The sequence below is a fragment of the Scleropages formosus genome, chromosome 20 (genome assembly GCF_900964775.1).
Source record: "Scleropages formosus chromosome 20, fSclFor1.1, whole genome shotgun sequence".
NCBI lineage: Eukaryota > Metazoa > Chordata > Actinopteri > Osteoglossiformes > Osteoglossidae > Scleropages > Scleropages formosus.
In genome coordinates, this window is record NC_041825.1 from 22,451,716 (window position 1) to 22,522,610 (window position 70,895).

Here is a 70,895-nt window from a genome sequence, read left to right on the forward strand (position 1 = left end):
CACTATGGCTTCAGCATAATGCAGCTCTACTGACCCCTAGTGGTTGTTCGCAGAAGTGACACACGCACTGGGTACCTCGATCCTGCACACACTGTATGAGCAACAGGTTTCTCGAAGGAGTCACCAGTCAATGCTGGGAAATGAGAGAAAATTATACAGAATCCAGAACTGTTTGGTAAACATTCAGCTTAATGCTTCTTTTTCTTTGCAGTTTGTAAAGGATCTGTGGAATCTGTCCGGACTCTATAGCTTTAGAACCTTTCCTCGTCCACCTTTCCCAGTGCAGGGTCGCGATGGTCTGGAGCCTATTGACAAGGCATAAGAGTTAGGCAAGGTGCACCCTGGATGGAATTCCACTCCATTTCAAAGCAGTCCCTCAGATACTATGGCAAATTCAGAGTCGCCAGTTCAGCTGAAATAGGTCTTTTGGGTTGTGGAGCCCACAAGATCATGGGACGAACATGCAAACCCCACACAAACCGAGCTGTATTCAAACCCGTTTGGCAGAGCTGTGAGGCAGTAGCGCTACTTGCGGTGCCACCGTTGAGACTGCAACACAGAAACTTCAGTTTTAAAAACGTGCCTGTATACAGGCTACCCGAAATTAACGTCCTTTTCAGTTTTTTGTTACACCCGATGCATTTTTGCAGCTTTCCCATTTAAAGAACTTTTTAAAGACAAAATTGTGCATCACTGTACATTTTAAAAGAGTTAAGACCTAAAGCAAATCAAAATGCAATGTTACTTTATGAAGGCGTTGCATGTGCATCACACATTTCATCTGGAAATGTTACCAGATCCAGCTCCAGTACTGTGGTAAAGTTCATCATTCTCCACATACAGTACATGTTGACCATCATTTTACAGCTTTTCCCAGAATTTCATAAATAAAATGAAACTTGTGGGATTCAAGTTGTCACCTAATTATGTCAAACTGTATGAAACAAACTTGTAAGAGAGAGCTTACATTTAACATCTTTTGGTCCATTGCCATTTGTGGTACTAATCTGCTTTTGTGTCACTGGGTGACTAAACAGTTGATAAATTACTGTCCTTACTAGTGATATGTCTGGAAAAATGTTTTTTTTTTTGGGCCATTTTTAGTGGTATTTTAAGGTGTTTATAGAGTAAAGGTGCAGAGATTTTTTTTTTTTTTCTTTGAAATGCATGAATAGAATTTTTAGAGGGAAGCCAGTAGTGAAGTGTCACTATTTTAAAAATCCAGTTTTAAATAGTCTAAATTCTTTCAATATTTGTTCATGCCATATTTATTTCACAATTCCACAAAAATTTGATCCCCGCCAGAAAAATTCTGCTTGGAACCACCATCCCTCCATAATTGTCCGTTGACACATTTATAACCACACCAAACTCAGCACATATCACAATCAAACATCTGTTAAATTCCATTTTATCTGCAGATTATTCCAAAGGCACGTTAATTTATAAGGGCTGTGGTCATAGGATAGAAACATACCCGTATTTTGAAATATTTTAGTTGTGCATTGTCACAGTACCATTTCCAACACACACTTCTGGAACAATATCCAACTTCTGGTATGTCTTTATTCAGAAGTACATCGTCAACAATGCAACACAGGTAACAGTGAAGATTAAACAGGCAGCAAGACAAAATTTCTTAAAAAATTTATGTACATTTAACAGTAAACAAAAAAGAACCATGAAATGTGAAAAATGGGAAGAAAGGCGAGAATTTTACTGCTAACACTTTTGAGAAAGCAAAAAACATGAGCACACAATGAGTGGAAACTAAAGATGACAATGGAACTTCCACAAAACCAAAAGGAAATCAAAACCAACATTTCACTTCAGTAAGATTGAAATCCAGGGCCTGTGTTTAGCCTCCATGTGCTGTGACTCCAAGCAGCCTTCGTTACTTTGACTCAGCTGAACTTTTACCCATTACCTTTGAGCAGGGACACGCCACAGGGTCTTTGTAAGAAACATTACCGATATTCATCGCTTGACGTGTTGCCTTAATATGAATTCACATTAAGCGCATCTGTGTGCCTAGAACAAAGTATCAGAAACTAGTACTGCATTAATATAATGAACAACTTAAGCACTTTGACTTAGGAGCTAGCCATTCATTCAATGAAAAATGGAAAACTTCATACAACTGAAATAATTATTGCCATTGAAGTTCAACAGTGAAGAGGGAAGATGCTTTAATTTCTTTGTAGCACAGAAAAATCTCAAAAAAATTTAGGGGGAAAAAACTAATTGAGAAGATGTGCTGGTTAAATTCCCTGCTCAAATCAATAAATTAAGCCAAGAGTTCAGGAGCGAGAACCAATACACTGCAGGTGCCCAGGCCCTGTGCTGAAGAGGTACACATATAGTGCAATGCAGTGATTTGTTTAAGTACAGTAATAATGTGTGCAGTGGTAATATGAAGATAAAGATACATCACTAATTTCCAAGAGCATAGGTGGACTTTCTTTTTTTTATTGAACTTAAAGGTTCCACTAAAACAGGCATGTTAAAACAGGAAATAAAACAAATTGCCACATTCATGGCAGTCTTCCTTTTTAATTATTACATGCTAGAGAAGGGGAGGGAAAAAAAAAAAAAAAGCGAGACCCCATAACGTCAATTATAACATGTGCATTTGGACCCCGTTTTTTACATCATTACCAACCCGCCACTGTATCATACATGCCTGGGACCATGAGTAACATGACACCACTGACATCAGTACTGCAATTCTTTTTTGTGCTACTGTAGTAAAGAGCATAGGAGACATATGAACAGCCCAAACCCTTGTCCTAGGATGTCCCTCAACCTCCTGCCCATGCTACACACAACAATCCATGCCCCTGTTATGTCAGCTCATTAACAGCAACACTTTGCTCTGCACAATTCTTCACTTCACATGTCCAGTCTAGTGGTCTCCCTGCGTATTTTTAACCGCTCAGTGACTTCACCTGACAAGTTTCATCAACTCCAAAAATGACACAAGTCACATTCCCAGTTAAAACACAATTACATACAGCTCAGCTGTGAAATACTCATGAACACTCCCCTGAAGCCCTTCGTTCACACACTTCCACACTTTTTCCACTTTCATACACTTGACCCCCAAGGGTTGCACTCTGCGTATACAGGCCCCCTTTCGCATTTATTACAGCAAGGACAGGGTGCTGGGCTTCCATTCCTCGAGGTCCCAGTTTATGGTGGGTTTTTGCTGGAGCAGATCTCTTAAGTAGGAATTTTGCCAATTGCAACCATAAGCTGAACTTGTGATTCTGTAAACAGAAATGCACGGTGTAATGTTCATCTAAATGTGAGGCAGCTTTAACTGTTCACACTTATACAGATAATTTTTTCTCATTTAAGAGTAAAAATTGGCTGGAACAAGGAGCACCTAAGCTGTGGCCTGCAGGAAACAGAGCTGAAAACTCCTGAGCTACGGGGTGAAATCAATCTTCCGTGACTCAAATACAATGCAGCATGAAGTGTAGCTTTCCTTGTCAGTTTTCTTGGAAGGCGGGTGTAAGTTATTTAACTTATTGTTTTCACTTGGTGTTTCTTCAACATTTCCATCATCCTGTTACAGAGACACCTCTGAGAACAGCATCTCAGCAAGCCTCTTCAAAAAGGCAACAGGCACCAAAGTACTACTGTATACATCAGAATATAAAAGTAAAATAACGTCAAGACATCAATAACAATAGCAATAATAATAATAAAGTGTATACGTGTGGCCAGAAATATGCGTCGGCTGAATCTTTGGAATCCAAAGTAAATTAAAATAACCACATTTGGAAAATATGGAAATAAACAGAAAAAGTTTTTTTTAAACATTTTTTAGGTTGTACTCCCTCTTCCGTCATTAAAAAGAATAACTGGCAGTGACCTCCACACACAGACGACAAGATTATTCTCCCAAGACAAGAGAGGGGGGGGACACTGCATTTGCTGTAGACGTGAAGTAGCCCGACACACTGAGCTTACAAAAATGACCTCAGTGTTTAGAAAGGTCACACCTGTAAGGCTGCTGTGTTAGTTCAGCTCATGGGCCCAGTTACCAAACTAAATACAGACCCTTCTGCTCCTCTGGGGTCCAGCAGGCAGGTAGGTACTGCTGTCTGGCAGAACTAACACAACACCCCCATCCTTCCTGTCTGCACGCCAAAGCAGCGTCGTCCTACTTCCAAGCTACAGGGTAAACACATATTTACATGTAGTAGTGTGTGAGGAAATGCCTAAGAGACCAGAACAAAGCAGTATACTGGAAACAATAGCAATAATCAATTGTTCTAGTAATCAGCAAAAAGGAAGAATAATTCAAGGGAAAATTGAAAAATAGTAATAATATTCATAACAATCATAATATTTTGAGTTCAGCAAAACTTACCCAGCCAGGTTATCTAATTTTTACTAAGGTACACTGTGATAACTATCATGTTGAAATGTTTATTTCATGAGGTAACCCATATTAAAAAGAGAACATTTTATCTTCCTTGTCTGTTGATTTTCTGTTCACAACTGTAAAACACTGGGGAGGTACTGAATCAACACTTCTGCAATGTGTTGCAGTCAAAAAGGTAAACCCCCCAAAATTTGAAGCATGATCTGATATTCATCACTTGATGTAGGTTTGAACATGTGTCGTCTCCTTTTCCCAAGCTTGGTTTGTGTGGCAGATCCACTCTTCTACATTTACACCTCAGGTGGGGTACTGGGGGGAGCAGTGGCTTTGCTGATCTGTTCCAACGTAGCGTGTACAGATGCAAAGACGTAGACGCATATCACACGCACGTTCCTGAGAGGTGTGCTATTGGCCACAAGATTGATTAAACAAACATTCACGCCCGTTGTTCTGCTCTTGCCAAACAGCATCAGTGCATGTGGACTTGCTGCACACGCAACTGAAGAGCTAACTGCTTTCGAATCAGCGCCGTCTTGAGTTCACAGCAGTAGTAGCTGTCCAGATGTTCCTACCTCTGTACAATTGTGATGCTTCATAAAGTACGTCTCTGTGCTTAAATATAGCAGAAGGCGCTCTTTCCAAACTCGAGAAATGAAAAGGGAGCTGAGAGAGGGAGGTTCAAGAAGGTGGGGCTCCTTTAGTAAGGAGCAAACCTACTGTATCCACCTCGGTAAAGGCTGGCCTGGAAAAGGGACAAAGAGAGAGAGAGAGGGGAAGAGGTAAGTAAGGGGATCTGACATTGCAGCAGGTTGGTTAATAAAACAAGTTCTGTCTTGTCTTGCACTCCCATATGTGTGGTGACTTTCATTTCAAATCCCACTCCTTGATCATTTACTCCCAATTTACAGAGTAAGACTACCCCACTGTGTAAATGACGCTGTATAGCTGACAGTTAACATTAAGTTGCTTTGGACAAAGGCATCAGCTCAGTGCTTGTGCTTAAAAAAAACAGATTAGGAAGTAATAGCCCTAATTGTTGTGAAACACCCATGCTATGGCTGTTACATTTATTTGATTTTTTATGAAACAAAATAAATATACATTTTCTTGTCCATTGCAGGTATTTGTCAGTAAGAGAAACTATGAATCAAGGACTAATGCCTAAATTGCTCTATTTGTTTAATGAATATCTCAAGCAGGGGCTAAATTACAACTATAGTTCAACACAAATCAAGGTGTTGCCACAAGCAGGACTGTGGGCTGTCGGTTTACAAATTGTAAGGAATGTGACAATGGAGAATATCCACATTTATTGTTTGTCATCCATTTGGGTCTGGAACCCAGCAGCAAGCATTCAACAAAAATGGGAGTGTAACCAACCAAGGGAGTGTAATAGTACATGAATCTCAATTGTACCACACCCTACAGCGTGGCAGGGACACATTTGTTCCAATCTTGCACCCCTGCCAAGAAGTGTGATGTGCACCCTAGCGAAAGCGTTTTCTCTCGTCTGCTGGCCTCTAATCTGTACAAGCTGTTCCGTCTGCTCTGAAGATCCACTCAAGACCCGTTCAGTCAAACTGTGGTAACAGCGTGTACAAGCAATTACAGCTATTTCACTGAAGTAACACTGTCGCAGCTAAAGCAAAAAAGAATTTTAAGTTCTTAGTAATATAAACTGCTCATCATAATGCTTTGTTAGAAATTAGTCGTAATACTCTTAACACTAGAACCACAGTGATACTGGACATGAAAAAACTACTGAGTGAGAAAATGTTGAGTAGTATGTTAAAAGTGATGATAATTTAATGCTGAAAGGTTTCATAACATCTTGCTGTGTCACTACGCCCAATGCATGCTAGGCGGGTGTGACCTCACCATTGCTCCCACTCCATAAGCAGCAGCTGCCGCTGGGGCCAGAGCATGGTAGGGGTCTGCGGTGTAAACACGGCCATAACTGAAACGGATAAAGGAAAAAAAGTAAAAGACAGCTCTATTCGCTGTAAAACCTCTCACACAGGAGCGTCAGCATGACTCAGTTCTCATAATCGTTGCATAATCAAAGCAGAAAGCTGCTAAACATTACACTGTAACACATGACAAGAAAAGAGAAGACTAATAGGAGGTGGGCTATTGCAGAAAAGGACCTGGAGTTGTGAGCAAAATGCTACAGACTGATGTCTCTGAACAGGTGAAGTGAACAAATGAGCCACAAAAGACTAGTTATGCATCTGGTATTGAGCTACACAACATAACACGCTACCGGGTAAACACAGGATGTGTCAAACAGTACACAGAAGGTGACAGAAGTATAACATGCAAATTAATATACTACAGAAGGGGGGAAATCAGTCCTGAGCACTACGAACAGGCCTGTAACGGCCCTCTCGCAAACCTTTGTCCATCAGAGTGCTCAGTGCCCTCACCTGTCGCTGTATGCAGCTGCTGCAGCTGCCGCAGCCGTTGCCCCAGTTACCGCAGCAGGCTGAGCATAGCGATAGGCCGCAAAGCCACCCTGCCAAAAAGACAGACAGACAGAGAAAGAGAGAGAAAGAGAGAGAGAGATTGAAGCCACAGGGCTCACACCTCAAAGCAACACTGAACTGTGAACACTACACAGAGCCGGGCTCTTTAACTCCAGCCCCGTCAGGGATGCAATACACAGCATCCGTCGTTAAGCTGGGCAATAACACGACAGGTTTTAAAAAAAATTGTGGACTTTGACGACTCCAACTCAGCCAGAGTTAAAGAGCCACATATGACACTAAAAGAACACAAAAGCTGGGGGAGGGGGGGGGGTATACACATGTAAAACAGACAAGGCAACCAGAACACTGAGGGTAATACTAAGGCTATGAAAAACATACACTGACTGTAGCTGATAAAACACCCACCCATGACTGAAGACAACAAATAAAGTAATGAAAGAAATAAAGATACTTACAAATAAAAAGACAGGACCAAGACATTACCTGTGTCACAGACACACATACAGAGATGGACAAACGGTCACGTGGCCACAACGCAATACCAGCATGCATCCCGAAACAGAGGAAAAAAAAGGCAGTCCCAATCAAACACACCACTGCACTCTACCCTAATCAACTACAACTCCCAGCATTCCTCCATACATCTGTGGGAGGGTGAAGGGCTCAATAGATGAGAGCAAGTGGGGGAACAGGGACATCTTGAAGAAACCGACAGGAAAGAAGAGGGGGGCAGAGAAGTTTAGGGAGACGGGGGACTGGAGGGAAGAGTGAGGGGAGAGGGTGTCAGCATGCCAACATCGATTCCAGTTTCGCATGCCACACGTGAAGCGAACCCAGAGCGAAACATCGGGAAGGGGTTAGGGATGAGGTCCAAATTGCATTGATGGGGTAAATAAACTGCAGAAAACCCCGACTGCCTGTCTTGGGGAAACAGATTCCAGCGGGGCCCAAGGATTGCAAGAAATCACCCCTTCCTGGAGGACAGGGGGCCTTCTGTTGGAAACTTAAAGCCCATCACATGTGAGCTAGAGCACGAATGAGGCTGAAGGACATTACTCTGATTTTAAGTGACAGATGAGACCACTTGGGCTGCAGCTTTTCAAGAACAGGTCTGGAGAACAGCTGCACTACAGGACATTACCATAGCATTTCTCACTGGGGTTAACCCCCCCACACTCTCTTCTCTAGAATGTCCTCGGTTCAAGAAGAACTCCCCTGCTGGTGATAGTCTCAACAGTCACGTTTTCATGTTAATGCTGGATATGTATATTAGCATCTAATGCTGATAATGTACCATTCTGCATATGAAGTTCTACGCGCGTGTGCACCTAAACCAATGTGAATCTAATAATAAATAATAGTAAAAGAAACCTGACCTCTGTAATTTTACTGCTGAAGAAAAGGAAACTTTAAATTAACAGGATGTAATACAGGACCTTGTAATAAGGGTGGCTATGACTACTATATACATTGGTAGCCATAAATAATAAATAATAAAAGTGGAGGGAACAATAACCCCTTCCCCAATTCCGCATGTGTCAGATTCCAGTGAGTTAGTACAGCAATGCCGCCACAATTTTAAATGATCAATATCAAAACAATAATCAATGGTATAATGCACACTGGGGTTTATATTGACCCTACCTGAGGCAATCTGGCACTAATGACAGTGTCCTGAAACACTATTCTACAGAGAGAACAGAAACAGCTATTGTCAACCTGGACACACACGCGCACGCACGTACACGCACACACCTGTGTAGAGCAGCTTAGTTATGAATGTATAGCCTTAGCAATATAACTGCGTGAAGTCCGCAACACACTGCCGCAGGTTTATGGGCAGCAGTTTACACAGCAGTTAGAAGTGAAAGCGCTTCACTCCTAATTGTTCCTCCAATCAGTGGGTTTCAGGTTCAAAATCCCACATAAAAACATTCATAACAAAAATAAGGTGATATTAGCTACTATATGTACTAAACAAAGTCTGTCAGAGTATAAAAATGAATGAAAACACAATTTAGATTTTTCAAAAAATGTTTGTGTTTGAATGTACATTACAGTCTTGGCCAGGGGCTCATTTTCAATACCTATAGTACAAATGTGCTATATCATTCACAAGTACACGGCTCTATGCAATTTGTTTATGCACATGCACACACAAACACACAGAACATTGTGAGGCAGAGAGCGTGTGATAAGACGGTGGGGGGTGGGGAGGTAGGTGGGCAGGACGTTACTTACATACAGATCGGCAGCTCCATAAAACCCATCCTGATACACCACACTGAGAGATATACAGATGGAACAGCATAGGGTGGAGGGAAAACATAGGGCGAGAGAGAACAAATGAATGAAGGGGAACAAGTGATGAAGATGAGAGACATTGGAAGTCACGATGGCAGAGGAGAAGAGTAGGGAAAGATTGTTGGTTGAAGATCAGTCATGGAAAATAACAAGGAGGAAAAAAGTTTAAAAAAAAAAATTGACAGAGGACAAGCAGAGTCCAGATAAATCGTGACAGAGGATGAAAGTCGGGGAGGAAGAAAACGATGGACAATGAGCAGAGAGGGAAAATAGTGGTGAAGTAGTAGTCAGAGAAAAATTGGATGGAGATCAGAGGTAGTGAAAAGGATGATGGAGGAGAAGGGTCAGGAAAAAGTGAAATGAAAAGCCAAATGACAGAAGAAAAGGAGAGGAACACAGCAGTGGAAGAGGTGGGTAAAGAATGTAATGGGAGAGAGGAGAAAGGATAAAAGGGGGTGAGATACAGAAAGAACAAAGATGGAAGACAGAAGAGGAGAGGTTAAGAAATGTTAGAACAGGGAAGAAGACAGAGAGGATGGGGAAGGAGACAGAAAAAAAAAAAATAGTTATTTCACACACATGCAGCATGCAGACTGAAATACAACTTCCATAACTATCATAAAAAACATTGTCTCGGAGCATTTTCCTGTATTTCTTATGAAATACTTTGTCTGAAGTGAATATTGGCATATATTGGGGTAAAAATCATAATGCTTTCATAAGCATTGGCATGGTAACACCAGTGCTTTCTTTTAGGCGGCACTTGTACTGTATGGATAAGATGTATTTTGACCACATTCTCTTACATTAAAGTATGGAAGTGGTACTTTTCTATGGTACACAGCTTGATTGCTTCATTAGGTTTGCATGTAAAACTTAATCTAGACAGCCAACCCCCCCCCCACCTTGAACAAAACAGGCAGCATGCAGACTAACATAGGCTCGTGAAGACAAATACAGCTGACGTTAAGTGTGAACACTCGTGCCGCAGACAGCCATGGCTGACTCACCTCGGGTAGGCTGGGATGGCGGGCTGGGGCACGGCTGCTCGTACGGCACTGTACACGGGTCGACCTCGACCCCTCAGATGAGCACCACGGAAGGCAGCCGCTGTGGTGGCAGCAGCTGCAGCCGTGGGGTATGGGAACCCCGGAACTGCGAGAGTACAGATGGCAAGAAAGAAAAAGGGATCTTAACCACTCAAGAGATACGGTGAACAAAGCAACAGCGTTGGCAAAACACCGTGCACTTTTCTTCTCACACAAAAGATCTACAAGATCCATTTTTGCAAAATGCTTTTTGATCTACATGCAATTTGTGATGCGAGTTGAAATGAACTCAAGTAAACACACTAGACCAACCAAGTGAAATTATTAACATGAGATGTACACAGTGCTCATAGGAAAGGGCTGGTGAACGAAGGAAGGAAGGAAGGAGACGTACTTATCTCACCTGCGTAGAGTTCTGGTCCGTATACAGCGCCCACCACTGGACTCAGCTTCCAGCCTGCTGGGTGACACAAAAAAGCAACAGTGGCATGAAATTATAGTCTGAACAAACATGAGGGAAGTACAAAAAAAAAAAAAAAAAAAAAAAAAAAAACATTACATAGGAACCAGGCAATGCTTTGTCTAAGGGATTAGGGAACATCAGTCTGTAAAGTCAAACATTCACACCTCTCAGGAGGGGTTGCATGCGTACAGAGTGAGCAGACAGTCTTCAGTAGCAACTCAGCACAAGTTGTTTTCATGCGAACAAGTCAGATGTATGCACTGGGGTGTGGGTTACCATAGGGCAGCGCAGTCAGGGTTTCCCCGTTGGGATAAGGGCTGACTAGTTTCTTGTTGGTCATCACCCTGGCTGTGGCATTATTCACCTGGGAGGAAGGGGGGCACAGAGAAAAAGAGTGAAGGAAGGAAGTTGTCAACTCCAGAAACACCGGCGTGCCTGTCCTCCAGCCACACACACACATTCACACCAAACTGAGGTGCACATGTGAACGCTGGCACAACCTAGAAATGCTCTTAGACCCTAAAGAGAAAGAAGAACCTGAAACCTGTTACATAGCCCTTAAGAGTATCAGAAATCATAGTGTATATGTTACCTGTAGAATGACTGATTTTTTTCTCTCCTTGTTTGTCTTCTTGCTTCTGTATTTACAGAGTTTGCACAGTGATTTGGCACATCAAGCCAAAAATTACTGTAACTGAAAGGATTTTTTTTAAGTATTTCTGACAACCAGATAGGATAAAGTGAAAGCTACACATTAGGAAGTCATGACACACAGGAAATGGAGATAGTACGTGGAAAATTCCGGTCAACTGCATATCATACATCTGAACACACGATCACCTTCCTTATCAAGGCTTCACCAGTGTGGGAACTCTGAGAAAATGTACAGAAGCCAATTAGTGTGGACATCTAATCTGTCATAAAATGGCTAAAAATCCAAACAAGGAAATCTAAGCTGTCCATCATACAACATACTTTGCTGTGTATGAATACCTATTTGTGTAATGTATACACACACACATACAAAGAAACAGGAAAGAAGTTCTATTATAAACTAGTGTAAAATCCAGTTAAATTCTTATGCTGCAAAAGAGAAAACATTTTGAATCCCCCCAAAATACCACTGGAACAAAAAAATTAATTTGTCCAGGATATAAACTATAATACATAACACGGATTATACACAGCCAATACATTTCATCATCAGGCATGTAACATAACAGTGTAATATGTACATAATGATCAGCCAATCAGCAAGCAGAAGATGCAGCACAGCGACAAAATCAAAACAATCGGAACCAGTGCATATGCAAGAAAATAAACGTGAGGGGATGGAGGCTTAGGGGGAGATATGCTCTCAACACATGGAAATGCTCCACATTTTAACTCGGGTAACTTCAAAATTATTGACCATAAAAAAAAATCTCTCTTGCAAAAGCAATACCATATTTCAGAGCATTTCCTTAAAGTGCATCATTTATAAAATGTTATTTGAATAAGTCACCATTCCGCTAGAGAACTTCCAATCGTTTGGGGAACAGAGCAAGCGTGCCAAAGAAGAGATGAAGGGCTAGGACATCCATTAAAGGTCAAGGTAAATGAAATTATATGCAGGAAACACCAGCAGGCATAAATACAGGGTATTAATATGACCAATAAGAAAACTACTCACACACAAAGCAAGTCAGGTGAGAGGTTATAAAAAGGATATCCTGAAACAACCAAGAGATCAACCCCCTCAAAAAAAAAAAAAAAAAAAAAAAAAAAAAATCCAGTTCCAAGCTATCGTGACAATCTGATGGATAATATTACCATTTAAGTGCATGTTTACTGTATACCACCAATACTGCATTGTGTATTAGATGTTACTTTAATCAGTATCCAGCACACATTCTTTTTTGAGCAAGGCAAAGTGTTTCCAAATTTTGTGCCAGGTATAACAGGCATAATTACATAACACCATCTGATAACTTCCAGAATCCAAGTATGCTGATATGAAGGTAATTCTCCTTATAATGGGAAAGAAAATATTAGCATACGCAAATTTTCTCAGCCGGTGCACTCACATGCAGTACATAATGAAATATTGTGGGAAAGCAGCTCAATATAGTCTTAAATGTAGAAAAGAATTAAAATTGATGTATGGATGAGTGACCCATTGTAAGTAGTGTGTCTAGCAGTTTAAGTCACCTTGATGAATAAGGTGTGTGGGTTGATAACACTACACAGAGTTTGTTGGAAGTTGCTTTGGAGGAAAGTGTCTACAAAGTAAATACATGTAAACGTAAAATCCTCAGTGGAAGGGGGAAGACATCCGAAGTAAAATGTTAAAATATCTCGTAGAGGTACAGGCAGCAGTGTGCGTTAGTTAAGAAACTGGTGCAAAAGTCACTGATGCACTGAGAAAATTTACTACAATCATTAGGGTAAATCTGAAAAACTGGATCTGATCAAACGAGTTTTGGCAGCAGTGTCATGTGAGCACAAGACAAGATTTAACCAGAGTATTTTGGAGCGGAGAAGGGGAGCAGGAAATGGATGGCGTGGGTACGCTCCGCCCTACACTCTTGTGGGATTGCCCCATGTGTCGGGCCATGTTCTGGTCTGGATGTCCAAAAAAAAAAAAAACCAATAGTCTTTTACTCACATCTGGCTGCATTACAACCACAGCAGAAAGTGCATTTCAGGCACTCGCATTCTCTCTCTCTCACACACACACACACACACACACACACACACACAGAGAGCAAAAGCACAACTCACATACTTTCTCGAATGTTCCTCGCAGGCATGCACAAAACTAACAAAAATGTAGCTTGTGAACCACTTCTAGCTGAAACTGTCACACTCAACATTAACGTGCAGTAGATTCACACAAGGAATTCCTCTGATATGTGAAATGGGCAGACACAAACGCATACATAACTCAATGTCCAGTTACCAGTGCACTGAATGTTTTTATGAAAGCACACCACAGTCCATAACTAACATTACACTGAATATTGCCATATACTGTAAATTACACTATATACCTTTGAAGGAACACTTAAATATATATGTAAAAAGAGAGTAGTTACACTGTGATACAGCCAGCATTAACATTTATTCATTAACATTTAGCAGTCGCTTTCCTCAAAACAGCACACATCTCAATCTCTCATTAGTAACAAACAGGCTTGGACTGCATAACAGTCAGAAGAACCACCTACAATTTCAGGTTACTAACTACAATATTACAGTGGTGTGCAGTCATGGGGTTTGTGTTATGTCTATTTACACTATACTCTTTAGCAACAGTTGACTATTTTAAAGCACAAGGTTGTTACACTCTTAGTCAAGTGGTGATTGGATTGTAACAATGCTGTATGTACACAACTTACCGATGCCGGAGAAATGGCGTGAGGACACGTGAGCAGTTACCGTGGAAACTGACAACAACACACAGAAGTCATCAGGGAAACAGAAAAAAATATATAATAAATAAACCAAGACATATCCCAGCACAATAACTCCCACAATAAACAGAGATGATTATAAAGAGTAGAATCTCAGATGAAAGAAGTCTTAAAAACAGATTTAGGTGTAAGGCGGGACAAGAGATAACAGAACATGGTACTAAATCGCCATGTTGTAAAGGTTTATAGGTTAGTATGAACATGTGGTACATATGTAAAAACTGCTGAAAATCACTGCCGTGCTGGCTTAATCCTTACAATAGCCATAAAAATGCCTCATTCTACTGGTTCTACTGAAATTCTACTGGTGTTTCATGTAAGCCATCAGCAAGATGCTTTACATAATTTATATTATCCACCTACAGCAAGATATTAAAATAATTTTTAATTACCATTAACAAGACACTGCCGGAAAGTCTGCAAGAAGCTCTGGAATGAAAACAATGACAAGCTAGAACATTTGCAGTGAGTGCTGAAATAAATACTAAAAACAAAAACCACTGTAGCATGAGCCAGAAAATTAATAGTGAAACATTTTAGTAATGCGGAAACTTATTTGTTCTTCGATCAGTGACTAGTCACCGACATGGGAATAGCAGAGGTCGCCCAACAAGATGTACTTCTGCTGGACAACAGCTGAGGGCAGCACAGATCTACAGTTCATACAAATGAACAGTAAACGCTAGTCGTCTTCTCTGTGATTTAAAATGAGAACGGTCCTGAACATTATGTATTGAATCCTTTATTAAACATGATTTTAAAATACTTCATACAAAATTACTTGAAAGCAAAGTTGGGGGGGGCCCTAACGGAGAGAGTGAGGAGAGTCCCGATTATCTGCCCTTCAGCGTTACCAGCCGCAGGTATTTTTCGTCTTTTATGCAGCACATTTTGGAGAACACCGTTGACTGAAAAGCCATAAAATTTAGAACTGTACTGAGCAGTAATGTTCACGCGCTCTAAATATCTTCTCCAGAAGGTGATCTGTAATGACAAGTTATTTCACCATTGTTGTGTACCGCATTGTAACAATGTAATAAATCTGGTGTAATTTTGTTGGACTTTAGGTTTCACTTTAAAAGCACTGATATCATTATTGCATATGGCTGAAAACTGAAGGTTTTTATAGCTTTTTATTTAATCGCTGAGACTACTGATCAATGTATTTACAATTACAACTCATATTACATATGGTTATATCCTATACGTATCCTATATCCTATACATATGGTTATACCCAGATTTTTTTGCTATGCAGCCTCTACCACTATTCCTGTTTAGGGCAGATAAAAGAGACTACTGCAATAGCCTAAAGGGTAAGTAAGAAAGCACACCAAGAGGAAGTCCGGAAGCAGGCAGCCACATGACAGACTGACACTGGTGTAATGGAGAGGTGGCAAAGGCAATGGGTGGTTTGGGTATAAAGCAAAGCTGAGGGCAGGAGAACACACAGGAGGTGCACAACTTCTCTCCCCATGGCACTCCGTCACACACGCAAAACCACAGTCCCCTTTTTTTTTTTGCCAGGACTCCACAGTGACTGCCGTGCTAATGCAATAAACGATTCCCAACTCCGTAGAGCTACGCGGTAGCACGTAAAAGTGTATAATAAACAAAAAGGACACGAACCTTGGACTCTGATAAAAAGCCTTTTTTGTGTAGACTTCTTCGCATCTATGTGGAGGAGATGTGCTATCCTTCTTTCTTTTCCCGTTCTTTCAAAAGAAAAAGGTAGGTATAGGAAAACTAGGTTTACACACGCATGAGTTCCAAGGCCCAAACCCCCAGCAGAAGCCCTGTGTGCATGACTGAGAGCTCATCATTCCAGCCTGCATGCGATACGGTGCCATACGATTCAATTAGTGCACTTCCATTGATACCAGAACTCAACAAAGACCTTCTCCAAGGTGACACAAAAAAGAGCAGTGGGTTACATGTTAACACTAGTACCTTCTTGAATCAGAAAACAGTTTTTAATCGGGGCTGAGAGCACTACCCCCCACCCGAAAAAAGCAGATCATGATTAGCCATGCAGAGAGGAAACGGGGTGATAGAAATGGAGGCATGCATCAAGAAGAGGCGTACTGTCCATAGTGTGTTAGGACATACGCTCTCCGCACCAAGGCCAGCGTGCCACACCGAGGCGGGACTAGGGAGGAACACGAAGGTATTCCCGTCTTCCTGCACTCACAACGAGCGATGGACCAAGTCCCGTCCCAACGCCGTCGGCCAGACAGAAAGAGGAGGAGGCACGTTGCCCACACAGAAGAGCACGGACACTCGAGGGGCATCACCAACATGCTGAACCCCTTGCTCTAAGTACATGAGAGAAGGGTGATCCCTCCAAGGCACAGATCTCATCTGACATAGGAATGAGTACAAATACAACATGGCAGCCTGCGTGCTCCGGAGGGGAACCTCCACGGACAGGGAACCCAAGCACATTCGAACCACTGCATACCCAAATACACTGAGACACAACTGAGCAGCCTGCAGCAGCAGCAGCCTAACATGTCTGTGTTGACTCAAAGAACCGCATCAGGAAATATTCAGGCCAGCTTCAGTGTATATCATGCCCAATCTACAGGGTTAACTAATCAAACAGTGCAGCACCTTCACAATATCATGCAACACATTTGATAGAGCTACCATTATGTAATGGACATGACATCGACGAGGGGCAGCAGGCAGCGCAGTTAAAGACATGAACTCATAATTCTAAGGTTCAGTCCCAACCTACTGTGCCTGCTGCAGTACCCTTAACCAAGGTACTTACCCTGAACTGATACAGTAAAAATACCATGCTGTGCAAATAGCTCAAACACTCAGTCACACTGAACAAAAGCATCGTATAAGCAGAGGATTAATACGAAGGTACAATATGATGAGAACATGGTGCACAGGAGTGTCCACTGAAAAGTGCTGACAAGACAGGCTAAGGCTCTGTTTAAGTTTAAATGGAAAGAACAGTTTTATTTCTAAATTTTGCAAAATCACATTATGTCAAGTGACAGCAAGCCCTCTGTATGCAAGTAAGAAACTGGCTGAAGGAGAGGAACACATTAAAGCTCATGGCTGTTACGGCTGAATTCCTCCAAGCAGCAGTTGTGGGACCAAAAAAAAAAAAAAAAATAAAAAACCTCAAAGCCTCTGTCAATTTCCAAAACTGTTTTTCAAGCAGTTCAAACGATTACAGCACTTCGGAGATGTCTACACCACATGTCAAAGCACAGGAAGCACTCACTTATGACAGCCCTTTCTTCTGAAACACGGAGCTGTTAGAGCCATTTGGGACCACTCGCACTCCAAACCTTAACAGTTCCTGTGTGTGTGAGCTGTTGCCATGGAAATCAATGGAGCCCTGCTTTGTAAGGGCTCAGACTGGAGAGCAAACCACATCTCAAATTACTCCAAATCAGATGAAATCCTGAGTCTGAAACATTTTGAGTAGATACACTGAGATCCAGCCAGGAGCTCAGACTCCATTTTCCAAATTGTTAAATGCTTGACTTTAAACTGTGCTGCTTATAAAAATGCACTTTCAAAATTTCTAAGTATACATCTCAGAACACCTTTAGCATTTAACCTTAAAAAAAAAAAAAAAAACCTCCAGCAAAACCCCTCCCTCATCATAGTCTTAGGATGGTATTTTCATTCATGCAATAATCATAGTACTCGACTGATACCGCATTAGACCGGAACAACGGTAAAACGTATGCACAGAAAATACCGAAACTTACAATTTACGCAAGTTTTCGTTCCAATAACTCTGTCCCTATATACTTTAGTCACATGAACCATAAGTATAGAGGAAGAATTAACAGCATGAATGCTACGTTGTACAACAGAGCATCCCTATATTTTTTGCACGTATTTCACATTCTTGTTGAATTAATACAAAATATAGAATATACAGTACAGCATAGTAACATTTTTATTCAGCATTACATCCGCTTTCATTTCTAAATCGTTTTCTTTCACTTGATCTTTTCTGCACCATGAGAATGCTCACATTTTCTCTTGCTAGCCATTATAATAAAAAAAAAAAAAAAAGAGAACTTAAATGGAATCTCAAAAAACATTTTTGTAAATAACACGTAATCACCAAGAGACATACACTGGCAGCCAATAAGAAATAAGTGTCTTGCAGGAAAGCAGCCAGCCAAGATTATTAAAAATATTAGAAGGTTAATGGGAAAGTTATCATAAATCCGGGTTGCAAGTCAAGCATGACCTGTAATCTGGAATTTTCTTCATGACTCAATCAGGGGTCCAAAAGGCAAAGGTGTATGTTTTTGCGTATGCGCGCATGTGTGCTTCTTCATACAGCAGACAGAACCTGCTGAACCACTGAAGAACAGCTTTAATCGAGGCAGCCAGTGACTGAGCAGAGACTGCTGGAGAAATTTAAGAGCAAGGGGTCAAAAAACTCTAAAACATATAGAAGTGCAAGACAGCGGATGATCCATAAACAGTGCAAGAACGGTAAATGGCGCACAGCTGACACAGCGAAGGCTGAACCGCGAAAGTAATGTCCAGAGACAGGCAGCTTGGAACATGAACACATGCAGTGCCGCCACTGTGGGAAGACCTCGACCACAGCATGTCACCAAGCAAACAGACAGCAGCAGCAGCTGCTGCCACGAGGACACGGACCAGTTTGTGAGGACGGGGTGCAGTGCTGGGATGCTGAAGCAAAGTGGCATCTGAACACTGTGTACACGCATTGCATCCTGCAGTGTGGCACACACTACAGCTCCACATCTGGACTCCCTCATTTCTCTCCAGCAGAGAGAGCATCTACAACAGGTACAACAGTGTCAAATGCTGCCATGCTCTTAACAGAGGTGCACTTCCCAGCATGCTTTGCACCTGAAGCCAGATTCCCCAACACAACCCATCAATTAAGGTGGGAGCAAAAACAAAACAATGAAATAAACAGAGGACAGGCATCAAGAAGGAACACCACCTCAAAGCGGCCTCATACCTTCCCAGCATGCTCCAGTGCCGCTTGCACAGTCCAGTGGTCAACAAACTCAAACAAAACTCAGACAAACGAAAGCGCAGGCGGCGCTGACCAAGCGGAACGATAAACAAACAGACGGCAAACCGGGCATGAAAGCAGACTGAAGCAGTGGGAAAACTAAGAGGATTTACCTCTATCTTGCGCCCCTCCACTAGGGTGCCGTGGAGCCGCTCTCTGGCCTTGTCCGCGTCCGCGCTCGACTCGAATGTCACGAAGCCGAAGCCCTGGGGGGATTTGGGGGGGAGGAAGATGTAAAGAGACACTGATCATTGAGCAAAAAGAGGAATGAAGTAAAGTGTGCTAAAATAGCACAAGGCTGAGAGGGGACAGGGTCATGAATAAAAACGAACGCATCTTTCGAGTCACACCACATCAGTCAGTCAGACAGGACTAAGGCAAGAAAGCCACGCTTTATTCAGTGTGTGAGCACAAGATCGGTCTGATACCAGCTGCCCACATTTGATGTGCTGTCGCACCCAGGACTGCCTGTTAGAGAGGGCAGATTCGTTCCCTGAGAACTGGGTTCGAGTACACAGCAGTGACCAAAGAGTCGTGACATGGCTCAGGGATGCTCTGCCTTGCCATCTGTCAGAGCAACCGTACGGAAGTACATAACAAGCAACCAAGTGAGACGGTGAGAGCAGGACAGAGAGCGGGAGATAAATTCAAGAAACTGCCTTGAATTTAAACTAGTCAAAAGATATCCTACACAGCATGCTTACACAAAAGCTCATATGTGTCTGTGTAACATACTGTACATACACTATACACACGTTTCCAATGTTATGAACATGTGAGTTTGATATTCATAGAGGAACATTTTCCAATGTACTGTACTTTTCTTTACAGTTTTGTGTTTTAAAACCTCTGTCTCTTGCAAAACAAAACTGACCTGTAACTGCAGCCAGAACAAACACGTGTGCGTGACCACATTAGTTAATTAAATAACTGCAGCTGGTGTCGGTGAGTGTTTAAGTGCTGGTGATCAATATTAGGACTATGGGAAAATCTGATCTGCAATGGTCATGGGATGTGGGTTACCTTAAAGTACATGTAATTAAGAAGTTGTCAGTAGGAGGATGTGCCTTTAGCTATAGAGTACCTAAAATGTGGAATAGTCTATCAGTTACGGTCAAGAATGTCCCATCTGTCTCAGCCTTTAAATCCAAGATAAAGACATGTTCACTTGGGCATATCAGTAACCAGTGTAATTTTTGTTGGCTGTGCTTTTTCCCTTCTGTTTTAACCTCTCTAATCTCTTTTAAGTTATTTACAAACAAACAGTTTCTTTCTTGTTGAGCATTGTTTCCCTATGATAAGACCTGAGACAGCCAGCCTGTCGTGATACCAGCACTCCAACACAAAGTGAAGGTGATGACCGCCTGCCATGATGAACGAGACATACCTTTGTGAACTGGGACATCAAATTAACACTTAGCTACAATATTATTATTAGTTCTAAATAAAAGTCTTTTTTTTTTTTTTTTTTTTTTAAATCTAGAATGCCCAGGAGGACTAAGCAACCACTGGAACATGGATCCCCAGATGTTTATTTCCTTCCTTGACTTTGGTCAGGAGTTTTTCGTTCCATTCCTCTGTGGCCAGTAGACATGCTTATAGCTTTAATGACTGCATGGATAATGTGTTACTCTAGTATATAGTCAACTATCTTGTTTAATTGTCTTATCCCTTTGTTCAGCACTCTGTGTCACTGTGAGAAGAGCACTCTATAAAAATAGAGTAATTTTAAATCTGCTTTAATTTTAATGTGGTTCAAAAAAAGTTTTTAAAAAAGTTAACAGGACACCATAACTTGAAATTAGACATGTGGTTACTGATAATGGACAGATGGAAGGGATTTTTTTTTAAATGAGCTTTGAGGTTTTTCTAGAATGTAACCTGTGAATAAATGGAGGAACATACTGTATGTGTATGTACTATACAGTTTTTACTGACTGCGATAGTGGTAAACGTGACTATGGAGCTATGAATACATTAAGCAACAGACGTCCAGTCCCATTTGTGTTTGAGAGTCGAGGAGTCAGCGCACATACATTTTGAAAGGTTTCACTCACCTTTGAACCTCTCTCATTAAAGATGATCTCAACATCAAGGATTTTTCCAAATTGCTTTAAAAAAAAAAAAAAAAGTTACTACCGAGTTACTTCACTGCCTCACAAAATCCACATACACTGTAAAACTAAATATTTCTCAATATTAATCCGGAACAGATAGAAATAAATCTGGCAGCTCATTGACACCAAGGACAATCTCTTCTGGCACTAGTTTTTCCCCCACACCATGTGCTTTCTAATTTTGCCCCATGTTCTATTAACAACGACACCATTCTCTCCTTAAGTCTGCCCACAGTGGTGACCCCATCTGCTCTTACCCCGAACATCTGCCTGAGATCAGGATCCCGGAAGCGGAATGGTATGTTTGAGACATGCAGTCGTTTTGGGGTCACTTTGCTCTCTGATGAGTCCCCACCAGCAGGTCCTCCAGTTGTTCCGCTCCCTGCCTGTGTCCCGCACTGAGTCGCTCCATCAGCTTGCAAGGCACCATCCGTTCGCTTTTGGGGTGAGGAGGGCATGGTCAGGTCACGGTTACACTTTGCTGACAAAAGAAAACACTGAAGAGTACAAACCACTCACCGTGGGGTTCAAGCTACTGGGGGCAGCTGTGGACCCGCTAGTCCCTACTCCAGCCTCAGCTTGCCTCTGTCCTCCAGAATTAAAAAGGGTCCCTCCAAACTCTAATCCCAGCCCATTCTGTGGGGGAGGAGGTGGAGGTGGCTGGAAGGCAGAGAAGGGTGGGGGGACCAACCCCTCCTGACCCCCTGGAGAGTCCTGAGAGCCCTAAAACAGACAAAGGGTAAATAAAGCCAAAGCAAAAAATACAGCTGCCCCCTGTCTGGACTTAAACACCCTTTGCACAGTCAAGTTCAACTGGTTCTACATGAAATATTCATAAAAGCTACATCTATTATTGACAGTCCGAAACTCCAGTGAACGTCGCTATCCAAGGGTGAAGGGATAGCCTCGCCATCTGGGCAGCAGACCGCGTGGGACAGCAAGAACAGCCACATTATATACACCATACTATGTCGTCTGCTCCTACACAAAAAAGATGAACATCTACAGCTTTTTAAAAAGCCAGCTGGAACAGAAACAAAATGTGGGTCCATGATGAGCAGGGGTACCTCTGGCAGGCCCTCTTGTCTTTTAAGGTTGGGGCTGAACTACACTAGCCACTGCCATTCCAGCTCTGCCTACTGATAGCCTTACATTGCAAAATTGTTACTGCACACAGCAGCCTGCGAACCCCACAGCCCAGTGGGGCATGTCTGGATACAGAACTGACTCAGCTTGAAGTGACATCCCACTGTGGACATCTACCACAAAACAGCAAAACTCTGTGTGTGAGCAGCAGCTAAAGGGTGAATCCACTCACTCATTGTAAGGAGTAAATTGTCAAGAAAGCGGCGTTGGGGGTGGGTGGTGAGGCAGACGCTGCATTCCCGACACACAGACGGAGGGTGTTACTACCCTAAATGGAACTAATGTAAGAAAGGGAGTCCTGCAAGGAAAGGAGAGGCGTCCAGGAACGGGAGGGGGACCTCTGGGCGAGCAATAACAACAGCATTACAAATGACCACTCACTGCTAAAAGCAGATAATGCTGACGACTCCTAAATGGCACTTCGCGTTACTATTCATGTGCTTGACACGCGACTTGATAAAGGGCGATTTACAATGACAATAATCAAGTCACACTCATTCTCCAGCAATCAAAGTTAAGTACCCTGCTTGAGGTTGCAACGGAAGCACTCGACTTAGCACTACACAATGGGTCATAGACAAAGGACCACTGAAACAGAAAATGAAATAAAATAAAAACACTACACATGGAACCAGTGACTAGTTCTTGCTAATTTAGTGCATTTCTTTGTTTAAATGCTGGCATCTCACTCCATTTCTCCACTGTGAACTGAAACAAATAAAACCCGCTTGTGTTAATTAATGAACTCCTTGTTAACAGTTGTCCAGCAGCATCACACCAGTTGGTTGCCTGTGATATTCTGCAGACAGAGGCAGCTGTTCGTTACAGCTTAACACAGAGCCGAATCAGAGCCGTCCTGAGGCCGCCGATGACTTCCTACCTCACACACAGCACCAACACACTGTACATTTATGAATTTGTTTTATTTTTCCCAGAGAGATGTCAACTTAGAGTAAACTGCAGTTCACAGTTTGCTTAGATACAAAACACAGGATTAAAGTACAGCTTGTTTCTTTGATAACACTATTTTCCAAACACACATTCCAGCAGCTTCCTGTGACTTACAAATTAAAAAAATGCAAATAAAGACATATGAATTAACTTCGGAAGCTATCGGGAGCTTGGAAAACAAAAGGATCCAAAATATGATGAGACCCTTCTTGAATGCAGGAAGGGACTCAGCAGCTCTGAGGGAGAGATACAAGTTTACTACATCACATACAGGCCAATGGCTGAGAACTGGGAGGCTTTCGATTCTGGATGCCTTGCGAGTGGGACCAGCAACCCCACTCCACATTACAGCCTGTACCAAGCACTACTGTATGTCCAGTGAAACACCAACAAGGTGATGTGTTCAGTAACACTGTGAAGGACAGGACAGCGCATAGTCCTTAAGATGTACCACACGTACAGCAGCACTACTCCTCCAACTGGACCCAGATCTGGAGGCTTTTTCCACTCTCTTGGCATCACGAAGAGGTCACAAAAGGTTAAAGTGGGTCTGGGCAACAAGGGACATTCAATCAGGGGAATTGCTGAGGGCCAGAACCAAACATTTAAGAAGTCAAGCTTCCAGGATCAAGCTGGGTAACACCACTTGAGTACTGATACGCAATTCATATTCATACACCAATTAAGTGTCACCGGCATGCGTATGAACACACTAGTCTGAAACACCGAGGCAATTTAAACAGCACATCAGTGAAACTATTCTTGCCATTACTGGCCATGCACAGCCCATTCTGGGAAAGATGTGATCCTCACACAAGAGACCAGCTTTCAAAAGCATACTTTAAAACTTGAGGAACACAAGAAAAGTGATGGATAGAGAAAGAGCACAACTAAGACACAAAGGTACCAGAGCTTTTTGATCTTCACCTGGCCCCTTCCATCGCATCGTACTCTACATGTGTGCTTAATGTGTTGCATTCGATGTCCACACACAGCGAGTTAATCTGGTTGTGTAAGCGTGTATGTTAGGGTGTATTAGAGCATGTAATCTGAAGTACTGGCTGGCTTACTTACGGGTCAACTCACACCCTCAAGAGTGTTACGCTGTAAAGCACAACAAGAGGGGCAACTACAAGTATCAAACTCCTTTATACAGTCAACCAATTAAATCGATCTATCCATCTGCCGCCTTCCAGAGAAATTGTGATTTTTCTATTGTTACTTCTCCCATTTCCTTGCTAGTTACTCTTTAGTCCCTCTGACCACAGCAGCCATGAGCGCATTCCTATTTCTCTCCTATTACTTCTTTTCCCCATCATTTTCCTTTCACGCTCTCTCTCGATGAAACCCAGGCAGGAAATTTTGCCTTCATCAGATGTGTACTTCATCTGTGAAAGCCAACGACCACTTAAAAAATATGACTGAGGCTTGTCAGTCATTATCTCATCCTTCTGCCTACGATCCAGTATGTCTTTCTCCCCTTACCTAAACAACACCCCCCCCCCCCCATTCAACACAAGTCCCACCAACCCCAGAGAGACACAGAGCACCATCCTGCAGCCTCTAGAACAGAGGCACACCAAACCACCCAGAAAACTGCAACAAAAGCCTCTCTCTGTGCTTCTTGAACACAAACATACTTTAAACGTCACAGTATAAGACTAATTGTATTAATTAAGCCAAATTGTACACGACCTAGTGACACAAGGAAACATCTCGTTTGCTGGCATTCCTCCCAAAACTACAGCAGCACAAAGGAGTACAGGATGGTGTGGTCTAAACTGAAGGAATGGAATTGAGAGCCAAGAGTAGTAGACAGAGCACTGCATAACCAAAACCAAATGCCTAAAGCCACATTTTATCGCACAAATACTACTTTCTAAATCATTTTGACAGTAGCTTTTCTGAAACACTGGACTGTATAATACTAAATTCCTTTCATCTCAAACTGCCAAGAATAATATTTCCAGGGTCTAGCAGGACCACCTGTCAGAAATGGTGCTGACATACTATCAAAAAGCTACAGTATGCAACTCTACAAAAAGTTGGTGTCTCTTTTAATTTGAAAACGGAAAGCAGTAGAATCGCAGTCCAACACCTGATACGATTACCTGAGAATAAACATGCATGTTTGCCCACTCGTCAGTCTCCTTGAGGCACTTCTCTACATCTCAGCATGAGTGTATATGCCATCTCCAGAGGAGTAAATGTTGTGAGCATCCCTAAGGTTATTAAAAACATAGGGAAGGTCACTAGTGTTTCACAGCTGCCAGGTGGAGGGGCATCCTGTGCTGCCCCAGTTTATACCGCAGGTATATGCATCGACCCTCACAGGCTCACAGCTGGTGAATATTTAAAATGTAAAAAATAAATAACCAAGCTTATAGCAGCAGGCCATTAGCACATTGTGCGTCAAGCAGCAACGCGATCAGGTTCACCCTTTGTTTGCTGCGTTTACTAACTGCAAGGCCAGGGCCCATTCATTACCCATTAGCATAGAAACATAGCGAAGCTAAGGCAAAACACAAACACACCAAATGCAATGGCAAATAAATACCCAGTGCTGTAGACAATGGCATGAGAGTTCCTGCATTTGTCTAGGTGTACATTCGTATGTTTGCCCCTGACATTGCCGCTCCATCGGCTAGGCCCGGTTGTCTGCTTTTCTGGCACTTTGCTGTCAGTTTCCTTCTCCCATCCCCCCTTCTCTTTTGCTCTTAAAGACAAACAGAAAGATAACAGCTGCTTGTCCTAAGGGGGAGGGACAAGGATGGGGAACGAGGTCAGACCCAAAAGGGAAAATGAGTTATAACAAAATGGCAAAAAAGCAGCAAAATAACGGGGGCTGGAAAAAACAATAACCCCAAACTGTAGTAACGTTACAGAATGGGGGGGAGGGGGGCAGTGGAAAAGTGGGTTTAGGGTTAAAGTGGGGAGTCTGGGGAGACAACTGTTTCTGGGCACCTGCCTCTTTCACTCAAACAACGGGGTGAATTACAAAGACAGCTGGGAGGACAACAAAGAATTCATTTACACCCACAGCCCCCCCCCTTAAGGACACAGCCACAAGAGCCCCATATGAGATGCAAGCATTTATGTAGACTAAATCTGCTGACACGTTCAGTCCTCGCGGTGAGACAAGGACCTTACCGCTCCCTCTGCGCGATGCAATCGCCTGCCTCATGTCCCTCCCGCTGTAGGAATGGTGCTCTTGTACAGAGGAAGGACTAGACTGGATTTGACTGCTCATCTCAAGCTGGCGGAACTTATGATGCACAGAGGTGCAGAGACGCACCGTGGAACCCCGTCCACAAGGACTGCGTGTTTGGAACATGACCGATCCCAAACACAGAGACACAAGTGAAATTAGCAGCACAGATCTTTATTAGCAAACTGCTCATATTAGCTTACGCTGTTCACAAAGTCACGCAAACACCACCGTTGCAATGAGAACAGCGAGGCGTAGCAGAGAGGACACAAAAGGCCTAGTAAGCACTTGGACATCAACTCACCGACAGCACAGCAGGATAGTACAGTCCCATCATCGTACACGTGCAGGGAACATCCAGTCGTGTCCTCCAGTCCTCTCCCGCAGCCTGGCGCACGTTACTGCCGGCTCTCCTGCTCCGCGCTCCCCTTCACAGATTCAAATTCTCCCTCTCGCTGTGGGTAACCCCAGCAAGCCCCCCTCCCCCCTCTCCTTCTGTCTCTGTCACTCTATGCTCTTCTGTTCTCGCTTACCCCTGGTGTCTTCTGCCCCTCCACTGGCCCTTGGCCAGCTTTTCGCGTTTGCGATTGCGCCGATCCCTCCTCTCGCCTCCCCACCCAGCCCTACCCTCTCCCACACACCCGGCCCACTTCCTTGTCTTGTGGGCACACAGGCTGCCCACCCCTCCCCCCCCCCCACAGAGGCTCCCTGAATCCCAACATCAATTGACTGGGTCACTGGGACTGTTCGCAGGTTGCTGAGAAGCCCAGAGGCGCTACACTTTCACCTTTGCCTGGACCTCCGGGGTATTTCGGAGATGCAGGGTCGACTGGCAAACTCAGTTGTGCAGCAGGATTCAACCTGCCCTCCTGAAGTGTGTAACCACCCAGACAGACAGCACGTTGCTCTCGTTTACATATACTTTGTCTCACAGGCACACATACAGTCACTGTGCATCAAATGCAGCACACTTGCATTTCTTTCTCTGCTAACTACTTGGCGGAATCTGCCTTTTATGGACCGGTGTCGTTTCACTACGTCTGCACACACAAATATGTATTTTAGTTTGGCGTCTTGATTTTAAAAACAGCTGAGGTCAAAGTATAAGTGACTCTACGCTGAAGGCAGACCCACAGTGTCGCGCTCAGAGGCAAAGCGTTTGACTCCGACGAGCTTCTTCAGCAGCACTTTGTACGAACACGAGACCTGGCTTTTTATGGAAAGAGTTCAGCCGGGTGAATGTATTTGTGGCAGCCAGTCTTGGCATACCTGACTAGCTCGCGCTGTCCACTATGAGCCAGAACAAGTTCACATTGCCTTCAAGGATATTTTTGTTGTGCACACCCCCCCGACCCCACAGTGCATACAGGAAATGTGTAAGGTATGAGCTATGCAAGCCATGGGGGTTGCTGTGTAGGAACAATACGCTGCATTAATAGAAAAGAAACGCTTGAAGAACCTGCTTCAGAAAGAGCTTACTGGGGTAATTCAGAACAATAAAAGCAAGACAAACTGACACGCGTCTTCATGCAAAAGTAACAATGAGTCAGTGCACGTCCATTTGCTTTACCTCAGAATGACTGCTACTCAAATGTGAATTTGGGCAAGTTGTACAGATGCACATGATCCTAACATGCATGCCTACAAATAGGATATGAACACTGAAGATTTACAAGGATGAAGCCACTGCTGCCACTAACTGTATAGTGTTGTGCAGCTTTGCTTTTATGTGTCATAATTTTTCCTTTTCACCCTATTTTCGTAGACTGCTTGTCCTATAGGGGGTTCACAGCCTATCTGGGAAGCATCATCATAATACACACACACACACACACACACACACACACACTTTCAGAACTGCTTGTCCCATACGGGGTCGCGGGGAACCGGAACCTACCCGGTAACACAAGGCGTAAAGCCGGAGGGGGGAGGGGACACACCCAGGACGGGACGCCAGTCCGTCGCAAAGCACCCCAAGGGGGACTCGAACCCCAGACCCACCGGAAAGCAGGACCGTGGTCCAACCCACTGAGCCACCGCACCCCCTCATCATAATATAAAACGGAAAAAAAAAAAAAAAAACATGCAGTCATGGGCACGGGTTTCTGTGCTACACAGCGACAAGCACAGAAGCTTCTGCAAAAAGAGTAATATATGCATGACAAAAGTGTGCAGTCAATGAGAGACACCAAAGCACCCCACAAAGGGAATGAATCACCATGTAACAATTCACCTTCAGCAATACGTAAAGGTTAAGCAAAAGGCAAAATTCCACTCTATTATGAAAGAAGCCCAAAAGGAAACATGAGCAGGATTCAGAGGGGCGGATATGCACAATCCAAGCTTTCGTCTTTCCCATAATCCTCCTGTACCCCGTTACAGCTCTCCCCTGCGGCTTGGGCTTCCTTAGGACATGAAAAATCTATCAGATCAAAGCATATTGGAGAAAAAGGAGACAATGTCTGAGAGGTTAGCGTTGCATGGCCCCACCACCCACCCCATGGTGAACTCTCAGTGGCTTCAAGCTGCCCTCCTGTGGCACGACAGCGTAGATGCAAGACCCTGCACTTGGATTAACCCATAAGCACAGGAATGGGTGGGGATGTTCTGACAGTCACCAAAAGATTTGAATTTGTTGTTCCTGAACATGCCACCCGGTATCAAACATGACATGCATTACGGTCATTTCCTCCGGACACCTCCCCAAGGTCCCTCCTAATGGGGTAATGGAACTCAAAAGCGCTCAAAACGTGGCTCGTTCATCCCTACATACTGCCATGAGAGAACTTCTTACAAGCACCCAATACTGTAAAGATGCTTCAAAGAACACACAACCATACAAGCAGTCAGGTGACACTACACTAGAGTGTTAAGGCTTACTGATATTCCTCATGCCCCCATGAACAAGCCGACAGGAAGTGCTGATTGTCATAAGGAGCTGGCAAACCTCTCTCTAAACGCTTCCCTTCTTGCAGACGAGTGAAACAGTCATGTGCCACAATCATGCCATTTCTCCATGTCTTTACTGGTCATCGTCACCCATGAGACACATCCTTGTGACAGGTTAGCAGCCATTTCCAGGAAGGCCCTTACTGCTCAAAAACACTTGCCTCTTCTTCATTAGCCATCACTGCCAGGCTGCACAAAAAACTCGAGAAACCAGACACACTTCACATGTGCCACATACACCACTGCAGTACAGGCTCTCAGCAACAGCCGTAGTCAACATCTCTAAGATGCTGCATGCACTACTGGCTTCAAGTCAAATAATTCCTACAAGACTGTGTGCGATTCAATGCCAGGTACTTTATAACACTACCCATAAGGTTAAACTGTAAGAATGATTGTGGTATCAGTTTCTCGCAACTCCTGAATCCTTTCCAGCATTTAAAAAGGGTCTTACAACACATCTTTTTCAGACCCGGTTCTCTCGTGGTCTCAGCTCTGCTCAATAAAATTGCATCGGGCCATCTGGCACGATCACGTTTGCAGTATTTCCCCATCAGACTCAATTCTAGAAGCAGCCACTCATGTAGTGTGCTGGCAAAAATGGTTGCATCAAACTGCTTTGATAATCACAAGTCTGCATCTGAAGTCTTTTGTCTGCTGAGAAACACACTTTTCACATTGATGTGTACTTTAGAGAAAATAATTTACTAGATTAATAAATCTCAATGTCTGTTTACACAATGATCTGAAATGTAACATCTCACAGTACCTGCTTAGGGTGATGCCAAGAGGGTCATTACAGCAGAAAAGACAGGAGCAGGCTCTAAGAGGCTCTAAGCAACATGCTCATACTTTGATTCCATGCTATTCTCAGTTTGGCAATAACGCTTTGCTTCAGATTCACTCTCAACGCCTGTCATGCTGTTCTGGTCTCTTAGCAAGGGCTACTTCAGTATACGCGTGTGGAGCTTGTTCAGACTGCGAGCTGCAGTCTTCTCCAAGAGCTGTCAAAGCTCATCTCTCTCACAAGCCCACACGCTCTACGCTCTGCACTCTCCCTTCTTCCTGTTCCACGTGAAATTCCCCCCCGTACCACCTCCTCATCCCTTCGTTTGACATGCTGCCTAATTGTTATTTAATTAGATTAATGCCATCTCTGGCCTCCGTCTCTCCCGTTCCCCACTCTGTCCCCTCATTTCTCACTCCAGTGAAGCCATTGTGCCAGAAAAAAAAGGGAGAAGGAAGCAAGGGGAAGGGGGCACTGGTGGGGAAACTGGCAGCGAATTTATTAATGCCAAACCACCAGAGGAAGTTCTAAACATAAAGCCCTCAACATGTCATTTAGCATGCCAACTTGGGTCACTGATGCGGCACAGTCCACAATCCTCATGATCATGAACACCACCCGACTCATGTGACATGCTGCTTCAGTTAATATCTACCGAAGTTTCATTTGTCTGCTTTCTTTACTGCTACTGGCTGAGACAATGCCATTTGTTCCCCTTGACGCGTATCCTGCACCAGATCATGTTTCTGCACCCAGGATCTGTGCCCATCTGGAGCCATTTTGTTCCATACTTCGTACTCAATTCAACCCAGGACCCAGCCTGCAACATCACATGACATCATCTGTCCTACAGCCGGCATTGTCGTTATTAACATAAATTAACACATTTGTACCATACAGGATTTTCCTGGAGTGGTGCATTTTCTCCCTCACACTGGGTTTCTTCTGGGAATATAACCAGCACAACATTTTGTAAAAACGTGCCATGCTAAATAACATAATAACATTGCCTGACTGGAAACAAACTTTGACGCCATCTGCTTCAGCGTTTAAGTTACTGAACCTGCAGTTTGAAGGCACAGCAATATAAATATTGCCAGCCTCCACATTCACATAACACTAAGGTGCTGGCCCTCCTTGGAAAAAGGGGTCCACTTCCTGCTTTTTCACTGAACAACTAGTGTTCTTACCCTGGGGTCCAAGGACACTTTGGGTGTTTCTAGATGTGCTTCAAGGAGTCCATAAAATGTATACTTGCTTTGAGAACATCACTAAATAAAAGCAACAAAAATTACAATTCTACTATCTATATAACAATTCTATATGACTATAATCAATTCTGAGTGCAATGAAGACAAATTTTTTAAGGAATGGCCAAGGACCTAGAAAAGGTTAAGCTCCGCTATATGCGATGCTTCACGTACTCTGTGTGTCCCTTTGGGAGCACTTTGTTCAGCAGCTATCACAGCTTGCACGCATTTAACCGTTAAGCACCTCACAAATGCAAACTAATCAGCAAAATGTGATAAGATTGTTTAAAGTCCTTCCAAGTTAACACAAAAATGAGATCATCATGCCAGAAAATTTAATAAAATCATACTGCAGTAATATCATTACTAAATGTCCTGGGTGTTTAAAGGCTTTCCGCAATAAACATACTAAACTGTTCAATGAGAACTTAGCAATAAACAGAGCGGTATAGATTTATACATCACATTTAAACTTTCTCATGTTCTTCCTGGAAAGCAACCGCAAAACTTCACTTTCATAAAATTCATTTGTCTGGTTCCTACAGTTTCCAGTAGGAACACATTGAGCTTTAATTTCAATGAGAAAAGTGTTTATTCACACACATACTCCGATTCCTCCTCTTGCATGGTTATGGTTAAAAATTTGAGGCATGGAAAATGCCTTTCACCAGGCAACTAGGCAGGGGGTTGGGTCTGTTAACATCTGGACTGAATTATGTCTGAAAAATTAAATAAAGGGGTAAGACCACAGTAAGAAAAAAAAATACAGCTAGACCAGCAGGAGAGGAAGAAAAAGTGAGCAAAGAAAGAGCAGAGACTTAAATAAAATTTAAAAAAAAAACCCAAGACAATGCGTCACATTTTAAGAAAATATGACTAATCCCCTTGAAGGGGGATGGGATTAGCTTACTCCACAGCCATCTACTGCCACCAAGACACACACTGCAAGTAACTGCTCCCAAACTGTGATCTCACCAGATGCAGACCACAACACTGTTCATTTGCCTTGATATTCAAAAGTATGAAGGCATTCATCAGATATGTCAAAGCCCAATCATAAGCCATCCCACTGCACTTACACAACATAAAGGCACAGATGCAAAAAAAAGGACAAAATGTTACAGGACAACTAAGCATACGACAGCCTGATGTGCTTCTTTTCTGTGCGAGGGATTTGTGCAGTACACAAACTTTAAAAATGAGCCCCATGTTAAAGCACAAGGAAGGAGATAAGCTTAATAAAGAGACCCTCTGACCAAGGGGTCGACAGACAGCAAGGAGGAAGAGGTGAAAGCAAACAGGAGGTATGGCTTGAGGAAGAAAAGGTGCTAAATAAGTGTGAGACTAGAAAAGCATGAAGTGCAATTCATACCACCACTCAAGTACAGAGTAGCTTTCGATGAACGTGCCAACAGTCTCTCCAGCATGTCATTCTTCTCTGAGTCAGTGATTTGTTTTCATAGGATTTTTCAATTACGAATTTCACTGTCTGGTAGCGCAGAAAGACCTAATATTTATCAGTAAAAGAGAAATACAACATGTAAATACAGCTATCTGCTAGCTACAAATACGCACAAGATCATTATGATCCAAGCTATAAACTTGTTATTAGCAACAGATTTGTTTTTGTTAATCCTCTTTACCCAATAAAAGCCAGATTACTGCCCTGCTTTCTTAGTCTTGAAATACTCTAAGCACATGTTCACAGTCATGTACAGACTCACCAGATAGTGAATTGGTGTATAACTAATGGAGACTCACATAATACCCTACATATACACATATCTCTTTACTGACTGAAATAACTGTTGGGTGTAAGGTTAGCCTAACTGAATGTAGCTTCAAATGTAATGTAACTGAGTCAAAGACAGAGGTTCACATGTACAATTTAAGGGACAGCGGATGACCGGGTGGGTAGAGCTCCCACCTTCCACTCAAAGGACCCAGAACCGAATACCAGTTCTTTCTGTAGCATCCTTGAACAAGGCACTTACCCTGAATTGCTCCAGTTTGAAAAGTATGCAGCTGTATAAATGAGTAAATCACTGTAAATGGCTTAAGAGACCAAGCACCAGCTAAATAAAAGCACATCTGACCAAATATCCCTGCACAAGCTCTGTGCCACTACTCTCCATCTTAATTGTACATGGAGAAAGACAAAACACCACACACTGGTTTTATATGGTTTCCTTAGTGTGCTGAATAAATAAAAATAGCTTGACATTTCCAGACACCAATCCTTGTAAAACTGCACTGACGTCAACAACCCAGCGCACACTTGCATACACTGCTGCCTAACGAGCAGTGCACACAATACACACAGTACAGACACGAACACAGTAACATTGACTGGCTCACACTGCTAACCAACCTGACATGCAAGTTATGTAAATACTTTGCGTTCTGGCTCTCTTAAGATGACTGTAGCTAGCAGGCACACTAACAATTAAGTATTATTATCATAACCCGAAGCATATCAGTTCAGGGGATCTTGCCATAGTATGAGCAAGCACTTACCCTGAAGCGCTCCAGTAAATACCTGTTTGCAAAGAACTCTATTTGTAAGCTGCCTTGGACAGAAAAAGCAACTGAGCCAACAAAAGAATTCATAATAATATGAGAATTAATATAATGACCAGAACATGCCGTCAGCTACTTTATCCTTGGAGTTGGACAGTAGGAATCTGGTTTCAGTCACAACAAAAGAGAGCACATGAAGCAAAGGGGTTTTACTGCAGCATACTGCCTTACTGAGTGCATCCTGAGTGCCCATGCTGGATCAGGCCCACTCTCCTCGATAATCATGTCAGATGAGTTGGCCTAATGCTCTATCCTAAAGGAGTTGTGATCTCGTTAGCTAAACACAAAGCCTCTTTACTGTCAACGATAGGGAAAATCAGCTCAATGAGTGGAGGGTAAACACTGAAAATGAACGCTGAAGGACTCAACAACCAGCGCTGGAACGCCAAAGCATCCAACTACAACCAGCAGCATTTCAGACTGACAAAAAAAAGCCCGTGTGTTTTTCAGAAGTACTTCAACATAAATTCTTGCTGCTGTTATTTTCCCCCTAAGGGCAAATATTTATTCTAGGGTCAGTTTTCCAAAACCTCTGATATTACACAACATTATCATATCATATCAACACACCTTTACTACCAAACTGCTTTCAGATTCTTCTTCCAACTGCAACAAAAACTTGCTGTTGCATTCTGCAGTTCCACCTAAAGCTTGTGTTTTAAGCGGTTCCCATTTAAAACTTTCAAGAGAGCAGAAGAGATCTGATATTCTTTATTAAAACACAACTGTTAATGATTCAGACTGCACATGTTAGGAGTGAGCCAGACTTATTCTTGAGTCTTTTTCTTATATAAACGTGTCCCACTGACTTCACTTCCCACATCTGACACACTATGCTCTTTTTGAACCCTTGCATTGCTGCACCATGCCACTCACCCATCCTCTGCTCCGCTCTCTTATCACCTTCAATGCCACTGCATTCTGACCCATCTGTACCAGTCAATAAGTCCCATCAGGTGCACGGCAGTGACGCACATCATACTGTTTACACACACCCATATGTAAACTGCATGTTACAAGCTGCCAATCAGAAATTTTCCCCCTTAGTAGCCAGGCTCCTCACCTCTAGGCCTTGGAGGTCATGCATCTACACAATGGTGGAGGCAGAAGTAGTGTGACTGACCCATGAAACGACAACCACACAAGCGAAACAGACATCACCATGTAAAACAAGGGTTGACAAGTGTCTGACTGGTCAGTGAAACCCAAATTCAAAACCCTCTCTCATGGACATTACAGCTCCAGCGATGGTGACCCTCACAAAAAAAACTTTTTATTATTTATTCCTTTAGCTGACACTTCTCCCCGAAGCAACATACAATGTAGAGTTACAGCATACAATTATGTACTCATTTAGACAGCTGGGTAATTTTTACTGGAGCAGTTCAGGGTAAGTACCTCACTCAAGGGTACTACAGCAAAAGCAGCAATTTGAACATGGGTCTTCTTGGTCCAAGGCAGCAGCTCTAACTACTACAACACCTGCTGCCCCCATAGTCCCCCCCTTCCTTGTATTCTCGGATCAAAGAAAGCTAGAGGCAGCACTGGAAACGTGGCAGGGAGTTTAAGACAACGAGGCAGCAGTTCTCCCATACGACTTCTATCAGATGACGCTTCCAGACGCAGAGGCGCATCTGCAATTTAAAGACACTACTTCCTGTAAACACACAACCATGCCCTACAGTATGGGATTTTCCCCAATCACCGACTCTGCTGCCATTTAGGATGCAGACGGGCCTGGTCTTTGTCTTCCTTTGCTGACCCCTCCCCCCTCTCCCTGTTCTCCTTTCCCAGCCCCCCTGCCACAGGGAAAACTGCACACATTAAAGAACCATGGTATAAGGTTACCATGTGTACGGTTACATGGTATAACTTAAACCCTCACAATCATCAATACTTAAAGCATCCCAATCATCCTCAAAGCATTAAAAAAGACTTTATGTACTGTTGAGGGGGAGGTATCAAAAAGTGGCAGCTGGTAGCATAGTGGTTAGAGCTACTGCCTTTGGACACAAAGGTCATATATTCAATTCCCACCTCCAGCTGCAGTACCCTTGAGCAAGGAACTTACCCTAAAATTGCTCCAGTAAAGTTACCCATCTCAGATCATCTGTACACAGGCGTAAATAATTCTAAGTATGTTAATACTAAGTCACTTTGGAAAAAAGTGCCAGCTAAATGAAAAAAAGTAATGCAAATGTAATGTAAACAGTATTCACACTGTCCTCTCCATGGGGCAATATGCAGTGTAAGGGTTTGGGCTATCACCTTCAAATGTGAAGGTTTCTGGGTTCAATCCAATTCCTGCTGTGTTACTCTTGACCAAGGTACTTACCCTGCATTGATACGGTAAAAATTACCTTGCTGTACAAAAGGATAAATCACTGTCAGTCACCTTGAGCGAAGGTGTCAGCTAAATGAAGGTTAGTCAAGAAGGAAGTATGTACACAGCCTGACACATGGACACGTGGCACAAGAAAACACTCGAGGGAGAGAAAAGGCAGAACTATGGACCATGGACTGGATCCCTTCCAAAAGGAATTAACCTTTGGGGAGTGTGTATTTCACAAGTCATCTCTGTACAAAGGATTGCTGAAGCGTGTTATTAAAACTCACTCCTCGACCGACGCCTCAACCCAAGAATGCAGCGTTTTAACAGCATTATGTGCGCGTGCGTTTAAGTCTCTCTGCAGCTGCTGCAGCAGCAGGGAATGGGGTCCAACCCCTGCTCATCAATATGTTTCACTCACTGCGGGGTCGTGCTGCGCACACTTTTTTAGTGTGACACTACTTGTTCAGGAAACGTGACCGCGGCTACATGTTCCGTTCCCCTCCCCTCCCCTCGGTCGCACCTGGACCCACCTGCCCGCATGCGGCGTCCATCCGCGCCCTCTTGCACTCCGCCCCCGGGGACTCGCTGAAGGGCGGCGCGGCAGCAGCGTGCGCGTCCGGCTCGGGGTCGCCCCTCTTGGTCCCGCGCCCGACCCCCGAGGAACCCCCGCCGCCGCTGGGGCTCGGGTGAAGGTCCAGGTCCCTCTCCCGGTCCATCAAACCCCGAGACACGGGCAGCATCATGGAAGCGACGTCGGCGGACATTAACATGGACAGGAGGCTCCGTCCGCAATTTTCTGTCCCGTTCGCCTCAGCTCAGCTCGGTCCCTCCGCCTCGCGCCTGCGCTCCCGCTGCCTCCGCACAGAGTCAGACACGCGCCGCTCCGCTGGGAAGCACGAGAGAAACGCCTCAGATGAGTGTCCTCGGCTCGAGCAAGGCGCGAGGCCGAGCTGAGGCGCTAGTATTGTTTCCACACGCCGCGCAACTGCATCTATCTGCCCGAAACAGCCGCCCGCGAAACCTCTCCCGGGCCTTCACACGTATGCATCGTAAAATATCATTACGTACTATAACATACGTCCGTGCCCACTATATCACTTATTAATTAGCCTGAGTGCTAATGGCGAATCTGTATGATGTCAGCGCAGTAAGCGCCTCGGTCACGGTATCGCCAAACTGTGTCGTAGAGGTGGCCAAAATGTAGTTAAATAATGGTTTTATTTCCCCACTTTTTCTGTTTACGCATACTAACGAGTTAATGTACTAACAAACTCGCTCAGCCATCCCACCGCGCCTAAAGCGAAATATCGCAGGAAAACACCATGTCCTACCTCTGCGACATGTTCCACATTATTTTCTTGTCAGGGTTTCTCTCCGTTTCCGAACCGCCGACCGCGGGACCGAGCTGGATCGATACGGATCGATACCGTGAATGCGACTCCCTTCTAGCCCACAACACACAAAGGAACGTCCTTCTCGCGCTCGCTCGCTCTCTTTCTTTCTCCCTCCCTCGTGCCGTTTCTTACAACGTTTCCTCCGGGCACCCGCTCAGCGCGCGCCACCTCCTCCTCCTCCTTCTACTCCCCTCCACGCGCTCCACTGTATCCCTCTTTCCTCTTCCTACTTCCACCCGCCCTCTGTGTCTGTCCGCGCGCTTCCCTCCTCCCTCAACCGTATGCGCAAAAGGGCTTTAACGTCGGTCACACTTTAAAAATACAACTTACCTACTATACATTCACATTATGCATCTTTTAACGTACCGCGCGCTGCGCCACACTGCGGTTTTACAGCTGTTCGTTGTTACAAATCGTGGGTTGTTTTTCACTATCGGCCACTAGATGTTCGTTCCCCCAGAGAGATGCGCAATCTAGCCTGTAGGGGGCGCTATACTTCACTCCTCCGCCGTTCCCGGAGTGCGGTGAGACAGGGCAATTAACATGGTGCTGGAGTGTTTCCTTACTGCTACCAGCGGGGTTGGGCTCTGACTGGGGGTGTCGTGGCGGGTGTTGACTGAGCTCGGCTTCCTCAGTTCTCAGGCCGCAGAGCGAGAGGGACAAGGAACCGCAATAAACACACGTGTGGATCAACCGTTTACTGATTTTTATTAATACAGTAGAAATAGTACCGGTGTAACAAGACTTGTGAAAAGGTAAAGTACAGTAACCCGTACCATGATACTCCAGTCTTGGTATTTCAGCGACCTCTGGTGGCCATTGATAATATTGTTCCTACAGGTTTTCTCGCTTAAATGTTCTAAGGTTTAAAATAAATTCAATTTCCCTTGAAGTACATGGAAAAAGTGACTCGAAACAGGTATATTAGAGCTACATTACACAACGTAATTTGGTAATCATAGGTTAAAATGACAAGGACTAGTAATGTCCACTAATGACCATAATATCAAAAACTGAGTTTTGTACAATGGATATGGGGGGGAAACACAACTTTCCTTCCATTAGAGACTGGCATAAAACTCAAACATCAGACCTGCCAAACTAAGCAGAACACACCACAGAAATCTCTTCTGCTTCCCTTCTACTGGACTTTGTTTGGCTTCCTAGTAAATCACAGGCTTTAAGGAGCATGCTACTGAACCGTGAAGATGTTTCTCCTTTGAGGTACAATGGTCTGTTCCCCTTAATTGGCCTGTTAACTTATAATTCTGGTATATTTTTCATGCGACTAAAATATTTGTCCCAAATGTTAAAAGTCTGAGTAATGCTGAGTGCAACAGACAATAGTGTCACTGTATGTGCTGCCAAGTCCTACTTGGAAACCAGGAGTTTCATATAGCCCAGGCAGAGCAATGGAGAGCAGGACAAGCAACATTTCTACCTAGACAAGGCATGAAATGGCAGTGCTCTCTTTTGCAGGCTAACACCGTAAGCTGTGATACATTTCCCATCTCATCTGAAAGAGCTTTATGTTAGACTTTTCAAAGATTTATTCTGAGGGATCCTTTTAATACCTCTATCATATAAACTTCAGCTGAATATATGCTTTTTAAAATGTATATAGATGTGTTTGCACTGCAGTTCTTAAAGAAACTGAGGTGGTCCACCATCGCCACAGAAAGTTTTAAGTGACAAGTTGGACTAGATTTAAGGTAAATAACACTTTAACAGAAGAGTCAGACATCCTTACATTAAAAGCAAGAAAACAGCAGCCGGCTGAGCTGCTAGTGAATTTTTTTTTTTTTTTTCTTAAAACAAATCTTTAGGGACCACCGATTGCTAGATTAAAGAAAAAGGTGATGCATTTCATAACAGTAGTGTCCTTCTGCACCCCTCAACACACACAACCTCTGAAAGATGTTTAATGTAGTCTACCTTCTGTAAAATTATAGTGAATATATAACTTTAGAAAAGGGGATGTGTAAATATAGTGAAAGCTGATGCTTATATCAGCACATATGACCCTGCATCATCAGGTGACAGAAGTGTGTAGATTATGCTGGCAGAACATACAGCCTTTCCCCACAACAGTGGTCACTGTGAGCACAGTAAGAAATAAAGCAGGGGACACTGAAGTGAGCAAGAATGCTAGGCTGTCCTCAAGTGATACACAACACTCGAAGGGAGAGAAACAAGTACATATTAATGTTTGTAGGGAGGCCCTATCCACATGTTTAACTGCCTTTGCAACAGGCTCAATGCTATGTGAGGAAGTCTGGAGCCTGGAGGAAGGTTGCTTAATAGGTTTCACAGCAGGCTTGACACAGGATGGCACGAAGACACACTCGTGCAGAGAAAGCGTGGGCTGAGTTTGGTTCCAAACTTGGAAATTCCTATTTTGCACTGAACAAATGTACAAAATGCCAAAAAATGAAGTGCATTCTGGCTTCAAGTTTAATAGCTACAGGAACATGCTTCATTACACAAGGAACACCATCTACTTTAAGTCTATGATGCCCATGTATTAACATGATTAAAAGTGGTATAACATTTTAACAAACAAAGTCACATGATTTATAACCCTTTAATCCATTTATATGGCTGAAAGTGTTATGGTAGCAGGTTACATGTCTGTGCTGTTGGTGCACTACTGACCTTGGCTGAACAGTCATGGAGATAATTTGGTTCAATTATGAGCTATAAAAACCATCCCATTCGGGTAGGTCTTCAAAACCTGCCATTAGCTCCCCAGCCACTCACTGAGGGGTTAAAAATAGAAGTTGATGTGCCTTAAGTCCACACTGCAGTCTCAACCACTCGAGACCAGCTGGTATTCAAAGCTTGTATGATTGCAATGGTTTATCCTTAAATGATTAACCACTTCATGTTTATCTTTGTTTCACTCCAAAACGTAATGAGTGTTTAGCAGCTCAGATTGAATACCAGTCTGAATGAGGAAGCCTGCTTGCTGCTAATCCCAGACCTGCCTCAAAGAATTTAAAAGTGTTTGCAGATGGGGGATAAAGTTTACTGCCCTCTGCAGGGTATGGGAAAAGTAAGGCAGGCAAATGGGTAACATTTCATCAAACTGCTCAGACACAGAAGAAAAGTAGGACACAGTAACTGTCAGTTATCAACATTTAGTTCAGGCTGACATGAAGCTACCACTCAAAATCAACCATTTCTACAAAAAAAAGTCAAGCTTTGTTTCTTGCAACTTCAACTGTCATCCATATCACTGTCCAGTTGGATTAGTAAGTGGAATTTCTGAATGTGCCTGACAGTGAAGTAGGTTCTGCATCGACACCCATCACGTTCTGTTAAGACCAATAAAATTAAAAAGGGTTGAACAGTAAGTAGGAAGGGAATGAGCAAGACTGATTTCCACCACATTTGTAGAAAACATGTTGAGCCTGCCAACAAAAGGAAGAGGTTAATCCAGCAAAGCTCTGTGCCTTTCTACATTACATCCCTGTAGCCAAAGTTACTGACCGCCTTACCCGTCAGGGCCACGCAGTTGACCATTTAAGACTTAATTGAAGCCAAGGCTGGAAGAGAAGAAAAAAAAAATTTCTGCATGCATTAATGTTTACTGTTCAGGGGGTAGTCACATTTATTCATTCAGCAGATGCTTCTCTCCAAAGAGACATACAATAACTAGTGTTTAGCTGACAGCTTTGTCAGAGGGATCTCACTGCTTAAAATGCAATTATTCATCTATTTATACAGCAATGTAATATCTTTCTTGCACACATACTATGGGTAATTTAGAGTCACTAGCCAAAATGAAGCACCTTTCGATTGTGGGATGACATTCACATGAAGAGAACATGCAGGCTGAGCAGGATTTGGTCAGTCTAGGTGCTGTGAGGCACAAGCACTACCTACTGTGCCACTATGTGGCATGTGCAAGTTTAGTTAGATCTGCTCTTTCAGAAGTTTGGTGCTGCTATTCCAGTCCAAGCCTTTCCAGGATATTTTAGTTAAGCACTAATAAAAGAAAAGTGACAGCACCCTTGTGGCTTCACATACATTGTTCCCCACCAGTAAAGCAGCCTTCCACACAGGGGCCTTCAGAAGGTGAGCAAACTTCAGTAGAACACATGAAGTAGATCTGTTAGACACAGGCAGAAAAGGGTGTTAATTCCTTGCTTGTCACTAATGCTTACCTGACATTCACTTTTATTCATCTGGCACATGCTTTTCTCCAAAGAAACAGTACAGCTTGAAAGTATGGTCCTTAATTGACAGTTATACAATAAATTCATTCATATTCTATTATTTAGACACCCAATTCTATGTACCCATTTGGTTTAACCAATGCAACTCACGGTTGCAATTTTTGCACCTGCACTGCAATTTTTCCCCCACTACAGGCAGTATTTCCCTGTAAACCAACATATGGAATTACATCTATATCAGTTGAGGAAGACTAAGAATTTAGTGGTAAAACTAAGAAACAAGGATTTCACATGCTTTCAACCAATACTGTACGTGCCTCGGAAACAAAAAAAAAAAAAAAAAAAAAAAAAAAAAAAAAGTTAACCGAAAGATTTGGATGCAGACAAGACTTGAGCAGCCCAAGGTAGTTCACCTCTTCATCTAACTGAGTATGGCCATCAGGAGCAAGAAACTGGAACGTAGTAATTGTAAACCTCTTAGTCTGGCTTGGGACAGGTGCAGGAGGTGGTAAGGGTTGCTTTGGGGCCAAATCCAGGCGGTTTGGACATCTAGAAGTATGTAGTAATTAGACTGCTGCTTCCAAGCTGGAAAAAAAGACTATTCCACTGTTCATCATGAAGTCTTGCAGTACTACCCTGTAAGAGGCTAGTCTTTTAAAAAGACTAAAACAGCTCACCCATCATAGATGAGCACCCAAGTGGCCTGCGCTGAGCGGGGATAAGCCAAGCAGTAGTGAACCAGCAAAACCAAATTAGGATCTGGGGGATTCAGTAGTCGCACCTCAAGGTGCAGCGGCTTCCCCAGAAGCAAGCGAAGGGGACGGTGATACTGGGGGTAAAAGCTTGTGTAATGCTCATCTGCAGGGTAACAACCACAAATGGGCTGCAAGTCATTTGTTTTGGTTAAAAAACATGTTACATTTCTAAGACAAATTAATACTGGACAGAAGTCAAGTAAGGTACCTGTTGCAATCCTTAGTTGCACACCAAATGTCCCATGAGCCTGAATGGATGGGCCCAACGATGGAGTCTTCACTAGGTAGCCCACAGTGACTCGAGAACCAGGAACAAACCTGCACTCTACCAGTAGTCTAGGGGCATGTAGAGAGCAGCTACTAATACATCATGTTCAAATGCCATAAATTTTCAGAAATGAGGAAAAAAGTACTGTGCACTCACAATTCCAAACAAATTAAGTATAGGCTTACAATTTAAAATCATTACATTATACAAGCTATGGGGTTGCCTGTTGATTAATTACTACTTAACATTCACACAGGGCAATTTAATGTCATGTTTCTATATGAAACTGAATTGTTCTAGTATGAATGTAATTAAAGTGCAAGTACCTTGACCAAAAGTGGTAATAAGCAGATATGCTATACCTTAAAGGAGAGTCCCTGGTGATTGTGCCATAGCCTAGCGTAATTGAGCGGACAATATTCAGGATCTCAAGCATGTAGACCACTGTCTGGCCAATCTCCTGTCCACAGAGGCATCTGTCAACATCACTTCTTGTTATGAAGACAAGATGAAGCAAATGGCAACAAGAGGATGCTTACATATCTGTGGGCCCCACATCCTACCAAAGGAATCTTGAACAAGGCAAAGTTGGGGGTAACCTTCTGGGGAGTGCAGGAGTTGTTACTAGCCACAAACAGTGAGGCAGGATTCAGGGGAGGGTCCATGATAGATGCAGGTACAGAGAAGACAAAATGGTCCACTGTGCATTCTGAAAGACATACACAACCCAGTATCCCATACAGTTCACAGTATCCCAACCCACCAAAGCTGTGTTGACAGACTAACCATCCATGGGATAGAAACAGGTTCCAGAGCTGGAAGAGAAGCAACAGCCCAGGGAATCGCACTCTTTCCGAGAGCAAGACTCAGGACCACATGGAATGCGTTTCTCAATGGGGAAGCTGCACTCTGTGGGCAGAACAGAATATTAAGGTGTGTGTATGAGGGGGAGAGAAAAGTAGAACACTGTAACAAGATAGCTGCTTCACTTAGTAACATAAAATTAAGTGCCACAAATTGCTGTGGCATTCAAATGTCCATTTTCAGTTATACTTTATCTAGAACTAGACTCTCAATGTATAAAAAAAAATTTTGATCTGAGTTGAATTAGTGTTCTCACTAGAACGCACGTCATTTATCAAAAGAGGTGTATAAAACTTTGTACAATGGATAAGATTTATACTACAGTTCAAAACTGCATCTGATCTGAATTTCAGGAAACTATCTACAGTGTACAGATTGTAGACAACTTGTTTACATAATTGTAGGCCTAAACTCTTATGCAAGACTGCATTACTACAGTTTAAGTTAAAGCCAAACCCAGCCAACAATTACAGTACCACCTTGTGACCCCTTACCTTGTTTTGTGATGAGTGAGTGGACTGGGCAAGATAAAACTGACTCTTCTTCCTGACCATCCTGAGTCTGAAACCTCAGATGAATTCTGTACTCATTTCCCTATTACAGCCAATGATTAGTTACAAACCATGCTTTATTTATGAACATATTTATATATAATATTTATATTACAGACCTGAAGTGTCATGTGACAAGAGTTGAAGGGTAGAACAAGTATATTGATACCACCCTTTCCCTTGTTAACATTATACCCACATTGCTTGGGGGCATCCTTTACACGAACTGCACCACCACTGACATCTGTATTAGAGGTCAAGTGAAGAATTAAAATTTAAGTGCAACTGATGCTTTATTACATGCACCTCATGTTATTCTGACTACAGTCATCCAAAATACACTTCCTGTTCATCATTGGCTGATGTGGAGTATTACACTATACACATTTACTTACCTTTTATACTTATACTCCAAATGGGTCCTGGGGGCAGTTCTACACGCATATTATTTGCAGAACAGAAAACTGTAGGGCTTAAGAATGGGGGAGGTTTAAGTGGGGAAGGTTCAATAGGGGTCTGGATAGGAGGATGCGTAGGCACAGATGGCACATTAAGTGGCGATGGGGTGGGACACCGCAGCTCCAAAGTCCGATATCGTCCAAGGATGGCATCCCAGAACATCAGAAGGAAGGAGCGTACAGATGGCTAGGAGAAGACACCCGTGACCGTTCAGTACATGAGACTGAGAGAAGCTGTCGGCATCTGCTCTTTGATCAACTCACCAGGTTACGAGTGTGACAAGCTGGGAGGGGGGTAGATAGGATTACTCCTCTTGTGCCACTTATTAATTTGTAAGCACAGGATGGAGGGACTGTGCTAATCGGTACCCAGTTGTTATTTGGACCTGAAACAGATGCAAGTCATTCAGACCTTTACCCATGACACATTTTCCATATTTTGTACCAGTTTGTTAGATTTAATCACATTAACACTGCTGTCCATTTAACAATCACAACTTGCAATATCAGTTAGTGCATATCAAATGGCTAAAATCTCAAAGAAATACACCGAATACCTACCCATTACTCTGAGGGAGTCCGGGTGGGCAGAAGGGAGCTTGACAGTCATTATGTTAGTCAAGCATGTAAGAGAGGGCATGACTTCTGTCTGAGGCCTGTTGGGAATTGGTGTTGACAAGGATTGCGAAGGGAAAGAATGACCTGTGCAGTCAGGGTAGGATGCAGGGACCTGTTGTGGATATTGGACATAATCACCATGCAGGCCATGGGGGCTTGTAGGTCGGCAGACTTTGGGAATATAAGGTCTGTAGCCCAAGGTAGTAGAAGGCTCAGTTGTGGGGGTAGGTGGAATATAACCCAGCACTGCAAGAGGCTTAGCTGTAGTGGGAACAGGAGGACTAGCAGCTGATGCAGAGGGTGGAACAGCAGGAGGATGAAAGTATGGATAGAACATAGGCAACATATGATGATAGTGTGGGGAGGCAAGAATACTCATCAAAAGATGTGGGTAGAACATATGCATCATGGGAAAGTAGTGATGTTTGCTAGGAAGGTGAGGTATATCTACAGGGTAAGCACCCAATGGAAGGGGAGCAGGAAGACTGGAAGTTTGCCGAGGAGTCAAACCGGGATGCTTAGCCACTGGATCAGGTATAGGCCTCATAGGGTAAAAGTAAGAAAATTCCAAAGACTGAGTGGAATGAGCTGTGGGAGCAGGAGTTGAGGGATGAGGTGGCTGGTAATTAAACGCAAAATATTGAGGGAACTGAGTATTTGTGGTGGCTGTGCAGGAAATGATTTGTTCACTCCCATTCCAAAGTACAGAGACTGTATGCACACCATCCTAAGAAAGAGAAAAATATTTAGAATGGAAGAGTAAGTTTGTCCATAAGTTTCACACTGACAGGGCTTACCTATGCAGTACTGCTCACCTTAAGAGGCAGGTCACAGAGAGAGTAAGGGAGATACAGGACCACCTCACCTGGAGAAGCCTCTATACGATATACACATTGTGCAGACATGGAAGGCACCCATTTGCCGTTCACTAAAGGGAGCAAGAAAGAGTTAGAGGAGCAGTTCGGCACAGGATGCCACACTTCAGTCGACTAAAAGCAACCAGGAACTGATGGTCCAACTTAAGATTCACTCCAACTGTCAAAAAAGCCCCCCCAACACTTACACTTTATCCAAAGCTTGTTTGCTTCAACCTGCTGTCCTTTAATCTTCAGAGACATGCCTAAAGGCAAGCAACTGACAGACACATGACTGCGTGGGAGGGCTGACTTAACAGGACAGGCCACCTTGACCGGAGTCCCCCACCAAAGCAGTGGCAAGATATAGTTGTCATTCTGAAAGATGACAGGTGAGGCCCAGTTAAGAGCATGTGCCCTTTCCAAACAAACATCTGTCATCACATTCAGTTTGCTTGGAGTATTGGTGTTACTACTTCTCAGGTACTGGGTGACCAAAAATTCTATGTAAAAACCATACTCAGGGAAGTTACAGGTTTGCTTGAAACTATTGATACCTCCCTCCAAGCCCTTGCTGTATGGCCTGAACTACAGTCTCATTCAGAACAGTATCTAAAGATGAAATTAGAAGGATAACAATAACAAGAGCAAAGTAAAGTGGAAATCTGAGCACCGCACCTCCTTCAGAACATGGCATCCATCATAGGGAGCCTTCAAGACAAGGTCTTGCCACGTGATCTTCACAGAGTAGCCACAGTTAGAAGGCAGCTCAAAGAAAGAAATGGGAGGCCCATTCTCTAGAGAATCAGTGGAATTAAAAATCAATAAGCACATGGGTACTCCTGCTTTATTGCTGCCATTACATGCCAGGTAGTTCCACCATGACATACCCCTGGCTATTAAGAGGTGTGTGTTTCCTCTCCCTCTTGCAGTGACCGTCATCACGTTGCTCCCACACTCCACCACCGGCCTCATGTCCTCCCACTCACGAGGAATGTGTGGTTGAGGACCCCCAGCTGTGCCTCTCTTGTCCCTGTCCCGCCTCAGCCCTGAGTGATGAGGCAGATAGTGATGGGTGGTGCCCATGGCGCTCAAGGTGTGCAGCAAAACATAACATTCAAAAACGCGTCACCTTCGCTCAAGTACTCAGGAGTCGGTGCAGCGTTGTATCTGGACGAGGTGTCGGTGTGTGGGCGCGCACGGCTACTCGTCTCAAGCCAGTCTCGTGCGAGATCCGCAGCGCCCGCACTTTCCCGCGTCTTCTCAAGCTGGCGCCATTTCCAGAACGTTCCCAGGCGCGAGCTCGTGTCCGCGAGCCAACCTTCCACACCGACGGCGCCTTTTCCCGGCGCGTCGGACAAGTCATTTGTATCCGCACCGCGACATGGGCGGAAAGTGCAGAACGTGATACCGACTGTAAATATTAGTAAAACCGTTCCTTCTTCTCTACAAAACATTGCAAGTTAGAAATTCGCCCAAAGTTAAGTAACTACAGGAGGCGTCATGGACGTAATGGGGGGCAAACCTCAGTGAGAAGGAACAGCCTCCGCGCGCCTATATGCTTTACGAGTCTCGCTGGGAGAGACCAATCCAGTCTTGTGACGTTCTGCATTTTCACGCGTTTTAAACGTCGCGTTCGAACACACTAAAAGCTATGTTTGCAAGATATCAGATTAATCTGTCTAAAAAAAAAAAAAACTCAGTATTGACACGGGTTTTGGAAATCAGTATCACGCACCCCTTTTCAGGGTTTATGTAACTCGTGCAAATATTATAGAATTAACAATTAGCAAGCGTGCAACCGAAACAACGAGCAGTTGCCTTTTAAAAGTTTTATTTTTCATTTTAGGCATAATTTACATTTAGGTTAGTTACAACAACGCCGAAATAAGTAAGGAACACAAGTTGCAAGTTAAGGAATTGCATGCTTCACAGAAAACTATTTCAAAAAAGGAGTTTCAAGACCCACGAGGTCTGATTATGAAATCTTGGGAAAAGTATAAGTGAACGTACCGTAGCTGTATAAAAAGAGAAAGGGGAGAGAAAGCAGCAGAATTGCCGCAGCTCTTTGTTTCTTTGTTACACAGTGCTCCAGAAATGTGTAGCCAGTAACTGCCATATCTGTTCCACAAAAACACATTTTTGCAGGCCCCACATAAATTAAAATGGTAGAGTAACAATTACAGAAACTCCCACTGCTGAGGCTGTATTACAAGTGAAACGCTGTCTTAGGTTAACTGTTTTGTCGCATTTGCTTGTGTAAACATTGATAAAGTCACACTTTTTTATATAAATGCTCCATTTCTAATATGGATAGCAGATTATAGAGGTAGATGGCTTGGTGACTGTGACAGCATTTTGTCTTATGAAAAACAGTTTTGTTAGCTGGATAAGTGAGATAGTTGCCCACATTTTCCCCCACATATGTTCAACATCTGGTCTCCCTGGGAGTAAAACACACATTTGTTAACATTGATTCCAGCCCCTTTCCCTGCTCATACAATATTCTGGGAAAAAATGGAGAGCGTAATATACAGAAATATCTCCTGTATAGTATTTTTTTTTCCATAAAAATAAATGAGACTCAAACAGAAGTAACCATAATGAAGTGTGAAATGTTCTTTTTTAGTGGTTATGTGTTACTTTTAAGTCCCAGCTAAGCTATTTTCATGGAAAGCTAAATGTGGTTTCCTGGAAGCTTCTGGAAAGGAACTGGTTAAAGACAACTTGAAGCAATGAATGTTGTAAACTGCACTCAGCTGTGAGGGCAAAGGGAAGATGGAGAAAAGGGAAGCTGCACAGAACTACGGTTTCAAGTTTTCTGGCAGCTGCTGTACTTCTAGCCACATAGGAGCAGTGCAATAAAAGGCCAGAGAGATAGACAGGGATGCCGGGTGTGGCTGTCCAGTGACTCACATTTTAGCTTGCCAAGTTACTGAGAACTGTTTTCATTTGAAATGTTCAGAGCAAAATATGCGTGTCTGGATTTCATTGAAAGAAAAGGGGGGAGGAGGAGGAGGTGCAGCCAAAGTTTGAGGGGAGGGAAACTGGGAGTCAAGCAGAAACATGGAGTCCTCTTTGGTGACTGAGTGCTGGGGCAACAAGCAACCTTAACAAGGACCTCTTCGTTATCAGCAGAACCTTGAACTACCTTTAAAAACACCCTTACATTGGTGCATTGGTGGATTTTTTTTTTTTTTTAAATCTTTTTGTTGTTGTTTTGGGCCAGGGCTGTTATTCATAATTTGGGCTCTTACACACCAGCATATCTGATCTCTGATATTAAACAGCTGCAATGGTTTATGATAAACAAGCTTTGCTGAGCTCAGCATATAATCTTCAGTCGGCTGATGCAGAAAACTTACTTCACCACGCCAACAAATGTCTGGCCGACAACAAAATCTCATGACTGAAGGACAAACAGGACTGTTTTTATCTTTTAAGAGACACATGTGCTTTGTTCATCTTTGCAAATTACTATGACGTGCCAGTAGATTCACTGGAATTGAAATGTTAAACTTACAATTTTAGTTGCAAAGATTTTAAAAACTAGAGAAAAACTCTTTGGTATTTTTTTTAGGACACTGGTGCAGTTCAGTAAATTAAAGCACTTTTTTACATCATGTCTCAAACCATGAAAGAAGTAATGCTTCCCTTAGATAATAAGTGTTTACATAAAGCAAAGGGATCTCCCATGAGTGTCTGTACAAGGCTTGTCAGCTTTTTACCTTGTTTCTCTCTCATTTGGGGAGGTGTGCTTCACATGCAGTGGTCTTGTACAGGGTGACATCTTGCACCTGGTCCAAATGTTTCTCTCAGCATACTGCAATGGCTGCTGTGCTTCAGGGACAGGTAGGGCAGCATGCAAGAACTTTGACTCCCAACATGCTCCCCCATCTGGGCTGCTGTGTTGGAGTCAAAAGGTACCCTCTGTGATTTGCAGTTAAATACAGGTTGTTCAGTCTGTGCCAGACTGCGTTTGCAAGACTGTGTCCTCGAGCAGAGCAGTGATCAGGCACTATGACCCATCCCTTTTTATCTAACTGACCTGTTGCCCAATCACTCATTTTCACCAGCAGCAGCTAAAACATGCTGACAGAGTTCAAAATGAGGACTGAGAGCCTTAGATGAAAGAAGGACAGTATGCTTATAGCTGCTGCCTTTAGAGCTACAGGTCACAGGTTCAATCCCTACTTCTAGCTGTAGTATATGTGAGCAGGGTACTTACCCTAAATTGCTCCAGTAAAATTAAATGGGGAAAATAATTGTAACAAACTTTGGAGAAAAGTTACAGCTAAATGAGTAAGCTGCCTAAAGAGTAGCAGAAATGATGGCTGCAGGTGAGTGAACCCTGGCAAAGTCAGGGAAGATTATGGCCTATAAAACCATCATTGAATTTTGTCCCGAATATGCACAGGACCTGATTACTTGCTACACCCCAACCTGACCGCTCTGCCCATTTAGTGGTCCCAAAATCAAAAGGTTTTTGCTTCTGGCTCTAATGTGGTTGAATGACCTCCCCCTCTCACTCAGAACTGCTGAATCTCTACATTTAAGAAGGATATTAAAACTCAACTCTTTCTGACCCATTTCTCTCCTGATATCTTAAGTGCAGGATAAACATGTAAATGTTCATGTGTAATAATTTTGTGATTATAAACTGTTGAATACTGCATTATCTTGTTTGTTGCTACTCGTATGATGTAAATATTTATGGTTTATAATTTCAGTATTAGAAATTGTTGAATAATGGATAAACTTTTTGCAGCTACTTGTATAATGTTTACCGGTTCATATGATGGAATGTAGGAAATTAACAGTGCTTTAGAATCACATGTTTGCATCCAAGTCTCTCTTTCTGTTAATGTAATGCACTCATTGTATTTTTCTCTGAGATGTACGTCGCTCTGGAGAGAAGCGTCTGCTAAATGAATAAATGCAAACGTAAGTAATAGACTTGTACACAAAGCAACACCATGATGAATACTAGCAGGAATCGTTCAAGCAGGCCTGCGAATCACATTTTCTTGCCCCTATCCTTCCCTCCTCTTTTCAGGCTCATTGCATTCCTGCGTTCAGATGGTCGGCCCCTACCGAGGTGGGAAAGGGAGTGGTGAGACATATCTGTCAAGTGCCATCAAACACAGAGAAAAATAAGATAAAAATGAGATGTGAGGAAGGGATGGTGCAGGGAAGTAAAACAAGGAGATAGTATGGAGCACAATATACAGAGTGAAAGAAATTTGCTTTAAGAAAATGATCATATTAAGAGAATCAGAATGAGAGTGGTGGCATGGGAAAGAAAGATTATGACATAAACAGTGGAATGATCACACACATGGTTGTTGCACAGTAGCACACACTGCCGCAATGGCACCATTTGATTTGGGAATTCAACAAGCACTGATGAGAAATTCACTGGTAGAAGTGTGTGGCTGCGTGGACGGGAAGGATGACGAAATCACACACACACACACAAAACAGATAAAACTTAACTTAAGGACTAACGTTAGAACTTAAGATACACAGATTCAAGTTCCCTTCAGCAGCGGGCTTTTAAGTTTTAAAAGCAGCGTGAAGAAAATACTACTCATTTTCTATAATGACTTAAGGAACTTGTTGAATGTGGCAGAAGGTGACTGAGGGGAAAACAGAACCTCGGGAACAGACGGCTGCAAAGCAGCGCGTGGACGTGTGGGAAGGATAAGCCGAGAAGGAGGGAAGCGAGGAGCAGGGAAGGCGGGTGGGGCTTCTCGTGTGTTTGCGCGAGCCATCAGCGCGAGCGCGGCAGTCTGGACTCCGCGTGCGCCTCCCAGCTTCGGTCAGCGCTGCGAGCGCGAAAGTGCGCGCGCCCCAGGGAACTCTTTCTCTTTTCGTTGCTCCTGCAAAAATCCACTCCTTGTGTTTTCACTAGTACTTCTTCTTAAAGTAGTTATTACCTGCGGTGTTCGGTGATTCCACGAGGTTTTTTTTTTTTAGACCGAGTTAAAAGAAAACAAACAACAACAAAAAGGAAAAAAAAAAAACAGAAAGTGGAACAACTTGACTGAGGAGTTTCTCTACAATCCTGCTGTGCTTCATTTTTTTTTTAAGTTAACAAGAACTTGCATACTTTTTGGGTTTTAAACTTTTTCCATTCGAAGTTTAACCAGATTTTACTAGTTAGCTGCCACTGAAGGATACTCACTATTTTGAAATACATAAATATTGCCTCAGTTTCGCTAGATAGCGAGGAGCGAGCGGAGACGCCTCGATACAGGTAAGTGTTAATGTGGCCATCGCTCACACGTCACCAGGCTACTGCCAGCAGGGGGTGAACGCTGCTGCGCTAGTGGGCACCGTGGACACTGATCTCTTGTAAATGTCACAGAGGAAAGGCGGCGCGCGGTCACGTGACGTGTGGCGTGTCACGGTCAAACCCGCGCCCAGCTCCGCTGTAACTTTTTTCTTGCCAAATATCATATGGATAAGCGTAAATACATAAAACTGTCGGGTGTTCGGCTCAACACTTTTTGTCCGTCTGCGAAAAGTTTGACTCAGTGGAGCTTCTTGTTGTGTGTTTTCTGTAAACAAGCGAAAGCAGCCAGCAAATTTAAAGCAACATGGTGAAACGGATTCAAATCTCATCAGTCGACTTCTACATTACAACGCGTGGCACAGACAAAGTTTTCTAAAAACTGGCGCGTAAATTAATTACTTGGCGCGCGACTTTGATTTTTTACAGATTTAAAATTACGAACGTCAAACGTTTTTTAACAAGATGATTTAATTTTAAAAATGCTTGTGCATTATTAATTTGTAGTCAGTTACCTCGCAGGTTAAACGCGGTAAACACTGCTGCTGCTGGCCATTGAGTTATAAAATTATGTTTTGGAGATGTGCTGCCTTCATTGGCGGTATGTTTACATTTTTCGTGATTAAATTAATTGAAAATCCACTTTGTTATTTGGTAATCTTTTTCAGAATTTAAGGTCCTAGCTCTTTAGTGTTTGTTCTTTCTTAATATTCTGGCATCACACAGTGGTTGTAACTGCAACTTAATAGGATTCGTTTCTTTTGGGCGGCACAGCGAGTAGCGCTGCTGGCACAGCGCCTGGGAGGTGCGACTGGACGTGGGTTCGATCCCCATTAACTTAAGTCTGTATGCAGTTTGCATGTTCTCCCCATGTGCTCTGATTTCCTCCCACAGATATGCTGTTTGGGTGGGTTGATGACTCTAAAATCACCCTAGTGTGATCGAGAGAGTGTGTTCCACTGATGTACGGATGAGTGACCCATTGTAAGTAGTGTATCTAGTAGTGTAAGTTACCTTGTGGGCTGGTAACACTACATAGAGTTAATTGGAAGTTGCTTGGGGAAGAAGCGTCTGTTAAATTAATAAAATATAATGTATGTAAATGTCATGGGATGCCATGTGGTTGATGTGTGCGTTTCGGTGTGCCACTGTGTGTTTGGACGAACAAGCGTGCTGCTAAGGGGTGACTGTGATTAGTCAAGGAGATTAGATTATTACATCTGATATAATGCCAAAGTGTACATCCAGTGTGACCCTGTACTGGTATATCTTTATTCAGGATAAATTGCCTATTAACATGTATTCTGCCATAGTTCAACTCTAACCTGAACATAATGTTATGTCCTAAAAACTTAATTAAAAGCAAATTAACATTTCCTCCTCTTATTTGCATTTAACATTCTGCTATACCAGAAATACACATTTATTTCATTTTGCTGTGAGTGTGGTTTACTGTATGGCCCTTTTGAGATTCCTTTGCATCTGTTCTGTGTAAAATGCTCATCTCATGATTTCAACATATTTACTGTAATAGGTTTTGCTGTCTTCTGAACTGGCATGGAGTTTCTGGCCTCGTATGGAAGATATCTGCGGCTTAATCCATTCAGTGGTTCTTTGGTAATCAAGTTAACCCTTCCATCTTCTCCTTCTCTTAGTTACCATGTTGATACATGTGGCTGGGATCTTCATCCTTCATGTTACCACCGTCATTCTCCTCCTTGTTGCCACAATTAACAACGTAAGTGTCCCCTTGTGATCCCCATGACATTCTGCTCCGTGTCCCAGTTCTTTTTTTCCCCATTTCCTGTCTCCAGTTGTTTCTTTCCTCAGTGTGGCTGTGGCCTTTGGACTCCCTGTGTTTTTACTCACCTTCAACCTTTACCCTTTCTATTTTAGAGGATCCTCAGCTCAGCATGCTGTTCTCCCTTTGCAGTCAGACCAATGAGTATAATCATGTGCATCAAATTCTTGCAGTTTTCCGGTAGTTTTACTAAACACACACAACCACCACTGTCGAGGACACAGACTTGCATCCCAAAGCTTCCCAGTTTGTCATACAAATTTCCTACTTCAGTACCTTTGAGCCAGGTTTTTCACTCAAGTGACTTCATTAGAAATAACAACCAACATCAACAACCGCTTGTCCCGAGCGGGGTCAAGCTGAAGCCTACCTGGCCACACAGGGTATAAGGCTGAAGGGGGAGGGGACACACCCCGGATGGGACGCCAGTCCACCACAAGGCACTCCAAGCAGGGCTCGAATCCCAGACCCACCATACAGCGGGCACCAGCCAAACCTGCCGTGCCACCTCGCCATTACAAATACAGCTTTTGAAAATGAGAAAACATATAAGGTGCTTTGGATGAAATCATCAGAAAAGCAGCAATGACAGTACAAAAGTAAACATACTGAAAAATATTTTCTTGTTTTCATGCTGTGTCTGAGTGTTTTAGTCACTTCTCTGTACATGAATGGCAGTAACACTGCTGAGGGATGTTTTTGCATGCATTCTGTCAAGTTGTTTTTTCGTCCTTCTCAGGCATGGTGGTTGACAGACACATTGTCAGCAGATGTATGGGGTCGGTGGGAGATGGTTGGCAGGGGCTGGACCTACAATGAAATCCCCAGCACTTACAATGAAGGTAAATAATTTGCGTCATTGTATCAGCTCAGGGAAGCAAAGAGGTCCTTGTTTGTTCACGCCATTTTGAAACTGCGATTACCGCCCTGTCCTTGTCAGAGCTTCTGTCTTTTGCTCTCATATATTTGCTTAGTTGGTAAATAATTAGAGATAACTGTCTGTGTGGTTGGGAAGTATAAATATACCATGTTTTCCAGAGAATGTCAGGTGTAGTTCTGGACTGTACTGCCTTGCCAATGTGCTCTGTACAAATCCCACTATCTGTGCATTATTCTCCATCATTGCAGTGTAAATATATTCCCAGCATGTAGCCTTTATCAGCTGCTGTGTTGTTAGCATTGCAACACAAGCTGTGCTTCTGCGGCTCAGTAACGTTCAGTGTCTCCCCCTTCAGATTACCTCCAGGTGGTGCAGGCCACCGCAGTACTGGCCTGTATCTTCTGCATCCTGGGCTTGTTCATTTATGTGGCTCAGCTCTTCATGCTCAGCAAGGGCGAGAAGTTCACGTTCTCTGGCATCTTCCAGCTCATCTCCTGTGAGTTTTTCATAAACCGGTGCCCTGACACACACTGCTGGACAGTAGATATCACCACAGGGTTCTACCATGTAAGCCTTACCAGGTTTTAACTCTTTCACTCTATGTCATGCTTTTCTCTCACTGTTTCAGACTGTGTCTCCGGACTTCCATTTCACCTCCATTCTTCATTTTCACTTCCATTTTCATAACCTTTATTGTTGTCTTCAGGCCATCGTTCTTATTCCCCATTTTCTATATAGCCACTTCTTTTTTTGACCCTCGACTCTTAATCTTTTAGGCTTGTGTATAATGATTGCTGCCTCCATCTACACGAGCGTATTCCACAATGGTGAAGACGGCTGGTATGGGTCTTCTTTTGTGCTCGCTTGGATCTCCTTTGTCCTCACTCTGATCTCCAGCATCATCTACTTCTTTCTGCGCAAGAAAACTGATTAAGGAACCAAAGAAGGAGATGGGGAACACAAGTGGTAGGAGAAATGCCTGGATGTTTCTTATGAAGAAATTAGCAGAGGGAATTAAGAGAGGATTTTCTGTTTTTCAACTTATTTTCTGACTAGTGTATTGCTTTCATTTCTACCCTTTTAACCATTTATCAGTACTACTATGACACTAAGGACAAATAACAAAACATATTAGAATGAAAGAAGAATAAGGCAAATTCCATATCGGTTCCATTGTTCTTTTTCATTGGCCCAGGGGAAAACATTCTTTCCTCTTTAGTGACCGAGTTTAAGAAGCAATTGGGGAATTAATAGAGAAAGAAGAGTGGGATGTGAGGTAGACAGCGATTATTAACTGGAGGTGATAGAGGACTCTGTTGCGAGAAGCAGAATATGAAGAGAGCAAAATAAAGTGGGTTTGAGCTAAATCAAATTGAGAGAAGACTTTTTATGTATTAGCAATTTTTAAGGCCTGTAATTTGATCCTTTAGCAGGTATGGCAGCTAGAGAAGTATGCTTTAGGAGCTCGATGAAGCCTGCTTAATGGAGAGGCTGTTTTTGAACCTGGGCCAACATTCAGTGGATCAGTGAACCCTAACTCTCACCCAGTGCTTCTCCAGATGAACGTGAAGATGCTTTGACTGTGGGTTGTGAAGGAGCATTATCTTTTTTTTATTGAAGGTCATTCAGAGGAATGATCAGTGCAGCTACATTTGGGCTGTAGAATTTCACTCAAATTGGTTAAGCTGTTTTATCTTTGTAAAACAAGACAGCTCAGTTCTATCAGTACAGTACCAGTGTTGTAGATTTTTACCACCATCAACTCAGGTACCACTAAGCTGTGACTGTTTATCTTATTTTGTACTAATATGCCTGTATTTCTCTGAGATACTGAGATAAATATATCCAGGTACAGCTTTGACACCTATATATATGATATGTGTCCATTGTTGGCAATTCATTAACAAGCTCTAATTTTGCTACTATAAATTTGATTTTGGAAACATATGTTGTTCTGTGTATAAACTGATTACTTTGGCTACTTTAAATGTTTTACTCCATTAGTCAGACACGTAACTGCTGCAAAACAATCAGGTAATTTCGTATGGGATAGAAGGAAATCTGTTTATAAGGAAAGGAAAGTGTAATACTTGCATTATTTTTTCCTGATTCTGTTACCAGAAATTAAATTAGTGTAACTGCATAATTTCTAATATAGTAGATTTTTGTTTAAACTGACAAATCTTAATAGTAAAATACTTTGGAGTAAATTTGTCCATTTGAATTCTTCTGGGGAAAGGAGAGGTTTACAAGTCACAGTTTTTCCAGCTTAGGAAGACATTTGGATTTTATAGCTCCCTTTTAATTAGGGACTGTTTTTTTTTTTTTTTTTTGTCTGCGGTGTCAGATTCATCTAAGAAGCATTCAAGTGTAATGTACAAAAACCTACAATAAGATCCCTTGCTGTTTCTCTGCTCATTACACTGCGCAAAATTCACCCTTTCCAGTGAACTCCTGACAAAGCGAGTTAAACTAGGGTGGGTTTTATGGATCAGCTTTACAAAAGTGCTGGACTTTCCAGTTATCAAATTCTCACTGCAGAGCAGCCAGGGTCAACAGACACTGAGGTCCAATGAGCACAGATTCCTCTGACAGGAAGATGAACAAAAGAACAACAGTGATTTTTCCACTTCCAGTTCCTGCATTTGTGTCTGGAAAAGTGAAATCATTTACCTTTTAAGCAGAAGCACTAAAGTGAAACATGTGAACAGAAGTGTGAAAGGGAAGAACATCTGCAGGTCAACAAATATGTTGCCATGTCAATGAGGAAGCTTCTCTCAAACCACACAGAGGTGCGGTTGACCTCACATAGGTGATTCACAACAGTATAACTCAGGTCCCTGGTTATTGGCCCAGACATTCATTCAACACATCAACAAAGTTAGAGTAATAATACAAAGTATTTAGCTGATGTCTTTATCCAAGGCATACTATTACTATACATACTACAGTAAACTGCTAACAGTTAATCACTTATTTACGCACTTGACCAGGGTAATATTCATACATATAAACACATTATAGCCCATTTAGAATCACCAATTTGCCTGAAACATGTCTTTGGACAGCAGGAGGAAACTCATGCAAACTTCATGCAGACTGAGCAGGGATCAACTCCACATCAGTGTTAATGGGTGTCGGGTTGTTAATACAGACAAGGATTTACCGATTTGTACAGCAAGGTCATTTTCACTGGAGTAATTTGAGGTCAGTACCTTGTTTAAGAGATGGGATATGAACCTGGGTCCTTTTGAGTTCTTATAGCAATTGACCATAACCATGTAATTACGAAGACCTCCACCTCACCATGTGGACACACCATAATCACATACACAGCTTTAATGATATGGATGCCCCTACATTAGTGTAATGAAATCCTTATTCTCTTGATCAAATGAAGATCTAACATAACATTTCTGAGCAAAGCCCCACAAGGCTTCTAACAGCAGTATCTGTGCTTTGCCCAGTAACAAAGTGTTCTTGGAAACTGTACTTCATAAACATTCTCGAGCCAAATTACCAAGACCTCTCTGTCCAGTTTACCATGTCTTACACTCTTTGCTTGCAAGCAAGACTCTAGACTGTTATGACCTTTTACTAGACAAGTGGTTGTTGATAATGATGTATAACAAGACAAGCTAGAAATACATACTGCAATATGTTGTCATTGCCATGCATAAAAACACCTTTCAATTTGGTTTTGTAATTAGTTTTTGGTGATATTTTTCATCTAAGAAGTTTTATACAGCTACTCATGTGATGTACTTAGATTCATAGGGTGGTAAGAAAAACTAACTGCACTTAATCACGCATCTATGTCTCTCTGTTAATGTAATGTACACATTGTATTTTCTATGAGATATACATCACTTCGGAGAAGAACCATCTGCTAAATGAATAAGAACCATTCACTTTTCTTTTTATATGAAATGTCACTTTTATCCTCTCACAACAGAAATGTATCAAAAAGAGGTGATTTCACAGAACAAATAAACCCTGTTAAGCAAGAAATGGGTGTATTAAATGAGTATGCCAAAGCAGTAGTCCATCCATAACGGTTTGTCCAGTGCAGGGTCATGGTGACCTGGAACCTATCCACCACAGGGCAATCTCTCTCTCTCATTACTGTAGAACCACCAAATGACCTGAAATGCATCTTTGGATTGTGGGAGGAGACCTATAAAAACATGGAGCCAGAAGGCTAAGGACAAGAGCTCCCCTTTATAGGACCAGATATAAAACTGTTCAGGATGTTGAGCAAAATGTAGCATTTATTTAAAGTGCACAACCATTACAAATTTACCTACAGTCATATTTATTAACATACAAAGCCACAGAGAGATACAGCTATTTACATAACTCCTACTGCTTTACATTAAATCAACGTGCACAAGTGAGGGGGGGGGGAATTCTATCCCCGTTTCTCCAGTCGACTGGTCTGGAAAAACCACATTGCTCTGTAGTTTTGTTTGACCTCAAGTGTTTCTAGATGGGCAAGAGCTGTGGAGGGACTAGAGGCAGGGCTCTAATTTAAATGCAGAAGATCCTGGAGACAGTTTTTGCTGGAATATACCATGGTATGGCAGCATGGAGGTACAGTGCAAATATTCTGGAAGGAGGAGCTGGAATGAAAAAACTTAAATGCCTTGACCAGAGGGGGTGATACGCTCCTGCACCACCAAATGAAGAAGGTGGTTTTGCTCCGCAGAAAGAAGAGGCCTAAGGGATTTAGATGGAACAGAGCATTAAAAGATTGGGAAAAGGGACAAAATTACTTAATATTTCACAAACACTATGCCAAATAGTTGGTATAAATAAGATCTGCAATTGTTATGGTAATGTTAACTTTATTTCAGTCAAGTAAGACAGTGAACTGTTTAGACAACTCACCACAGTTCAGTCTGCAAAGATTTCAGGGATTCTGTGTCTTTTTCTTGACAGGCCATCTGCAACAAAGTCACACAGCATCCCATCAGTAAAAAGATAGACACTGCTGAGACACTACCAAGACACTGCTGATGAGTTCTTTTAAGAGCCATCCATCTCCACATTGCTCACGGACCCATTAAATCAGAGGTTGACACCTTAAGTGAAATGAAAGGGAGAGCAAGACCGAGAGGGAAAAATAATCAGCGAAGGTCCAGTCACTGCATTTTTAGTGCAAGCGACTATCGAGCCCACTCTTCTCCTGTAATTTCACTATAACAGTAAACAAGTGCTTTGATCATTTGATTCAAGAGAGGTGCCAGTCACTAAGATACTGTCCTTGCTGTTTTTTATTCCCCTGCACATATAGCAAGGCTGTCATAATTATTAGTCTCAGATGGTACGTGTTGCACATTTAAATATTCATGGGAGAGAAAATTCCAGTGTACGCTGGCACCAGGACTTAAGAGCCTAAGAGAAACATACCATCATCCTTCACTGCATGCTCTCTCATGCCTCTGCAGTAACTAAACACTAAAGAGTAATGCACTAAATTCTTTAAAAACACATCCTTTATGTTATTTCACGAAAGCAATACTGAACAGCTACTCATGAAAATGCACACAGCACACGACATCCCACTGCTTTCAACACTGCACTGCAGAGTGGCTATCAGAAAAATTAAAAAAAAAAAAGAAAAAAAAAGCTAAGTTTAAACGCGCACTCGGCCTACAAGCTATGACATATTAATGACAGCTACAAAACAGATTTGGTCCTAAGCAGCTGCCATACTTCAGCATGTTTAAAAGCCTCGAGACTAATAATGCATTTCTCGGCATGTTACATAACCTTAGCGCCCTAATTAACCACATAATACAGACCCATGACTGTTTTACGGATGGCAAAAAATATGAGGAAAAACTTGCTGTTCTGCCACCTTAAGGGCTTTGATGATATTAAACAGGGGACAGCTGCAGGATTACACAGCATCCGTACGATCCGGCTGTACCAGAAAGGCAGAACCCCGTCCAGCTGCTGAAATCAATCCTCTGCACCAGAGCAGCAGCTTAGCTGGTCACGTTTCTCTCAAACATAACCAAACTGCAGAAGGCCGGGATCAGAGCGCTTCATACTAAGTTCACCTACACGTTCTCTTTCAAAGCCATTTAATGCACTGTGTACCGAATGAGCTGTGGCTGCAACAACAGAAAGCACACTGGGTTAAAGCTACTTCTCCCAATACAGACAGTCCCCAAGTTACGATGGTCCAACTTGGGAATTTTTCGACTTTATGATGGTGTGATAGCAATACTCATTTAGTAGAAACCGTACTTAGATTTTTTTTTTTTCCCCTGGGCAAGCAATATGTGGTATTATAGTCTCTCGTGATGCTGGGCAATGGCAGCGATCTGCATTTCCCCAATCTGCCATGCGGTCACAAGTGTACACAAACGATACTCTACAGCATTCCGTGTTGACAGTATTTTTGGATACCCCCCCGTATCTACGTTGTGTTTTGTGCAACCATCTTGTCTACGAAACACCCATCTGCATCTCCTGCTACTGGTGGGAAGAAGGCAATTACTCCTGAGGAGAAATTCAAGATAACTGCCCAGCTGAAGGCCACCGCACGTGAACTTGGACTTTCACAATCGATAATCTCGACCATCTTAAAGGGTAAGAAGCGATGATGTTCGGTAGGTTAGGTGTACTAAATCCATTTTCAATTTACAACAGGTTTATCGGAACGTAACCCCATCTTAAGTCGGAGACCGTCCGTATATTATTTTTACTAATATAGCAGCTGACACTAGGACTTGAAATGTCCACTGGTATTTTGCACTAATAAGCTAGTTCATATGTGCATATTTTTATATTAAAACCTATTTCACAGTACTAAAAAGCTTACACGTGCATGGCTAATATACCTGAATGCGTCAAAAACATTGTGTTGTATATGGGGGGGGGGGGTTATCACCACAATAAATGTATCCTGCTTGGGATGATACCATAAAAATGAGCTGAGCTCTAGTTAAGACCATAACAGCAGTTTTATCCCCAACAGTTGCGCCCACTTACCACCACAGATTGCAGGAGAAGAAAAACATTCTCAGGAAGAAATGTCACTGGGGGAGGTACACCAAAAACAAACAAACAGAGGGCAAACAAAGACAAAGGGTAAGATGAATAACATCACAAAAGATAAAACAATGTACAATAATTCATGTCTGTGTAATTAAACTCTGTAGATGTTCTGTTCTGTATTACTAGCAAAAGACTTTAAAATAAATAGACAAACAGACAGTCTGTCTCATCACTGGGGGCACACAGGTCACCTGCCCACCCCTCCGAGATGAACAAGCAAACAATACCTTGGCTGTGTGAGTCAAAGGACTCCCAGGCATATCTCTCCAGCGTCTGAGCATGCTCTGGTAACAACTTCTGAGGAGGGGGCTGAACAGTTGGGGTGGGGGGGGGGGGGGGGGTGTCTTCCGTGAGTTAAAAACAACGCACTTTTTCTACTAGGCAGCAGGAGGCATAGTGGTTAGAGCTGCCGCCCGTAACCCGCAAAGACCCAGATTCTAATCCCATCCTTGATCAAGGTACTTGCTCTAAATTGTTCTAGTAAAACTTCAGTTTTAACAATAGGTAAAACACTAAGCAGATAAACACTTCCCTGCTTTGGAGAATAGTGTCAGCTAAAGGAACAAACAACCAAATAACCTTTTTTTAAAAGCCAACTGTATCCGGGAATGTAGCATAATGTTCAGTGGTGACATATAACATAAAAATGTCAGTTAAATTACTTTAAAACTGTACCTCTAGCAGCATGAGCAGCAGCACTCTGGAAATCTCGCATCTAGCCACGACATCCAGGAAAACACCTGTGCGAGAGAATGATGAGAGACAGAAAGACTGCGCTGAACAAGGAAATAAATGCTTTAATGAGGAAAACAGCCCTACTGTATGAACGCCACTGTCTATATAGATTTCACAGAACTAACAACTGCTTCTTATTTTAGCACACGTTTGGATATAAACAAAAGGGAGTCTCTCAAAATTCTTCACCTCAACTTTTTACAGCATCTTAACATTTTTACCTCCTACAATTAAAATAGCAGGGGGGGAAAAAAAAAAAAAAAAAAAAAAAAGGATCTTTTCTGGGTGCCTCCCTACTTTTATGAAAGCCAAAATATCAAAGAACGACAGAATGTTCTCAACCTTCGCACATAATTGTTTCATAAAGTAATTATTGATAAATTAGAAAGTGCCAAAAACATACCCAAAGTTCTCATCGTGTACATTTTTATGCAACACTACACATGTAAATAGGTATGTGAGATGGTAATGGAAGACATTACGTCCCATCTGTCTTCATGTCTTACACTTGCGTTTAAACTCTGGTTACTAAACAACTTCTTTCTCAGCCCCTAATGGTGCTTCTCCTCACAGGCAAACAAAGACTTTAGCTACTAATGCATTTCTCCTGCTTGTTAAAGCCACTTACCGGCCATGGGAACACGCAACATTTGGAAGCTTTTACGAACTTCCAAAAGCTTTCTATCAATTTTCAGATAACAGATGATCATTTCAGTGGACTTTATTTCAAAATACCTAAAGTTATGCATCAGTTTGACCACTCTGACTTCAAAAAAAAAAAAAAAAAAAAAAAAAATCCACGTGACTGACATATGCTAATACACCCACACTATGCTGGCAGTATAATTTAATATCTGGATAGTAATCTTGCTTGCATGCATCTCTTCTGCTGAACATTCTTTCAGTGGGAAGAAAAACCAGTGAGAAAGCAATATGAACTGGCATTCTCTTTAGTATTGGCACAGCTCCTAATTTTTAACACAAAAAAGTTAGCCAAATGCAATATTAACTTTTAAAATATATTCTGCAAATGTTTGCATAGAAAAAATAAACTACTGACAGAAGCCAGCGATAACTGTGCCAAATCAGGCTATTTTCCGTTTACTGAGGATGACAGTAAAATGACTACTCACTCAATACCTGTATACACCGCATTACCATGTTTGTCTTCAAAGTTTACACACTGGTTCCTTTAAATGCAGTAATTTCGGAAAAAAAGGCTCAAATTATTGTCTGACTTTCCAAATTTCATCATGAAAAGATCAAGAACTGCCTCTGTTAATTACAGATCCAAAAGGTAGCGACAGCCGACAGGTGGACAGACAACTGGCAGAGAAATCCAATAAGCCCACGGATAGAGCACCAGGACGTCGGCTGAGCGTGGGGAGCTGTGAGGATATACAGTTGTCAGCTAGTTAACAACTCGCCGTTGTTAAAGCTTCCGCAGCAGCGTGCCTGCATGCCTGCTGGGACTCTGCATACTGAGCTGTTGCCTCCATATCGCTCTTTTGCCATTTCTACCACCGCGACTAGTGGTGCTGTTCACACAGTTCAGGATGGTTAATCTTAATGCACAGCAGGAAGACATGTCATTGCAGTGCAAGTCTGTTACTTCCTTACCCACTGGTGTGCTGGTGCCAGGCAACTGCAGTCCCCTCTCCTGACACATAAACTGCATATCTGTCAGCACTGCCAGGGCACCATCATAGTCACCTGGAAACAATTAATAAAAATAAAAATAAAAACTTTTAAATTATAAAACACTGCTGTATATTAAAAAGCATTAAATGATACTGAAAGGGGGGGGGGGCGCGGTGGCGCAGTGGCGCAGTGGGTTGGACCACAGTCCTGCTCTCCGGTGGGTCTGGGGTTCGAGTCCCGCTTGGGGTGCCTTGCAGCGGACTGGCGTCCCGTCCTGGGTGTGTCCCCTCCCCCTCCGGCCTTACGCCCTGTGTTGCCGGGTTAGGCTCCGGTTCCCCCGCGACCCCGTATGGGACAAGCGGTTCTGAAAATGTGTGTGTGTGATACTGAAAGTTGCAAACCTAACAGTGTGCACATTATGCAAATCTAACAAATGACAATTTTCGTAGCTGTAAAAAAGAAAAAAAGAAAAAAAAAAAGTCCCTGTCGGTGATATGCTAATGATGTAGAATGAGACACCCACGAGTCAGGATCTTGCAGGAGGCCACCTCCCCCAGGGAGAGAAGAGATTCAATGGGAGCCTGAGACTGCAGTTCTGCAGCTCTTTGGAAATGGACAATGGCCTCCCCAGGCCGGTTCATTTCCTGGAGAGATAAATTACACACCGGCTGGTTTTTCTACACATTTGCATTCAAACCGTGTTAACAGTAAAAGCAGCAAGTAAAGAGCTGCACATCACGTATCTTCAGAGCTTCAAATGCAGTTGCTGACCAGGTTTTGATGCAGAACTGTGCACCATGACAACTGATAATATTAACAAATGAAAAAGGAGACAGAACAATGCAGCTACCTTGAGAGCATTGCCCAATTCCAGAGACAGGCTGGCAGCCATCACTGGCTGGTTCATCTCTATATAGACCTGAAATACAAACAAAGGGCTTAGCAATTCTAACACACAGCACACTTACAAACACACACTCAACTATTCATCTTTTTAAGTGGAATCATGGAGCTACACTAGTGCTATTGTACAAAGATGTATTATAAACAGACTATCAACACATGTGCCGCTTGACACACACAAAAAAAAAAAACATACAAACTCTGGCAAACTACCTGTTTTTCTTTGCTGCCAAGACACCTATTCTGTCACCAGCCTGACCAGTTAAACATTGCGAATTGGCAGTAATTCTGTCTCATATACCATATTCAAATCTCTCATGAAATTAGTTTTATGTCACAGTTTTGGGCACCCTCTCTGATTACATCAAAGTCAAAAGCCACTCCTCTAACAAGCACCTAGCTATCTGCTAATGTAACACTGGCCACATTTACATGTAGAGCCCATTTGGAAAACTTGCATTCAAAATGAAAATGCAGAACTACTGTTTAAAAGTACATTGACCTATTTGAAATAATATCATTACATGTGTGCAGTGGAATTTTCACTATCCATCAACTCCTGCATTAAGCCAGAAAAAAAAAAAAAAAGTTGCTGTAGTTGCTTTAGAGGGGGATTTGTCTCAAAGAACCCAGTAAGTTCAACAGTTTAACAGTAATTCTGAATTTGCCAAATAGTTTACTTCATAGGCAAACGCTCAAAGAATTAGACCTTTATTGCAAAACTGTAGCAGTTGAGGGCAGCCTGAAGATGTTCATCAAATCCTGGGACTCGAAGTGAGCGACTCTCCCGCTCAGAGAGCAGGAAAAGTCGGGCAGCCTCGGTGAGGGCGAGGGCCTCTCCTGGACCGTTGAACAAAGTCTGCTCGCATCTGGGCGAAAAGATGACACAGTAAAAGCATAAATATGACTTAACTAAAAGACCACTACAACACATGCAAAGTACACATTGAAAGTTAAGGGGGGGGGTGGAGGGCAATTGCTGGGGAGGACTAGGTACAGTCGCACCCTGAGAATACTCAATCACATCAACATTAAACTGAAGTAGCAAATTATTAATTTAACATGCCATCTGTTGTTGACAGCAGAGCCTTATCACTGAGTCACTAACAGTGTCTTAGTTCTGCGAAAAACACCAGAACACGGGATTGCACCAAATAGTCCTCAAACAGGCAGTTACATCTTGTCCTAACATTATGCACAGAAAACCAAGTCAGTCCTATCCCATTATACACTTTTTATGCATGTCACATGTTCTCCGCAGCCTTTCTTCATTTTATGCCCTCTTTTAAAGAGAAATAAAGGTGGATGCATGTACATCAATCCTGTAACAAAGCAAGCAGAGAGAGAAGGCACAGAACTAAGTTATACATTGTTACCATATGGTATTACAGCAACAGCATCCCCTAAATCAACCATTAAGGCAGAGGTTCCACATAAGATGCTTAAAGACAGTACAGCAACAAGACAGCCCATGCCACACTTGGCTCCTGCTGTAAACATGGGAGAAACCACTCTGCTGGTGGCTGCCTCAATATTTACATTTATTGAGAGGGCAGATGCTTTTTCTCCCAAAGAAACATACAACTCAGAATAAACAGAAGTGTTTTTATCATTATCAAAGCACAGCTTGCTGGTTCAATACCACCGTTCCAGTGGTTCACAACACTTAAATAGCTGCTTACAGAGGAGGCATTCAAATATGTATGTGACCCGGGCAGATGGCGCCAGAGAAATTTATGCAGCTGTCAGATCAGAAGAGAAATGGATCTCAAAAAGAAGGCTTGTGAGACATTTATTTAATGAAGGATTCAGCAGTTCTGAGGGAGAGAGGGCACACATTCCACCAGACCGGAGCCAAAAGCAAGAAATGAAAGACGTCTGCTTTCGGACTTCTAGCGATTGGGATCGCAGGCAGAGGAACACAGGGAGAAGGGACCGAATCGCACGTGAAAAATGTAGCAACAAATGAATGGCCGCTCATCTGGGCTCGAACCCAGAACAGCAAGCGGTGCCGGGGGGGGGGGGGATGGACCATCACCTCGCCATGGCCAAACTGCAGAAGGCGGCATATTGCAGGCAGTCCTGTTGTTTTAGCTCTTTGGCCAGTTGACCTAGAAAGAGGAGAACAAAAAAATGGTCACGTTTTTACACGTAAAACATGGTGTTTTACTGTGTACCTCTGCATTTGTCCAACACTGACCACTGACACATATGATGAATAAACCCACCGAACTGCTCACTCGCCTCTGCAACGTTGGGTTTGCGGAGGAATCGTCTGGAAGGAGGGAAAGAAAGAAGAAGAGTCGAGCAATTATAAAGAAAAAAAAAAAGGATTCATTAAATTGTGTTTAAAACACAAATACTAGTGTAAAACAAAAAGTATTTTTTTCCATTTCATACATTTGGAGAATAATTTGAGTTTTTTTTCCCCACATCCGACTGAAATGACAAAGCCTGGTAATACATCTTGTTCTACCAGGCGTAAAATGCATAATGGGATACAACATGTTATTAATTCAGTGCTAACTGTGTGTTTTTGAAAATTATGAAGTCAGTCAGTCAGTGAGTGAGTGAGTGTGTCGACTCACGACTGTCACTGACTACCATCCGCGCACACAGTATCTCTACAATACTAGTAATTATACACAGGAGAAGAAAACGCCGCTGACAGATTTGGTTTTAAGAAAAACCGTTAAATCATGAGGAAAAACATTTAATGCATATCTTACTTTTTTAGTTTATTGGTTACTGCTCGGTACCGCAACAAAAAGTCACCCTCTGCCGCCATGTTCACGGAATTTCGTGTTATTGCAAGATTTGACTGGTCAGATTGTGTTGACAGACATCACGCGTGAGCAGCTTTTGTGCGCCTTATATCTGCGTCCTGTGAGAAAGCCATACGTGGCACAACTATTGAGGTGGTTTATATGCGTCTTAACGTACGCAGGAAACGAACGAGGACCATTTCAAATGACGTATCTCAGCTGTACTTAATTCATGTAGAAATGACAGTCAAGTGAAAATTGTGCTGCCTGTATTAAAGTCGTATGTATAATATTAAAAGAACGCAACAGAAAAGCGAGAACTGATATTCTCAAACGCTACCATTCCAATGCAGTCGCTCATACGTTTGCCTTTATTTATTGGTCCTGACTAAACCATCGTTGGTTTCATTGGCTTGACATATAGTTAGGCGGGATCTACGGACACCGACAAGGGACATGAAGTATACATGAAAAATTATGGAGAGCTGGGCTTGATGGTATGCTTGCAGTGTGTTGTTACCCACACTGTCAACCACATTCGGGCTGTGATCTGAGTTTTTGGTTATTGGCTCAGTTTCACACGTTCTCTTTTTTTCTAAACAACAGTTTAAAATAGATTTAGTTATTTTACCTTTTTTGGTAAACTTGAGTAATAAACATGTAATTTTCAAGACACTATACACACTAAGATTGAATATAAACAGCTTATTGTAGTGCTCTGTGCTTTATTGTATTTTGCTAAAATCTATTGTTTAAATAACAAACCTTTAACTTGAAGTAAAACCATTTAACTGTAAAAATGTAGGCATCAGTCTGTAATGCATTTACACAGCCTGCAATTCACTCAGAAAAGTACAGACAGCTTCAGCTTGAAAAGAGACCCTTATTTTTGTATTCAGTGTTCACATTAAAATAATATCACACCTTATTAATTTAAAGTTTGACTGGTGGCCTATGAAAGCAATGGATTTGCCAGTAAAGTTCCCGGTTCATTATTAGGAACGATGTTCCCTTGTTGCACGTAGGCCAACTCTTGAGACAGTCACAACTCAATGTCCAGAAGTATACAGGGACCAGAAGATACAACTGTAATCTTTGTAAAGGTATTTTGAATAAAAGTATAAACTATTTAGGGGGATGCAGTGGCGTGACGGGTTTGGCTGGAGCCCGCTTTCTGGCAGGTCTGGGGTTTGAGTCCTGCTGGGGGTGCCTTGTGATGGACTGGCATCCCATCCTGGGTGTGTTCCCTCCCCTTCCAGCCTTGTGCCCTGTGTTGCTGGGTTAGGCTTCAGCTCAGGGCAAGCGGGCTGGTTTCAGCCAGTATGTGTGTATAAACTATTTGTTTTTTGACTGGACAGGCTGGCTCAGGAATAGATCTGACCGCTAAACACAGGGACTCACCAGGCTGGAATGCAGAGAATAGCAGTGAAACAAAGAGAAGCTGGTGATTTGTTTAAAATAAAAAACATGGTGTGCAGCACTGAGAAGGGAAGCAGCCCGCAGAGGCTCTATCGGGTCTCAACATCATCACAGGTTTTCCAGCTTCCATGACTCAGTAATAATCACCAGCAATCAAAAGTGCCACAGCTACTTGTGTCGGGAGGCCGGATGGGATAAAAACAGACAGGTTCGGTTTGTGTTTGACACGGCCTGCAAAATGATCGTCGAAGTGGCCGGATGTGGCTCCGCAGCGTTCGCTGACATCTGATTGGCAGCAGCTCGTATGATTCCAGACAGATCTCGTAGTCCTGGCTCCAGGTCCAGCATCTGTTCCAGCAATGAGAGCCAACAGGAGAGTGACTGCTGACAGCACTTCTGCCCTCTGTCCCCCAATGCCACACTGCCACACTGCCATGCAGCTGTGATAAACTTCGAAGCAAACTTACACCGTGCTTCTGAACATACTGTAACGGTGCTGGGGAGATCTGATTTAGCTCAGTGTAAATAGTTGTGATTTATGTCTATTTCTGTACATAGTTTGGTGTTCCGTGTTGATTGGCTGTTTTGTTGTTTATGCACAGTTCGTCACGAGGGGAATTCTGGGGAGTTCCAGGAGTGGCACCTTAACCGTTGGGCACGGTAGAGGTGCTGTGGGTGTCTTAGGGGGGCTCTCCAGTGTTTGTGAGTGATTTGTACTGTCTGAAGCATTTTTGTTAAGATTGCTGCTGAAAAAAAAACAACTAAGGGTCAGCTGGTAGTGTAGTGGTCAGTGTCACTGGCTTTGGATCCAAGGATTGCAGGTTCAGTCCCTAGTTGTAGTACCCTTGAGCAAGGTACTTACCCTAAATTGCTCCAGTAAAATTACCCAGCTGTTGAAATGGGTAAATAATTGTAAGTACCT

At 42.8% G+C, this 70,895-nt stretch overlaps 4 protein-coding genes across 19 annotated transcripts; 1 reads left to right on the forward strand and 3 right to left on the reverse strand.

Annotated features, from left to right (window-relative positions):
• Positions 1-1,309: 1,309 nt before the first annotated feature.
• Positions 1,310-38,361, reverse strand: LOC108940073 (RNA binding protein fox-1 homolog 2-like). 14 transcript variants are annotated; one of them, XR_003797164.1, is made up of 14 exons: positions 37,852-38,103; positions 37,051-37,406; positions 21,837-22,040; positions 21,575-21,754; positions 21,258-21,311; positions 19,314-19,406; positions 10,978-11,065; positions 10,633-10,698; positions 10,200-10,344; positions 9,127-9,169; positions 8,530-8,572; positions 6,823-6,911; positions 6,275-6,353; positions 1,310-5,138 (listed from the first exon to the last, which is right to left on the reverse strand). XR_003797164.1 is itself a non-coding variant. In XM_029246649.1 (14 exons), exons 2-14 carry the CDS (start codon positions 37,288-37,290, stop codon positions 5,110-5,112), a joined length of 1,338 nt encoding a protein of 445 aa, XP_029102482.1. In that variant the 5' UTR covers positions 37,291-37,406; positions 38,245-38,361; the 3' UTR covers positions 1,310-5,109. The 14 variants fall into 14 exon arrangements, 13 of the variants coding, with proteins under 13 accessions (XP_029102482.1, XP_029102487.1, XP_029102483.1 ...); XM_029246649.1 differs by lacking the exons at positions 9,127-9,169; positions 37,852-38,103 and adding exons at positions 7,341-7,368; positions 38,245-38,361; XM_029246654.1 differs by lacking the exon at positions 9,127-9,169 and adding an exon at positions 7,341-7,368 and having other exon boundaries at positions 10,642-10,695.
• Positions 38,362-40,332: 1,971 nt separating this feature from the next.
• On the reverse strand, positions 40,333-48,185 carry LOC108939825 (uncharacterized). 2 transcript variants are annotated; one of them, XM_018761463.2, is made up of 19 exons: positions 47,596-48,185; positions 47,354-47,512; positions 47,142-47,260; positions 46,673-46,841; positions 46,425-46,537; positions 45,553-46,336; positions 45,256-45,377; positions 44,929-45,178; positions 44,653-44,777; positions 44,477-44,576; positions 43,905-44,027; positions 43,658-43,827; positions 43,481-43,578; positions 43,059-43,186; positions 42,773-42,953; positions 42,509-42,644; positions 41,947-42,028; positions 41,415-41,462; positions 40,333-41,327 (listed from the first exon to the last, which is right to left on the reverse strand). In XM_018761463.2, the coding sequence occupies exons 1-18, from the start codon at positions 47,918-47,920 to the stop codon at positions 41,440-41,442; spliced, it is 3,207 nt and encodes a 1,068-aa protein (XP_018616979.2). In that variant the 5' UTR covers positions 47,921-48,185; the 3' UTR covers positions 40,333-41,327; positions 41,415-41,439. The 2 variants fall into 2 exon arrangements, with proteins under 2 accessions (XP_018616979.2, XP_018616980.2); XM_018761464.2 differs by lacking the exon at positions 47,596-48,185 and having other exon boundaries at positions 47,354-47,582.
• A 3,782-nt stretch (positions 48,186-51,967) lies between these two features.
• On the forward strand, positions 51,968-57,365 carry LOC108940134 (epithelial membrane protein 1). Of its 2 annotated transcripts, XM_018762069.2 has the most exons (6): positions 51,968-52,722; positions 53,653-53,742; positions 54,414-54,496; positions 55,299-55,401; positions 55,795-55,935; positions 56,216-57,365. In XM_018762069.2, the coding sequence occupies exons 3-6, from the start codon at positions 54,419-54,421 to the stop codon at positions 56,371-56,373; spliced, it is 480 nt and encodes a 159-aa protein (XP_018617585.1). In that variant the 5' UTR covers positions 51,968-52,722; positions 53,653-53,742; positions 54,414-54,418; the 3' UTR covers positions 56,374-57,365. The 2 variants fall into 2 exon arrangements, with proteins under 2 accessions (XP_018617585.1, XP_018617584.1); XM_018762068.2 differs by lacking the exon at positions 53,653-53,742 and having other exon boundaries at positions 51,972-52,722; positions 56,216-57,362.
• A 2,349-nt stretch (positions 57,366-59,714) lies between these two features.
• Positions 59,715-68,605, reverse strand: f8a (coagulation factor VIII associated). The gene is made up of 12 exons (XM_018762067.2): positions 68,519-68,605; positions 68,018-68,064; positions 67,828-67,900; positions 66,499-66,658; positions 65,737-65,805; positions 65,410-65,530; positions 64,866-64,958; positions 63,186-63,250; positions 62,738-62,819; positions 62,445-62,491; positions 60,330-60,385; positions 59,715-60,158 (listed from the first exon to the last, which is right to left on the reverse strand). Exons 1-12 carry the CDS (start codon positions 68,575-68,577, stop codon positions 60,077-60,079), a joined length of 954 nt encoding a protein of 317 aa, XP_018617583.1. The 5' UTR covers positions 68,578-68,605; the 3' UTR covers positions 59,715-60,076.
• Between the last annotated feature and the right edge of the window lie 2,290 nt (positions 68,606-70,895).

Excerpts from the sequence above, each read along its gene's own strand:
- f8a (XM_018762067.2), bottom strand. The coding sequence starts at position 68,577 with ATGGCGGCAGAGGGTGACTTTTTGTTGCGGTACCGAGCAGTAACCAAT. Across the intron at positions 62,820-63,185 it reads TGCTGCTCATGCTGCTAGAG|CCCCCTCCTCAGAAGTTGTT; the intron begins GTACAGTTTTAA and ends CCAACTGTTCAG. Across the intron at positions 60,159-60,329 it reads TCTTTGCAGACTGAACTGTG|GCCTCTTCTTTCTGCGGAGC; the intron begins GTGAGTTGTCTA and ends TAAATCCCTTAG.
- LOC108939825 (XM_018761463.2), bottom strand. The coding sequence starts at position 47,920 with ATGTTTTGTAGAGAAGAAGGAACGGTTTTACTAATATTTACAGTCGGT. Across the intron at positions 43,187-43,480 it reads ACCAGGGACTCTCCTTTAAG|ACTACTGGTAGAGTGCAGGT; the intron begins GTATAGCATATC and ends ACATGCCCCTAG. Across the intron at positions 42,645-42,772 it reads TGGGTGCTCATCTATGATGG|ATGTCCAAACCGCCTGGATT; the intron begins GTGAGCTGTTTT and ends ACATACTTCTAG.
- LOC108940134 (XM_018762069.2), top strand. The coding sequence starts at position 54,419 with ATGTTGATACATGTGGCTGGGATCTTCATCCTTCATGTTACCACCGTC. Across the intron at positions 54,497-55,298 it reads TTGTTGCCACAATTAACAAC|GCATGGTGGTTGACAGACAC; the intron begins GTAAGTGTCCCC and ends CGTCCTTCTCAG. Across the intron at positions 55,402-55,794 it reads CCCCAGCACTTACAATGAAG|ATTACCTCCAGGTGGTGCAG; the intron begins GTAAATAATTTG and ends CTCCCCCTTCAG.
- LOC108940073 (XM_029246649.1), bottom strand. The coding sequence starts at position 37,290 with ATGTTAATGTCCGCCGACGTCGCTTCCATGATGCTGCCCGTGTCTCGG. Across the intron at positions 6,912-7,340 it reads TTGGTCCTGTCTTTTTATTT|GGTGGCTTTGCGGCCTATCG; the intron begins GTAAGTATCTTT and ends TCTTTTTGGCAG. Across the intron at positions 6,354-6,822 it reads GCAGCTGCATACAGCGACAG|TTATGGCCGTGTTTACACCG; the intron begins GTGAGGGCACTG and ends TATCCGTTTCAG.